This window comes from Ascaphus truei, chromosome 2 (genome assembly GCF_040206685.1).
Source record: "Ascaphus truei isolate aAscTru1 chromosome 2, aAscTru1.hap1, whole genome shotgun sequence".
Classification (NCBI taxonomy): Eukaryota; Metazoa; Chordata; class Amphibia; order Anura; family Ascaphidae; genus Ascaphus; species Ascaphus truei.
Window position 1 is genome coordinate 482,800,896 of NC_134484.1, and position 72,089 is coordinate 482,872,984.

The following is a 72,089-nucleotide window of genomic DNA, read 5'->3' on the forward strand; positions in this document are numbered from 1 at the left end:
TTCTTTGAATATATATATGTATATATACATATATATGTATATATACATATATACATATATATATACATATATATGTATATATACATATATACATATATACATATATATGTATATATACATATATACATATATACGTATATATACATATATATATATATACATATGTATATATATGTGTGTGTGTGTGTGTGTGTGTATATATATACACATATATATATATATACATATATATATATATGTATATATACATATGTAGCCCTCTTACCCCCACCCTAAGTGAGATTGGGGTGTGTAGGTGTATCTGACTACTTCTCAGTGTGGTGCTATACCTGTTGGCTCACAGGAGGGCTGAGCGTCCGCCATGGGGAACCTGGGGCCATTATACTAGGGGTACTTACTTCCAACGATGCAGCGCCTCCACCTGCGATGGCTCCCACCATAGGGGGAGTGTTCCCTCGCAGGACAATCACAATAATCGATACTCACACAGATATATATATTAACTAGGGACTTTACTCAACATGCAAGAAACAGATCACAGCAATATCAACATCATAACCTGTGTCCCTCTCTAGAGGAGACACTTACTGCGTCGCGCAGGACGCTTCCCAACACTAGGTGATCCCACCCAGTGTCCCGAGAATCCCCACCCAATGTCCCGCACTCTAATAGAGAACGTGGGTGACTGCGCAGTCACTAATTAATGTGTTAGGCCTGTTGGTGCACATATATATTGAATACCTTCCGAGCACTCCGATGCTCGGGCCTGCAACACTCTTCTAAAAGGGTCAGACGTGCGATGCATCCGTCTGATCCTATCCAGGTACTTCTCCAGGAACCCCAACGAGGGTCCCACCGCTTCACGTGAACACAACCGAATCACGGCAACATCAACCGCATCACGGGAACAGCAACCGCCGCTATCCCTGTCTATCCCTAACTAACCCTAAAGTGACAGGAACCCTAACCTAGGGCCTGTCCCTATCTGTACCGCAACCTGGGGTGGCTTGGGGAAAACTCCTAGGGCCTGCGGGGTAATAACCTGCCCCACTCCCTTAACTCATCCCAGTCCTGACACTCACTGAACCCTAACACTAACACTAGCAGCTACGCACTAGCAGCTACGCACTGCAAACTTTGTAACGCGTACAGCAACTTGCTGCACACTAGCACTATGCCTTCTTGTCAGGCCTCACAGCCCTGCCAGCCGTGATCCTGACAAGACAGCACACACACACGCACTAAGGGCAGCGTCCCTATCTGGGCCGTCCCTCAGCACTTACCCACTAACCTGGTGGGGAGTTGGGGCCTTACTTGGGATGTGGGGACCTTACTCGATGCAGGAGCTGCACATGCTCTCTGCACCCTTCCTTCCCTCACCGCTCCCCAGCTCCAACTGACAAACGTGCTGCAGTCCAAACAATGTATCCACTTTCCTTGCCTGGCCTTCCTAAGCCCTATTGGCTCCCTGGTGTCACATGGGGCATACAGAGGCTCATGGGATATGTAGTCCCAGCTCAGAGCCTTCCCTGGTAGGCTAGGGGTTCGCGGGCTTTCCTTACCCTCCACTGCGCGTGCGCAAGCTTTCCCGGGCTTTCTCTCTTCTCCCTGAGCTGTCCCTATGCTCGCGCGAGCTATCCCTAGCTCTGGGGCTTTCCCTGCGCCTACGCGTCCACTGCGCATGCGCGAGACGGTCCTCAATGGCGGCGCCCTGCTCTGCGGCCACCGGGACCTTAGAGACGCGATCGCGGCCTTAGCAACGGCCCGATCGCGTCCCCGGCAACCGGCCGCAGGCAGGGGAAGCCGCGCTGCTCCCTGCTCCAGCCCCCACCCTTGGAAGCAGCCGTCGGGTCTTTCGGCACCCGCGATCGATCTGCTCCAGGGGAGGGGGGTCTCAAGGAGCTGCAGGAGCTCCAGGCTACACTCTCCCCCTGGTGGAAAATCCAACGTCCTCGCTTGGAGAACGCCATACCCTGACATAAGGTTTATACAATTAAAATGCATGGCACAGAACATACAACACGTGTCGAATTTACCCTTCAGGTTACATTGCACTTCACACCAATTAACCGAAGCGTGCTGAGACCATTTGTGGGGAGCCCCTAATTGAACATGTGGGGGTACCTCACTTTTGCGTCCGTGAGCCTCCCCTAGAAAAATTTATTGGAGAGCACACTCTAAAGCGACAGTTACTGGCTCTTCGCTACTTCCTCCCCCTGGTGGAAGGAGTAGCACAGTGTCTCTGAAGCAGACCCTTACCCGGTCATCCGCGGCAGGGATGCGGCAGACCAGGAGGCCAGGACCTTTTCCGCGGTCCACGACTTGGCGAATGGCACACTCCTTTTTGGACTTAAAGGAGGCCAGTCTCCCTGGATCTTCCTTTACACAGTCCTTGTCCCTACGGACTTGCGAGGCTTTCACTGAAAAGCGAGCACTGGACAATGTCTCTGTTTCACCTGACCGGGGGTAAAGAGTAGACACCCGACCACTGCGGTGATTCACGGTGGCCAACAGGTCCTCGGGGATGCTGTCAGTTCCCACCTCGGCCATCTTGGGACCTGCCCCCGGTACTTCTGGGGCAGTCCACTTACGCGCTGAAAACTCGGGAGCGTTGGATCCCAGTCCTGGGACCACTTGTGTCGGGGCGCACGGGCTCATACTCCGTTCATAAGCCGCAACTCTGGCCTTCTTCACGGCCAGCTCCATCGGAGATTGTGGGGAGTTAGGGAGTTCCTTACCACTCCACTGGCTTGGGATGGATTCTCCCAAGGAGGACACCTCCGCCAGGACGCGATGTAGAGGGGAGCCCTTCGCCCGGATGACCAGACTTAAGGAGCCATCGTGCTCCGCGGTCACCTGGAGGCTCACCCCCGACACCCCTGGGGCAGTCGACTCACCCTCATCGTCGTTTGGTACTGGTCCCCATTCCAGGACCGATGGTACCTCGGTAGTAGGTCGGACTGACCATTGTAGGGCGCACGGGCCCACAGCAGGGTCCGCAACCTCGGGATACACCTCCTCTAGGGCACACAGGCCCACAGCAGGCTCTGCATCCGCCAAGATAGGGTGTTCATTGCTGGCACTAAAGTGGTCCGCCGGCAGGCGCATCACCACAAGTGACTGGTCGCTGGATTCACTAGAAGGTGGGGGTATATACACCTTACCCTGTGATTCCTCTGTATAATCGCTGGGGTGGTTCGCCGGTAGGCGCATCGCCACCGATGGGACTTCAACCTCGTCCCGCTCAGGAACCGGATCTGAAATGTTCACTCGGGCACACGGGCCCTCCACAACCGGTTGTTGGTAGCGGGAATCCCTAAGTAATTTCTCCCTGAAGACAGACTTAACTTCAGCACAACTCATAGTGATATAGAGGTCAGGCTCCTCCTCCCTAGAACAGTCTGTCTCATCCACGTTTGGTTGAAAGTTACAGTGCTTGCTCCCCCTGGTGGAATCTGAAGGAGGGGCTCTTTCTGCAAAGGAGTGGTTCTGGCTCTGTGCTGAGTCACTCACAGTGCAGGGGCGGGGTTCGGGTTTTCGCGCCCAACCCGGACAATACTCTGCAACAATTTCTTGCACAGTCCTGGTGCTCTCCCGACTTGGCGGGAGTCGCCATCTTAGGTGTGACTCACTGCTAGAGAGAGACTCCATTTTAATCACAGTCTCTGCAATTACACTAGGGCTCTCTGTATAGATAGGGGGGTAGCCTTCTGGTTTTCCCGCCAATCCCGGACAGTTTTCCTCAACACAATCTAGTGCAGGCTTGCAGTCAGCAGCACGTGCGTTCTCCTGCGTTGGCGGGAGACGCCATTTTACTAGGTCTGCGTACACTAGGGGGTATCCCTCAGACGGGCCCCCGGGCATACACAGGGTGGACGGTGCCTCTGCCAGGCATATATCCGCAGTGGGGGTTGCTACAAAAAGTATGGTTTTCCATGGGGCCGTGGAATCGTGTTCTTCATCTAAAACACATGCGTGCGGCCACCCTGGAATTTTACGCATAGAGTACTGAACCTCAACCGCGGGCATAGTTGCGGGAAGGCCTCCTACTGCCACTACCCGGCCAGGCTCCATATACTGCCTCAAAGCCCAGGCAAGGACCTCGTGTCCGGACTTCACAAACATGGCGACAAAAAATTGAGACTTGGACAATTTGGGAAAAAAATGGAACAGGGCACCCCAGGTCTGTCTCTCAGCAGCGCCTCCAAATGTAGCCCTCTTACCCCCACCCTAAGTGAGATTGGGGTGTGTAGGTGTATCTGACTACTTCTTAGTGTGGTGCTATACCTGTTGGCTCACAGGAGGGCTGAGCGTCCGCCATGGGGAACCTGGGGCCATTATACTAGGGGTACTTACTTCCAACGATGCAGCGCCTCCACCTGCGATGGCTCCCACCATATGGGGAGTGTTCCCTCGCAGGACAATCACAATAATCGATACTCACACAGATATATATATTAACTAGGGACTTTACTCAACATGCAAGAAACAGATCACAGCAATATCAACATCATAACCTGTGTCCCTCTCTAGAGGAGACACTTACTGCATCGCGCAGGACGCTTCCCAACACTAGGTGATCCCACCCAGTGTCCCGAGAATCCCCACCCAATGTCCCGCACTCTAATAGAGAACGTGGGTGACTGCGCAGTCACTAATTAATGTGTTAGGCCTGTTGGTGCACATATATTGAATACCTTCCGAGCACTCCGATGCTCGGGCCTGCAACACTCTTCTAAAAGGGTCAGACGTGCGATGCATCCGTCTGATCCTATCCAGGTACTTCTCCAGGAACCCCAACGAGGGTCCCACCGCTTCACGTGAACACAACCGAATCACGGCAACATCAACCGCATCACGGGAACAGCAACCGCCGCTATCCCTGTCTATCCCTAACTAACCCTAAAGTGACAGGAACCCTAACCTAGGGCCTGTCCCTATCTGTACCGCAACCTGGGGTGGCTTGGGGAAAACTCCTAGGGCCTGCGGGGTAATAACCTGCCCCACTCCCTTAACTCATCCCAGTCCTGACACTCACTGAACCCTAACACTAACACTAACACTAGCAGCTACGCACTAGCAGCTACGCACTGCAAACTTTGTAACGCGTACAGCAACTTGCTGCACACTAGCACTATGCCTTCTTGTCAGGCCTCACAGCCCTGCCAGCCGTGATCCTGACAAGACAGCACACACACACGCACTAAGGGCAGCGTCCCTATCTGGGCCGTCCCTCAGCACTTACCCACTAACCTGGTGGGGAGTTGGGGCTTTACTTGGGATGTGGGGACCTTACTCGATGCAGGAGCTGCACATGCTCTCTGCACCCTTCCTTCCCTCACCGCTCCCCAGCTCCAACTGACAAACGTGCTGCAGTCCAAACAATGTATCCACTTTCCTTGCCTGGCCTTCCTAAGCCCTATTGGCTCCCTGGTGTCACATGGGGCATACAGAGGCTCATGGGATATGTAGTCCCAGCTCAGAGCCTTCCCTGGTAGGCTAGGGGTTCGCGGGCTTTCCTTACCCTCCACTGCGCGTGCGCAAGCTTTCCCGGGCTTTCTCTCTTCTCCCTGAGCTGTCCCTATGCTCGCGCGAGCTATCCCTAGCTCTGGGGCTTTCCCTGCGCCTACGCGTCCACTGCGCATGCGCGAGACGGTCCTCAATGGCGGCGCCCTGCTCTGCGGCCGCCGGGACCTTAGAGACGCGATCGCGGCCTTAGCAACGGCCCCATCGCGTCCCCGGCAACCGGCCGCAGGCAGGGGAAGCCGCGCTGCTCCCTGCTCCAGCCCCCACCCTTGGAAGCAGCCGTCGGGTCTTTCGGCACCCGCCATCGATCTGCTCCAGGGGAGGGGGGTCTCAAGGAGCTGCAGGAGCTCCAGGCTACACATATATACATATATATATGTATATGTATATATATATATATACACACACACACACACACACACATATATACACACACACATATATATATATATATACACACACACACACACACACACACACACACACACCTATATTTTTCAAAACGTTGTATGTCTGTCAAAGGCCAATCTGATAAAGCCAATCTGATTGGTCAGTTGGTCTGTCACTCACCCTCTGGCCAATCAGATTGGTCCGTGGACCATCCCCGCCCCGCACGCCACATTGGTCACACTCACCCACATTGGCTGCTCCTCGGTGCCGCCGCTGCCTAACCTCTCCTCTCCCGACATCCCCCCCACACCCACAGCAAACCCCAGCCTCTGCACCGCTACCCACGGCCAGCGGCGCACGCTCCTCGGCGCCACAGCCTCACCTCTCCACACATTTCCCCCACACCCACAGCAAACCCCAGCCTCTGCACCGTGGGGCCAGCGGCGCACGCTCCTCGGCGCCACAGCCTCACCTCAAACACCCCCCTCCTCCACCACCTCACTTCTCGACACGCCGCCTCCCGCCGAGTAACCGACGCCGCCCGCCGAGTAACCGACGCCGCCGCCTCTCACAAGTTGCCAGGTACCCCCGCGGCCGAGGTAGCGCCAGCAGCCATCACCACCCCACGAACAACCCCACCTCCCCCCCCCCCCCGCGGCCGAGGTGGCACCAGCAGGTATCGGACCAGCGGCCAGGCCGGGAAGCCGGGAGCGCAAACAGGTATCAACAACCACCCACCACCCCACCTTCGCGACAGGGCAGAGGAAAAAGCAGAGGGGGGGAAGGGGGGCACACACACAACAACAAACTGACTCACGAACTGCAACACGAACTGCCTGTCTGAAACACACACACACACTGACTGACACACAAACACAGACTGACAAACACACACATTGACTGACGCGCACACACACCCACTGACTGACGCACACACACACACAGACTGACGCACACACTCACAGACTGACGCACTCACACACACAGACTGTCGCGCACTCACACACACAGACTGTCGCGCACACACACCCAAAGACTGTCGCGCACACACACCCAAAGACTGTCGCGCACACACACCCACTGCCTGTCGCGCACACACACCCACTGCCTGTCGCGCACACACACCCACTGCCTGTCGCGCACACACACCCACTGCCTGTCGCGCACACACACCCACTGCCTGTCGCGCACACACACCCACTGCCTGTCGCGCACACACCCACTGCCTGTCGCGCACACACACCCACTGCCTGTCGCGCACACACACCCACTGACTGTCGCGCACACACACCCAATGACTGGCGCGCACACACACCCACTGACTGGTGCGCACACACACCCACTGACTGGCGCGCACACACACCCACTGACTGGCGCGCACACACACCCACTGACTGGTGCGCACACACACACACACACATACTAACTGACGCACACACATACTAACTGACGCACACACACACTAACTGACGCACACACACACTAACTGACACACACACACACACTGACTGACGCACACACTGACTGACGCGCACACACACACACACACTCACACACACTGAAGCACACACACTGACTGACGCACACACTGACTGGTGCGCACACACCCACACCCACTGACTGACGCACACACACACACAGACGCACACACACACACACTGACGCAAACACACTGACTGACGCACGCACACACTGACTGATGCACGCACACACAGACTGATGCACGCACACACAGACACACACACACACAGACTGACTGACGCACACACACAGACTGACGCGCACACACACACACACACACACACACTGCATGAAACTGTAAAGGAGGGGGGAACGGAGCTGGAAAGGGGTCGGGGGACCGTTCCGGTAAATGAGGGGGAGGGACCGGACCTCTAAAGGAAGGGGGGAGCTGGATTGATGGGAATGGGGGACAAACAGAGAGGGGGGAGACAGGGGAAGAGAGAGGGGGTAGACGGGGGAAGAGAGAGAGGGGGGAGGAGAGAGGGGGAGGGAGAGAGAGGGGTGAGGGTGGGGGGAGACAAGGAAAGAGAGAGAGGGGGAGGAGAGAGAGGAGAGCAGGAACATTACATCCCGGGAAACGCCGGGTCTCTCAGCTAGTGTATATATATATATATATATATATATATATATATATATATATATATATATGCAGTGTTCGACAAACCTATACATTTGCTCGCCCCGGGCGAGTGGATTTAACCCCCGGGCGAGTAAATATTGGCCCAAGCAGCACACGTTTGGTACTAGGTGGCGAGTAGATTTTTTGGTGATTTGTCAACCACTATATATATATATATATATATATATATATATATATATATATATATATATATATATATATATATATATATATATATATATACAGTGCTTGACAAATCACCCAAAAATCTACTCGCCGAACCAAAAAATCTACTCGCCACCTAATCCCGCCCCCAACCCCGCCCCTAGTCCCGCCCCCAACCCCGCCCTTAGTCCCGCCCGCTTTTAAAAAAATACATAAATAAAATAAATTGAGTAAATTCCTAGTAAGAACATTCGTTTTTGACATAAGTTTATTTATTGTATTACATTATACTACAATTAGTCCTTGTTACGTGTGTGTGTGTGTGTGTGTGTGTGTGTGTGTGTGTGTGTGTGTGTGTGTGTGTGTGTGTGTGTCGGATCTAGAAAAAAAAGCCAGATGTGAATGACTAGTTTCCTGAACCCCTTAACCAGTGTCTGGACGTCCCCGCTTCACAATATCTAAAGCAGCAATCCCGCCTGGGATCTTACCTGATCCGCAGTCCCTCAATGTCCAGATACCTTAATTCCCGCAATGTTATACATTGGAGGGGAGGCGTTCCCTACCTGTCTTCTGGGTTAGGGGGGGTTCCGATGTTTCCTGTGTGAAGCTTGAGTCAGATCTGGAAGAAAGCAGTTTGTTATTTCGGTGTAGTATAAGATATATAGGGTAAATAAAATATCCAGGTCCAGAGTGTGAGACAGAGAGAGTGTGGGTGAGAGACAGAGAGTGAGAGAGAGACAGAGAGAGAGAGAGACAGAGGAGAGACAGAGAGAGACAGAGGGGAGAGAGAGAGAGAGGGGAGAGAGACATAGAGGGAAGAGCGACAGAGAGGGGAGAGCGACATAGAGGGGAGAGCGACAGAGGGGGGGAGGAGAGACAAAGAGAGGGGGGAGAGACAGAGAGGGGGGTGGGGAGAGACAGAGAGGGGGGGGAGAGACAGAGAGAGGGGGAGAGACAGAGAGAGGGGGAGAGACAGAGAGGGGGGGAGAGACAGAGAAGGGGGGGAGAGACAGAGAAAGGGGGGAGAGACAGAGAAAGGGGGAGAGACAGAGAGAGAGGGGGAGAGACAGAGAGAGAGGGGAGACAGAGAAGGGGGAGAGAGACAGAGAAGGGGAGAGAGACAGAGAAGGGGGGAGAGACAGAGAGAGGGGAGGAGACAGAGAGAGGGGAGGAGACAGAGAGAGGGGAGGAAAGACAGAGAGAGGGGGGAGAGACAGAGAGAGAGAGAGAGATAGAGGGGAGAGAGACAGAGAGGGGAGAGAGACAGAGAGGGGAGAGAGACAGAGAGGGGAGAGCGACAGAGAGGGGAGAGCGACAGAGAGGGGAGAGCGACAGAGAGGGGAGAGCGACAGAGAGGAGGGGAGGAGAGACAGAGAGACAGAGAGGGGGGGGGGGAGAGAGAGAGAGAGGGGGAGAGACAGAGAAGGGGGGAGAGACAGAGAAAGGGGGGAGAAACAGAGAAGGGGGAGAGGGGGAGGGGGAGAGAGAGGGGGAGAGACAGAGAGAGAGGGGGAGAGACAGAGAGAGAGGGAGAGAGACAGAGAAGGGGGGGAGAGAGAGAACGGGAGAGAGACAGAGAAGGGGGAGAGACAGAGAGAGGGGAGGAGAGACAGAGAGAGGGGGGAGAGACAGAGAGAGGGGGGAGAGACAGAGAGAGGGGGGAGAGACAGAGAGGGGGGGAGAGACAGAGAAGGGGGGGAGATACAGAGAGAGAGGGGGAGAGACAGAGAGGGGGGAGAGACGGGGGGTAACTGATTGACTGGGGGGGTGGGATAACTGACTGGGTGGGGGGTGGGATAACTGACTGGGTGGGGGTGGGATAACTGACATATGACTGACTGGGTGGGGGGTGGGATGACTGACTGGGTGACTGCGTGGGGGGGTTGGATGGGTGACTGCGTTTGACTGGGTGGGGGGGTGGGGTGACTGGGTGGGGGGGTGGGTGACTGGGTGGGGGGGTGGGGTAACTGGGTGGGGGGGTGGGGTGACTGGGTGGGTGACTGGGTGGGGGGGTGGGGTGACTGGGTGGGTGACTGGGTGGGGGGGTGGGGTGACTGGGTGGGTGACTGGGTGGGGGGGTGGGGTGACTGGGTGGGTGACTGGGTGGGGGGGTGGGGTGACTGGGTGGTTACCTCTGGTGTCCTGCACACACACATTCTCTCTCTCATACACACACACACACACACACACACTCAATCTCTCTCTCCCATATACACACAAACACTCAATCTCTCTCTCTCTCACACACACACACACACACACACACACACACACACACAATCTCTCTCTCCCATATACACACAAACACTCAATCTCTCTCACACACACACACACACACACACACACACACACACACACACACACACACACACACACACACACACACACACACACACACACACACACACAATCTCTCTCTCCCATATACACACACACAAACAAACACTCAATCTCTGTCTCATACACACACACACACTCAATCTCTCTCTCCCATACACACACAAACACTCAATCTCACTCTCATACCCACCCACACACACACACGGGAAGGGACGTGCGCGGAGGGGAGAGAGGAGAAACACCCTGCTACTTCCTGCAGACCCGCGCGGGCAGCGGTAGCACCGGAGGGAGGGGGGGGGAGAGAGAGAAAAGCCCCGGCTACTGCAGCATCTTCAGACCCGCGCGGGCAGCGGTAGCACCGGAGGGAGGGGGGGGGAGAGAGAGAAAAGCCCCGGCTACTGCAGCATCTTCAGACCCGCGCGGGCAGCGGTAGCACCGGAGGGAGGGGGGGGGGGAGAGAGAGAAAAGCCCCGGCTACTGCAGCATCTTCAGACCCGCGCGGGCAGCGGTAGCACCGGAGGGAGGGGGGGGGAAGAGAGAAAAGCCCCGGCTACTGCAGCATCTTCAGACCCGCGCGGGCAGCGGTAGCACCGGAGGGAGGGGGGGGGAGAGAGAAAAGCCCCGGCTACTGCAGCATCTTCAGACCCGCGCGGGCAGCGGTAGCACCGGAGGGAGGGGGGGGAGAGAGAAAAGCCCCGGCTACTGCAGCATCTTCAGACCCGCGTGGGCAGCGGTAGCACCGGAGGGAGGGGGGGGGGGGGAGAGAAGCACACCGGCCTATTAGAGTATGTTAGGTCCCAGTGTATATATAAATATTTAAAGTGTATTAAATTCCCCCCACCTCAAGCATCTGTACAAACTCCTCCATGGCCGGATCAGTGCAGGTCTTGTAAGGAGCTGACACAATTATACAAGAGGATACTATGGAGGAGGAGGAGACACGCACGAGGAGAAACACACGCACGCACTCCCCCCCCCCCCATTACTTACCCATGCAGAAAGGGCGGTTTGAAGTCCTGGCAACTCCATCCCGCGTCACAGCCAATCAGCTCTGATTTTTTTTTTTTCCGTTTTTTTTTTTTTTCTTCGAGCAGGGGATTTTTTTTAGAGAGAGCAGGGGAAAGGTTACTGGCCACGAGCCAATATCCGATCGCAGCTGGCGAGTTGGCGACCGGGTTTGTCGAGCACTGTATATATATATATATGTATATTCTCTCTCTCTCTCTCTCTCTCTCTCTCTCTCTCTCACACCGCCCTCTTCCCATGCTTTTACATATTTTAAGAGCATGTAAAATTTTGAATATTCCAGGGGGTGGGGTTGGTAGAGGAGAGGGGGGAGGGAGGACGAACCGTATTCAACTTTTGTAACAGTAGTGAAAGCAGAAACAAAAACTCTCGTGAACCTCAGGAGCTTCAGTTCACGGCAGGACCCAGCCGTGTATCATACAGGGTATACCGGACACTGGTCATCCGGACACCGTGGACCTCTCAGACTGCTCAGTCCACGCCCCCCCACCCCAACACCCCCCCAGGAACCCGTCCCCCCAAGCTGGCCGGCCCAACATTCACAGAGGGGCATCAGCCGGCGGAACGGGAGAGCAGGAGAGAAAAGGGGGGGGAGCGGCACGCGGGAATAGCAGGGGGGCAGTCCTTTGTTATCCCGGTAACTGCAGGAGGTCTCCAAGACCTTCATCGATTGAGTCATCATCCCCCCCATCCAACCCTGGGATCCGCACCCACCGTCAGACCACTCGAAGCTGATCCATCGCTGCCGCATAGACCGGATCCTCTGCATCAGGACTCAGCCAGGTCATCCAAGTCGGAAAGGAGCAGGCCAAACAGGGCCACTGTCCGCAACCCCCTCCACCCCCAAAATCAGATCGCCACCAGAGCAGACCGGGTGGGGGACTCCGGGGTTCCCACCCCATCCCCCCCTCTCAGACCTCGAAAGGTCGCAGCGGCCAGCTCCCGCTCATTGCAACCACATACATCTCCGAGGTGGGCTAAAACAGCAGGCTGCCAAACAGAAAAAACACCTCCTCGTCTGGAGGTAAACAACGTGAGACCACGGGATCTCTCTGCAGCGACCAGTCGAACACCGACGGGCAATGGAGTTGAACAGCAGGTAAGCGACCTCATTCCTCCGATGCTCTGATGGGGCCGCCCGCGCGGCCGCATTCCTGGGACCTCTGGAGTTCTCGGCTCAGGGCTAGTGGAGGCAACAAACCCAAGGTAAGTACGATTTGTTCCATTTCTTCAGGGAAAGTGATTGACAGAAATCTCCCGTTATTATTGATCAGCAGCTTGAACGGGAACCCCAACCCTTTTTCCATAGCAGTGCGGTTAGGGGTCTCAACTCACGCCGGCGCCCAATTGTTACCTTTGACAGTTCCCTAAACACCTGGATGGCTTCACTCTGGAACTGTATGGAATCCTTGTTCCTGTAGACCCCCATCAGCTTTTCCTTGGCTGAGTAGTTGTGTAAATTGACAGTGACGTCCCGTCTACGCTTGGGATCGTCTGGCCTAGGGCCTGATCTTCCATGCCGTCTTTGAGCCAGTTTATCTCATCTCCCAGCCTTGAGATTTCTTCATCAGCTTCTGATTGATGTTGCTGGGCCTCCTCTAGCTTAGCTTCCAGTTCTTGAGTTCGTTGGGATAAGCCTGTTATCGCCTCCTTTAATTCTGAGACGGCTGCCTTCAGGTCCTTCAGCAGTGAGTGCTGCAGTTTCTCATGCATACCGGTGAGAAGATCTTCTAGGTAAGCACGAGTGTTTCCTTCTCCCAGCTAAGAGCTCATTTTAGGTTGCTGTCGATTACTGTTTGCCGCTGTGGCGTCGCGTGCGCCATCTTGATCCGCCGAGGTCGAGCTCGACCCACGCGGAGAGGGGGAGAAGTACTTCAAGACCGCTTGGTTGGTGGGTCTCTTAGGTCCGTTAGCCATGTCTGGGGTTTTATTCGTCTTTTTTTTAATATTTCTGGGCAGAAATATGCAGGGAAATGGTGCTGTAATTAGGCTAGACGGCTGAGGATCCTCAGAGATCCCCTTCTACAACGTCCATCCTAGATGACGTCACCGGAAGTCTCCCCAGTATATTTTAAGTTTAAGAATAACAAAGGTTTCAATGAAAATGTTACACTAACTACACCCACACTAAAGACACCTTTCTTCACCATTTTATTTTTATTTATTTATAAAATGTTTTATCAGGAAGAAATACATTGAGAGATACCTCTCGTTTTCAAGTATGTCCTGGGCATAGAGTTAAGATGACAAATAATACATGGTTACAAATACAGTTACATAAGTAAACAGGGTATACATTATATACAAGACATTGCATGCACAGTTAAAGATAATATATATTATAGGCACATGCAACAGTTACAGACCAGATTAAAATGTGAGACAGTCTTAGTTTTGAAAGAACTTAAACTGGTGGTGGATGCGAGACTCTCTGGTAGGTTGTTCCAGTTTTGGAGTGCTTGGTATGAAAATTTACACTTACACCCTTGACCTCCCTTGTCCTGTACACATTAATAGGGCATGGGGAGGTGTGGGTTATTGGGCATGGGGAAGGAGGGGGGTCAAGAGGCACGGGTGAGAGCCGAGAGAAATACAGGGGAGGAAAGGGTTTGAATCATGGTGGAAGGGATAATAGGCATGGCAGAGGGGAAGTGGTTAATATGGAGGGGTAAGATGACCATCAGGGGAATTCCTTATACAGTAGCTGCAGCATGTGAAAGTCAAGGAGCTCCCAGACGTGTTCCCACTCCACTGTCTCTACCAGACCCACACTCGGTCCTCTCCTTGACAGTCCCCACCCCCACGCCTCTCTGCCAGACCCACCCCCACTCTGCAGCTGCTGATAGGAATGCCATGGCAAGAAGTAATGGCAAGTATTGCGTCACCGTCCATTTTAAATTACTGCAGCATTACTATGCTACTGGTATACTGCCCAACCCTACTTTGAACAATCACATATTTTATCTCATGTATGAATCCTCATGTGCGTAAGGAGGCTGATCCTCTGTGAAAAGCTTTCTCCACACTATGTACATGGAAATGGTTTCTCCCGAGTCTCAATATTGTGGTGTGTGAGGAGTTTGCTCTTAACTGAGAATTGTTTCCCACACTCTGTACATGTGAATGGTTTCTCGCCTGTATGAATCCGTTCATGTTTGAGGAGCTCCGTCTTCAGAGAAAAGCTTTTACTACACTCTGTACATGTGAATTGTTTCTCCCCTGTATGAGACCTCTGGTGTGTGAGAGGGATGCTCTTAATACGGAATTCTTCCCCACACTCTGTACATGTGAATGGTTTCTCCCCTCTATGAATCCACTACTGGTTGAGGAGTTCTGTCTTCTGAGAAAAGCTTTTACTACACTCTGCACATGTGAATGGTTTTTATCCAGTATGAGTCATCTGGTGTCTGAGGAGGTGGTGCTTTCTACTGAATTGTTTCCCACACTCTGAACATGTGAATGGTTTTTCTCCTGTATGAATCATCTGGTGTCTGCGGAGGCATGTCTCAGTACTGAATTGTTTCCCACACTCTGTACATGTGAATGGTTTTTCTCCTGTATGAGTCATCTGGTGTCTGCGGAAGTATGTCTTAGTACTGAATTGTTTCCCACATTCTGAACATGTGAATGTTTTTTCTCCTGTATGAGCCCTCTGGTGTCTGAAGAAGTTTTTCTTAATACTGAATTGTTTCCCACACATTGTACATGTGAATGGTTTCTCCCCTGTATGAATCCGCTCATGGTTGAGGAGCTCCGTCTTCCAAGAGAAGCTTTTACTACACTCTGTACATGTGAATGGTTTTTCTCCTGTATGAGTCATCTGGTGGCTGTGGAGGTGGCTCTTAGTATTAAATTGTTTCCCACATTCTGAACATGTGAATGGTTTTTCTCCTGTATGAGTCATCTGGTGTCTGCGAAAGTATGTCTTAGTACTGAATTGTTTCCCACACTCTGAACATGTGAATGGTTTTTCTCCTGTATGAATCATCTGGTGTCTGCGGAGGCATGTCTTAGTACTGAATTGTTTCCCACACTCTGTACATGTGAAGGGTTTCTCCCCTGTATGAATCCGCTCATGGTTGAGGAGATGCGCCTTCAGAGAAAAGCTTTTATTACACTCTGCACATGTGAATGGTTTCTCTCCTGTATGAGTCATATGGTGTCTGAGGAGATTTTTCAGAGAACTTAACTGTTTCCCACACACTGTACAAGTAAAAGGAGTCACTGCTGTCTGAATCATCTGCTGTGAATGAAGTTTCCCCTTCAGTGAGAAACCGCTCCCACCATCTGTACATGTAAAGGTTTGCTCTCTAGCGGGGACACAAAGGTGTGTGAGCAGGTCCCTGTAGAGTGAGAAGCTTTTGCCACACTGACAACAGAGAAAATGCTGAGCATCGTGGCTTCTTCTTAAATCTCTTGCATACCCTTTGCTGGACACATATTTAGAGTCCGTCTGTGATGTGTGCTGTACAATGTCTGTAAGTTCACCATCATGTGGCACTGGTTCCTTGTATGTGTCCAAAACGTGGCAGGAATCATTGTTTTCTGGCACTTCTGGGCTGCGAGGAATCAGACAGCTTTTGGATGTATCAGAGCTCAAGTTCTGTTCCTCATTCAGGGCGTTCTCTAACAGAAGTAAACAAAAAAGATTGAACATATGTTTTCAATCTGTAAATCATAGGGAGGGGGGTTGAGGGGGGTGAGTGTCATGGGGAGGGGGGGTGAGTGTCATGGGGAGGGGGGGGGGGAGGGGGGTGAGTGTCATGGGGAAGGGGGTGAGGGGGGTGAGTGTCATGGGGAGTGGGGGTGAGGGGGGTGAGTGTCATGGGGAGGGGGGTGAGTGTCATGGGGAGGGAGGGTGAGGGGTGAGTGTCATGGGGAGGGAGGGTGAGGGGGGTGAGTGTCATGGGGAGGGAGTGTGAGGGGGTGAGTGTCATAGGGAGGGAGGGTGAGGGGGTGAAAGACATGGGAAGGGAGGGAGAGAGGGAGGGTGAGACACTAGGGGGGAGGGAGAGAGAGACACACGGGGGGAGGGAGAGGAGAGAGACACACGGGGGAGCGAGAGGAGAGAGACACACGGGGGGAGGGAGAGGAGAGAGACACACGGGGGGAGGGAGAGGAGAGAGACACACGGGGGAGGGAGAGAGACACGGGGGGAGGGAGGGGAGAGGAGAGAGACACGGGGGGAGGGAGAGGAGAGAGACACACAGGGGGAGGGAGAGGAGAGAGACACACGGGGGGAGGGAGAGGAGAGAGACACACGGGGGGAGGGAGAGGAGAGAGACACACGGGGGGAGGGAGAGGAGAGACACATGGGGGGAGGGAGAGGAGAGAGACACACGGGGGGAGGGAGAGGAGACACACGGGGGGAGGGAGAGGAGACACACGGGGGGAGGGAGAGGAGACACACGGGGGGAGGGAGAGGAGACACACGGGGGGAGGGAGAGGAGACACACGGGGGGAAGGAGAGGAGAGAGACACACGGGGGAGGGAGAGGAGAGAGACACACGGGGGGAGGGAGAGGAGAGAGACACACGGGGGGAGGGAGAGGAGAGAGACACACGGGGGGAGGGAGAGGAGAGAGACACACGGGGGAGGGAGAGGAGAGAGACACACGGGGGGAGGGAGAGGAGAGAGACACACGGGGGGAGGGAGAGGAGAGAGACACACGGGGGGAGGGAGAGGAGAGAGACACACGGGGGGAGGGAGAGGAGAGAGACACACGGGGGGAGGGAGAGGAGAGAGACACACGGGGGGAGGGAGAGGAGAGAGACACACGGGGGGAGGGAGAGGAGAGAGACACACGGGGGGAGGGAGAGGAGAGAGACACACGGGGAGAGGGAGGGGAGAGAGACACACGGGGGGAGGGAGAGAGACACACGGGGGGAGGGAGGGGAGAGGAGAGAGACACACGGGGGGAGGGAGAGGAGAGAGACACACGGGGGGAGGGAGAGGAGACACACGGGGGAGGGAGAGGAGACACACGGGGGGAGGGAGAGGAGAGAGACACACGGGGGGAGGGAGAGGAGAGAGACACACGGGGGGGGAGAGGAGAGAGACACACGGGGGAGGGAGAGGAGAGAGACACACGGGGGAGGGAGAGAGACACACGGGGGGAGGGAGAGGAGAGAGACACACGGGGGAGGGAGAGAGACACACGGGGGAGGGAGAGGAGACACACGGGGGGAGGGAGAGGAGAGAGACATGGGGGGAGGGAGAGGAGAGAGACACGCGGGGGGAGGGAGAGGAGAGAGACACATGGGGGGAAGGAGAGGAGAGAGACACACGGGGGGAGGGAGAGGAGAGAGACACACGGGGGGAGGGAGAGGAGAGAGACACACGGGGGAGGGAGATGAGAGAGACACACGGGGGGAGGGAGAGGAGAGAGACACACGGGGGAGGGAGAGGAGAGAGACACACGGGGGGAGGGAGAGGAGAGAGATACACGGGGGGAGGGAGAGGAGAGAGACACACGGGGGAGGGAGAGGAGAGAGACACACGGGGGAGGGAGAGGAGAGAGACACACGGGGGGAGGGAGAGGAGAGAGACACACGGGGGGAGGGAGAGAGACACACGGGGGGAGGGAGAGAGACACACGGGGGAGGGAGAGAGACACACGGGGGGAGGGAGAGAGACACACAGGGGGAGGGAGAGAGACACACGGGGGGAGGGAGAGAGACAGACGGGGGGAGGGAGAGAGACACACGGGGGGAGGGAGAGAGACACACGGGGGAGGGAGAGGAGAGAGACACACGGGGGGAGGGAGAGGAGAGAGACACACAGGGGGAGGGAGAGAGACACACGGGGGGAGGGAGAGAGACACACGGGGGGAGGGAGAGAGACACACGGGGGGAGGGAGAGAGACACGGGGAGGGGTAGAGACACACGGGGGAGGGAGAGAGACACGGGGGGAGGGAGAGAGACACACGAGGGGAGGGAGGGAGACGGGAGGGAGAGAGACACGGGGGAGGGAGAGAGACGGGGGAGGGAGAGAGACGGGGGAGGGAGAGAGACGGGGGAGGGAGAGAGACGGGGGAGGGAGAGAGACGGGGGAGGGATAGAGAGACACTGGAGGAGGGAGGGAGACACACGGGGGAGGGAGAGAGACACATGGGGGAGGGAGAGAGATGGGGGAGGGAGAGAGACACGGGGGGAGGGAGAGAGACACGGGGGGAGGGAGAGAGACACGGGGGGAGAGAGAGACATGGGGGGAGGGAGAGAGACACGGGGGAGGGAGAGAGACACGGGGGGAGGGAGAAAGACAAGGGGGAGGGAGAGAGAGACACTGGAGGAGGGAGGGAGACACACTGGAGGAGGGATGGAGACACACTGGAGGAGGGAGGGAGACACACTGGAGGGAGGGAGAGACTGGAGGGAGAGATTGGAGGGAGGGAGAGAGAGACACTGGGAGTAGGGGGAGGGAGAGGGACACTTGGAGTAGGGAGAGAGTAAGAGACACTGGGGGAGGGAGAGAGACACTGGAAGTAGGGAGAGACACTGGGGGGAGGGAGAGACACACTGGGGGGAGGGAGAGACACACTGGGGGGAGGGAGAGACACACTGGGGGGAGGGAGAGTGAGACACACTGGGGGAGGGAGAGACACGGGGGGGATGGAGAGAGACATGGGGGGGAGGGAGAGAGACACGGGGGGAGGGAGAGACACATGGGAGGAGGGAGAGACACATGGGGGGAGGGAGAGAGACACGGGGGGAGGGAGAGAGACACGGGGGGAGGGAGAGAGACACGGGGGGAGGGAGAGAGACACGGGGGGAGGGAGAGAGACACGGGGTGAGGGAGAGACACGTGGTGAGGGAGAGAGACACGTGGTGAGGGAGAGAGACACGGGGTGAGGGAGAGAGACACGGGGTGAGGGAGAGAGACACGGGGTGAGGGAGAGAGACACGGGGTGAGGGAGAGAGACACGGGGTGAGGGAGAGAGACACGGGGTGAGGGAGAGAGACACGGGGTGAGGGAGAGAGACACGGGGGGAGGGAGAGAGACACGGGGGGAGGGAGAGAGACACGGGGGGAAGGAGAGAGACACAGGGGGGAGGGAGAGAGACAGGGGGAGTGGGGAGGGAGACACTGGGAGTAGGGAGAGAGACACTGGGGGAGGGAGACACTGGGGGAGTGATAGAGGCACTAGGGGGAGGGAGAAAGAGAGAGACACACTGGGGGGAGGGAAAGAGAGAGTGGGGGAGAGGGTGGGATTGACACTGAGGGGAGGGATAGAGAGACACTGGAGGGGGAGTGAGAAATACTGGGAGAGGGGGAGACTGGGGGAGAGGACTGTGGGACTGTGGAAGAGAGGAGAGAGGTCCTGATGTGGCGGGGAGAGTGAGATTAATAATACAGCATAAATGGGGACACTATTAGACAAATATCATAATATTTATTTTTAAGTGATGTAATTTGTGATAAATACTTTTTTGATGTGTCCCGGTTTTTACTTTTGAAAATCTGGTCACCCTAGCTGGCGGCCATTATCATGGTGCGGGCGGGGGCTGCGGAGCACGCTTTGCTGTGTCTGCTGCTGCTGCTGGGGGAGAGGGGAGGGGAGTTCTGGCGGGGGCGGAGGTGGTTCCCCTTTCAGACCAATGAGCTGCACACCCATTGGTAGCAGGGTCTTCCAGCTCCTGGAGGAGCTGGAGCAGGCCCCTGCCTCATGATCCCCTATCCCCAGGGAGCTCCGGCAGGACCAGGAAGAGATCAACGGAGCGCTCCCCCCCTCCAAACCCAGCTAAACGGAGGGATGAAGGTCAGGCAGAGATGGCAGTATTGAGGGGCTTGGGGGGAGGAGGATGAGTTTTGGGGGGCTGATTTTCTTTGGGTCGGGGGGGGGGTGTCACTTGGGAGTATTGATCAGCAGGGGAGATCCATTAGTACCCCCTTGAGTTTGGTTATGGGGATCCCTGATCAACATTTAAAACGTAAATAAATAATACTGGTAGGTAGGAGTGGATGACACTGGGGAAAGCAAATGGGAGAAGAAAAAAATGGAGGGGGAAAAAAGGGGGGGAGAGGAGAGGGAAGGGATGTAGCAAATAGGTGGATGAATGCCCCCTCAAATGGATTGCTTTGTGCACCAGAAAAAAAACATATTACCAGATGAAACAACAAAGGGATAGGGAGTGATCACAGAACCATACTAATTGAATGAAGTAGTCAAATACATAAATGCGGTAATCAAGTAATGGGTGCAAACTGTGAACTGAAAAGTGAATCAGAAAAGGTGAAGGGAAACACAAAATGGATGTGCCCCCTAAAAGAATTCACTTAAATGCACACCATAACAGTGTAAAAATTAGCTTTTAATAAATTTACTTAAAACATATATTACCAAAGTAATGTGTAATGTGAATTAAAAAATATATTAAATCAACGCTATCAGGCAACCTTGTCGTCAGTTATAAGTTCATACTATCCCAGTTAACCACTTAATAATGGTGGGATATGGAGGACACAGGTTGCTAGGAGTCAGGGTGTTAACCCCTCTGGCTCTAACTGTGTTGATCCCATTAGTTAGTTATTTATTTAATCCTTTAATTTTATAGTGAGTGTGCCTGCTTTCCTTGCACAGCACTGCCGTGTCTGGCAGGTCTATGCTGCAGTGTATGTACTACCATTATCACTGCATTTGCCAGCTTTATCACTCTAGCACTCTTATTTTAACACACTAAAGTCTCCATTATAGTGTGCAGTGCTGGCTGATCTAGCAAGGTAGCTGGACATTTAACCCATTGGCCACTCACTTGTGTACATCTATACACTTCCATTATTGGGTCTCACCGTTGCTCCAGAGGGGTTAACACCCTGACTCCTAGCAACCTGTGTCCTCCATATCCCACCATTATTAAGTGGTTAACTGGGATAGTATGAACTTATAACTGACGACAAGGTTGCCTGATAGCGTTGATTTAATATATTTTTTAATTCACATTACACATTACTTTGGTAATATATGTTTTAAGTAAATTTATTAAAAGCTAATTTTTACACTGTTATGGTGTGCATTTAAGTGAATTCTTTTAGGGGGCGCATCCATTTTGTATTTCCCTTCACCTTTTCTGATATTACCAGATGCCAGCGAACAATAAAATAAACAGTGATCCAATACCAGTACAATGCCTGCGCGCACGCCTGCAGGCAAAGCGACTTGTGAACTTGGCTGCAGGAGATTGTAGACGCGTGCGTGGGCGTGGCGGATGCGTCACAAAGCTGGTTCGTCCTTATTGGCTGAACCAGCTCACGTGCGCTGACTTCATGTGATTTTGATTACATCAGGGGCCCCGAGAAATTTCATGGATGAAAAGGGGGGCTCGGCGTAAAAAGTTTGCTCACGCCTACATTATTCAAGGGTACATGTACATCCTCCAAATAATTAACACTGAAAATGTCCATGAGAAGTAAAGTTAAGGAATTCCTGGTCTATCATATTAGTGTGTTAATAATATCAACTAAACCAGGCAGCAACCTATAGTGTAAAGATACTGTAGATGCCCATGTATGTATGTCTTTATTTATATAAGGCCCGCAGTGTACTCAGTGCTTTACAGCAGAAACAATACAGTACAGGGAATTATAATGCAATGCATTATAATGCAACCATTACTTAATGGATGACACCTTATCCATTTGACTCTGTACCAGCAGTAGCATACTAAGTGGCTTAAGCAGGTTTGTTTATCCTTTGGCCACAATTTGGCATTTTGGTATATATCAATGCCTATTATGATATTACATCTGGCCTCAATTTTGGGATATATGGTTATCAGTTGATATCTGAATGTTTTTAATGTTGTTTAATGTATTGTATGTGTATTATGTTGTTAGAGACGTAGTGCTTTGATATTAATGACATGCAGGCTATACAGCCTAATTGGGCAATTAATTTTTAATTGGTTAGGGTATATGTACATGTCATTCAGTGTCAGTCTTTGTAGCCCCTGAGGAAGTGGAGTAACATCCACGAAACGCGTAGGGCAGGTGACACAGTCACTTTGAGCTTGGTATTGGACTTTTTGGGACACTTGGTCACATTTGAGCCCCATTGCAGCCGTTAGTTCTTGGCATACAGGACGCTTGTACTGTCCCTTTAAGGGCACGTGCACACTCGCGTGCAGGCACGCTGAGACAGCCTGTGTAACCGGAGGAGGAAGTGAGGAGAGCAGCCTCACGTGGAGGAGAGCTGTGAGCCCCACAAGCAGGCTTCCAACACTGCCACTGTTCCTGTTAACCCCTGGAGGGAGAGTCAGCACGAAAGTCACGGTGCAGCAGGAATTACATCTCTGCAAAGACATCAGCAGCAGCCGGAAGACTCTTTGTTGCATTGCCTGTATTTGCCTTGCTGCTTGTTAGTAGGGCTCTGATTTTTCACATCTGGATGACCAGCGGTGTTCTCATTTGTCCAAACCATTTTATGGCATAGTTCTTTTTATTTAATAAATTAGTTTTTATAGTCACTAGGAGTCTCTATGTTATATGTGCAGTGTGTGTATTAGTGTAGACCTGTTTTAACCCTACAGTGTTGCACTATGATCTGTGTCTGTTTGTGTTTTTTCCCCTATATGGCCTGTCAAGCAAGTGTGCTGATCCCCTGAGGAGAACAGGATTATCCAATGAACTTTTGGCGCCAGGTTTTTCTTTGTTTTCACTTTCACTTTCTCTGTCAGTACTGACAGTATTACTAGGCAGCCTTAATATATATATATATATATATATTTTTTTTTCGATTGTCACACTGGTGTTTTAGTCTTTAGCGCTTGTGCACATTTTTTCTTTTTCACAGGGAATTATAATACAATAAGTGCAACAAAATCAGACAATAGGAATAGAAATCCCTGCCCTGGAAAGCTTACAATCTAAGGAATGCAGTGACTACACTGCCCATGTAATCTTCTGCCATAAGACCCACATAAACTAAACTGCTCCATTTTGTGTCATATTTTGTCAGTCACAAATACTATTCATATAATTTCCCAAGCACGCGGCCTTGGTGTAATATTTGACTCCTCTCTTTCCTTCTCCTCTCACATTCAAAACAAAGAAAAAAAAGGCTCACTGCAGAAAAGAAGAACTGGAGGCAAAAGTACAAAAAATAAAAGATTTATTGAGACACAGCCTAAGTTACAAGAAAAACCTCCAGGGAGACTTCCGGTGACGTCAAGGGGAATGGCAGCTTGAAGGAGAAGCTCCCGAACCCCTCTGAATGAATATTCTAACAAAGCATATTAAATAATAAAACAACCAGCAAAAACAAAGAATCCCTAAGTAAACCCCCAAAGACTTTGCTCCGGTGACTTGCTGGGCTCCGGAGTGGCAGGTTCCGGCATTCCGGAGAGCGGTGTCTGAGACCCCCTGCGAGCCCCTGCCCACGGTGCAGGACTTGCACCTCTGCAGCCCGCAAAATTCAAACCCGACGGAGAGACCGGAGAGGAGAGGAGGCGGGACTCTAAGCGCCCCGAGGGGCCAAGAATAGCGGTGAGTCGGCGGCGATCGGGGGCGGAACCCCGACCCCCTGTTGGGTAAGAGAAGCGCCTGCAGTGGCCGCCTGAGGCCGTGAGCGGAGACCCCAAGACGGCGGTACACAAAGAAAAGGTAAAGGTACAAACCTGATCCACTACTGCGGTAGCTTTTATTCTTACTAATCACTGGCTTGTACATGGCATGTTCCTGGAATGCCACACTGTTCACCTGGAGCATGCCGCGCTCCTTTTGCCTTCCCAGCAAGGCGCATGCCCGGCTGACGCGCGGTTTATGTGTTAATTGATAATGGTTCAGGATTTACTAGGCTGCAATGCTTCGCGTGTCCGCCAGATGGCATAAATTCATGAATTGTAATGCAGTATATATATATATATATATATATATATATATATATATATATATATATATATATATATATATATATACTGCATTACATATTATATATATATATATATATATATATATATATATATATATATATATACATACACACTGTATAACAACAACCCCTAACATACACATACAGTACTGTATATGCACATCAATGATACTATAGGCCGGCGGGGGCGAGATGTGTTTGCAGCAGAGAGAGTACCGCTGCTCTCTCTGCGCAAACATCGGCACATTAAAAATTATTTAAAATACATTTTTATTCATTGTGTAGATGTGCAGGGGGTATCCGGAGCTGAACCGCGTTGGTTTCAGGTCTGGGGACCCCCTGCTGCCCGAGATACGGCCCCCTTTATGAGGTGCCGGTATCCCTCTGCATTTAAAGGTCCCGATCACGTGATCGCGACATGTAAACAAAGCAGAGGGATACCGGCACCCCTAAAGGGGCCTGTATCTCGGGGAGCAGGGGGTCCCCGGACTTAAAACAAAAACGTTTCTGCTCCGGAGACCCTCTGCACATGTACAGTATAAATAAAACACATATATAAATAAACACTCGTTCCTTACCTTAGCGGCTATGTGCTATGGTAACGAAGCAGCATTTCTGTATTTTAATAATATTGTACAGTGAGCAGGGGGTTCCCTGAGCCAGAAATTAATGCTCAGGGGACCCCCTGCTCCTGCACAATATTATTAAAAATACAGAAATGCTGCTTCATTACCATAGCTGATAGCCGCTAAGGCAATGAAAGGGTTAACCCACCGTGCCCGCTTTATTGTGGGTAGCGGGGGTGGGTGAAGGGGGTATTTGGCCCTTGGTGTGAGTTTAGGACTTGCGTGGGGGTTGCGGGTGCACTTAACCCCTTCACGACCGTAGCAGTTAATACCGCTACGGTCATGAAGGGGTTAACCCCTCCCGCTACCCCCCCGCAAGCCCTAAACAACCATCGTTGGGGCTAATACCCCCTTCACCCACTCCCGCTACCCACAATAAAAAAAAACTCACACACAGCAGCCGCCAAAAAATAAATAAATAAATCTAAATAAATAAATGACTATAAATAAATACATTTGAAATACATTTTTATTTATAGTGTAGATGTGCAGGGGGTCTCCGGAGCTGAACCGCGTTGGTTTCAGGTCGGGGGACCCCCTGCTCCCCGAGATACAACCCCCTTTATGAGGTGCCGGTATCCCTCTGCGTTTAAAGGTCCCGATCACGTGACCGCGGCCTGTAAACCAAGCACAGGGATACCGGCACCCCCTAAAAGGGGCCTGTATCTCGGGGAGCAGGGGGTCCCCGGACCTAAAACCACAGCGGTTCTGCTCCGGAGACCCTCTGCAAATGTACAGTATAAATAAAACACACACATCAATAAAGAATCGTTCTTTACCTTAGCGGCTATGTGCTATGGTAATGAAGCAGCATTTCTGTATTTTAATAATATTGTACAGTGAGCAGGGGGTTCCCGGAGCCAGAAATTAATGCTCAGGGGACCCCCTGCTCCTGCACAATTTTATTAAAAATACAGAAATGCTGCTTCATTACCATAGCGTATAGCCGCTAAGGCAATGAAGGGTTAAGGCAGAATAAACAATAAATACATTACATACATATTTTTAATGTGTGTTTTAAACCTCCCTGCCTTCACTGTAATCTATGTAAAAACCCCTCCCCCTATTGTGTGTTTTAAACTTCCCTGCCTTCACTGTAATCTATGTAAAAAACCCTCCCCCTATTGTGTGTGAAGCTTCCCTGCCTTCACTGTAATCTATGTAAAACCCCCTCCCCCTATTGTGTCTGCTAAGATTCCCTGCTTTGACTAATCTGTGTAAGCCCCCCCTCCCCCTATTGTGTCAGTTAAATCTGTCTGGCCTGTGTTTTCTGTGAGTGCAGTGTACTGTATGTAAATGTGGGGAGGGGGATCCCGTGTAAATAACCACACCCACACCCACTACCCACTACCCACCTGCACATGGCCCCTCCGCTGCTGCAAAAAAGAGACAAAAATTAAAACATACAAAGTAATGTCCCCTAACCCCTTAATCACCATAGCAGTTATTAACCGCTACAGTCATTAAGGGGTTAACCCACCCTCACCCACCACTCGGGATGCCTACATACCCTCCCACACTAACCCCCCACCCCCGTGAGGCCTAACCACCTAGTACCCCACAATGGAGGCCTACCCACATACCGTTGGGGAAACACCCCCCCCACCCCCAGTACCCACAATAAAAACAGTACAGTGACCCCCAATAAACAGCATTATATTTATTAAATACATTACCCACCCCCTGTGCCCCCCCATAAATACAAGATTTATCCTTTTACAGTTTACCAGCAGCCCTTTTTACACAGGTTCTGGAGGCCTGCTGGTGGATCCCGCCAGCACCATGGCCCCCAGGTGGTCTCCTTGGGTCACCGTGGGCCACAATTGGGTCCCCACGGTAGGCCCGCGGATGTCTGGGAGCCCCGGGTCAGACCCACAGGTGTCTGCGGGGCCTCGGGTGGTTCCCTCGGGGGTCTGGGGAACTCACGGGTGCTCACTACGGGTCCGCGGTGCCCCCACAGAAGTGGGACCACACATCGTCATCCCTACAGACTACAGACCATGTGACAGAGGCTTGGGTGGAAAAAGGATGCGACGTCATTGAAAGCTTGTCACATGGTACTAGAGCCAATCAGAGTAGGGATGGAGTTCCCACGCTCTGATTGGCTACCATACCATGTGAGGCCGGCCATGTTTCTTTTAATGACGTCATCTTAAAGGCAATTGAAGCAAAGCCATTTTGATTGGCTGTGCTTTCATTGCCTTTAAGTGACGTCATCATTTTTATTTTTATCGGCCAAAACACATGGTTTTCACGGCCCAATCAGGACCGTGGGAACCATGATGAAAAATGTGACGTCATAGGCCTTTAAAAGCCTATGTCGTCTCATTTTGAAGCCAGACGCTGCGGAGGAAGGACCACCGGAGAAGAAAGAAGACCAGGGCGTGGCAGCAGACGGGGAGAAGACCCCGCCCCGCTGGAAGGAGATAGAAGAAAGAAGAATACAGATGAAGATGGATTACAAATAGAAGACCCGTGGATTGATTTGGATTTTTAGTTTAATGTTTATTATTTTATGGTTTTTTATTTTATGGGTTCCTGATCGTGGATTGGTTCGTGAGTAAGCTGCGCAACGGGAGTCAGTGGGGCCAAGTAATGGTAAGTGAACTAAAGAAATTTATTTTATTTAACTTGTTAATTTTTTCAAAAGGTTTTTTAACATGTGTATTTTTTTTTTTTTTGTGGTATATCATTTCTTGCCACTGTATGTATGTATGTATATATGTCTAGAGAGATATATACATACAGGGTAAGAAATGATGTTGTTTTAAAAGCTTGATTTGATGTGTTTTAAATTAATTTGTCTATGTTGCTATGCATTATTGTGAGTTTAAAGTATTTTAAAATTAGATAGATGTATTCCTTGGTATTGTATTGTGTGTTTGAGGGAGGTCAGCGATAGCCTTGGTTTTAAAGGTTGTATTTTGGTTGGTACTTATATTTTTACACAGGCTAAATTATTCTGCTCCAGGCGTGAATTAGTTAATTGTTTCATTGTTCGGGATGGAGTGTGAATTGTTTAGGGATGTAAATAATGATTGCTAATTGATTTTTGTTTACTTGGTTGATTCATTTGCAGAATGTATATGGTGCATAGATTTTATGCATCATTTATATTGGAATGTGAGGTGTTTCATTGGCTTTTCATTGGTTTGTGATGATATAGATTGTGAGATCAGTTAGGATTATTAAAGGAAATTGATTTTAATGTAGTCTGTATGGAGAAGTGTTTGGTTGTAGGACAGTATGGTTTTGATAACCCTTCTACATTTATTTGAATATTGGTTCCTCGTGTGTATATATACTGTGTATATATATATATATATATACTGTGTATATATATATATACTGTGTATATATATATATATATACTGTGTATATATATATATATATATATATATATATATATATATATATATATACAGTATATATATATATATATATAGTTGCATGATGAAGCCACTGTATAAATTCATGTCTGAAGGGTGGGTATCGGGCCTGTGTGGCTTAACCCCTTAATCACCTTTGCGGTTATTATCTGATAAGGTGTTTAAGGGGTTAATTGATATCTGAATATACTTGCAATGTATTGGCTTTGTATTTGCTATGTATGTTGTGGGCAAGACAAGGATGTTGCTGGCGACGGACACTTCGTATTGATGAGGTCAGTAGTACTTTATTTATTTGAATATGCTAGTTAATGTTTTTAATAATGGGCAATTAATCTATTATCCATATCTGGATAATAGTTATTTTGCACATTATTGTACTGTAGGTGTTGGGGGGGAGGGGGGGTATGTATTGAATGTATAGGCCAGATTAATTTTTTTTACATTCAGGGTTGGTTCCGTGGTTCTGCGTGGGACCTCTGGAGACCACCTGCGGGTATCCTCGGGTATTCCAAGGGTATCAGGCTGGTGGTTCCACGGGTGACACATGCGGGGATGAAGATGTGTGGTCCCACTTCTGTGGGGGCACCGCGGACCCGTAGTGAGCACCCGTGAGTTCCCCAGACCCCCAAGTGAACCACCCAAGGCCCCGCAAACACCTGTGGGTCTGACCCGGGGCTCCCAGACATCCGCGGGCCTACCGTGGGGACCCAATTGTGGCCCACGGTGACCCAAGGAGACCACCTGGGGCCATGGTGCTGGCGGGATCCACCAGCAGGCCTCCAGAACCTGTGTAAAAAGGGCTGCTGGTAAACTGTAGGTCTGTCCAGGTGCCCCGCCAGTCCACCGGGGACTCGCGTGGGTCTGCGTTATGAACCCTGTATGTAAAAGGATAAATCTTGTATTTATGGAGGGGCACAGGGGGTGGGTAATATATTTAATAAATATAATGCTGTTTATTGTGGGTCACTGTACTGTTTTTATTGTGGGTACTGGGGGTGGGGGGGGTGTTTCCCCAACGGTATGTGGGTAGGCCTCCCTTGTTGGGTACTGGGTGGTTAGGCCTCACGGGGGGGGGTTAGTGTGGGAGGGTATGTAGGCATCCCGAGTGGTGGGTGAGGGTGGGTTAACCCCTTAATGACTGTAGCGGTTAATAACCGCTATGGTGATTAAGGGGTTAGGGGACATTACTTTGTATGTTTTAATTTTTGTCTCTTTTTTGTAGCAGCGGAGGGGCCATGTGCAGGTGGGTAGTGGGTAGTGGGTGTGGTTATTTACACGGGATCCCCCTCCCCACATTTACATACAACTGCTCTCACAGAAAACACAGGCCAGGCAGATTTAACTGACACAATAGGGGGAGGGGGGCTTACACAGATTAGTCAAAGCAGGGAAGCTTAGCAGACACAATAGGGGGAGGGTATTTTACATAGATTACAGTGAAGGCAGGGAAGCTTCACACACAATAGGGGGAGGGTTTTTTACATAGATTACAGTGAAGGCAGGGAAGTTTAAAACACACAATAGGGGGAGGGTTTTTTACATAGATTACAGTGAAGGCAGGGAGGTTTAAAACACACATTAAAAATATGTATGTAATGTATTTATTGTTTATTCTGCCTTAACCCTTCATTGCCTTAGCGGCTATACGCTATGGTAATGAAGCAGCATTTCTGTATTTTTAATAAAATTGTGCAGGAGCAGGGGGTCCCCTGAGCAGCAGAACCGCTGTGGTTTTAGGTCCGGGGACCCCCTGCTCCCCGAGATACAGGCCCTTTTAGGGGGTGCCGGTATCCCTCTGCTTGGTTTACAGGCCGCGGTCACGTGATCGGGACCTGTAAACGCAGAGGGATACCGGCACCTCATAAAGGGGGCTGTATCTCGGGGAGCAGGGGGCCCCGACCTGAAACCAACGCGGTTCAGCTCCGGAGACCCCCTGCACATCTACACTATAAATAAAAATGTATTTCAAATGTATTTATTTATAGTCATTTATTTATTTATTTATTTAGATTTATTTATTTTTTGGCGGCTGCTGTGTGTGAGTTTTTTTTTATTGTGGGTAGCGGGAGTGGGTGAAGGGGGTATTAGCCCCAACGATGGTTGTTTAGGGCTTGCAGGGGGGTAGCGGGAGGGGTTAACCCCTTCATGACCATAGCGGTATTAACTGCTACGGCCGTGACGGGGTTTAGTGCACCCGCAACCCCCCCGCAAGTCCTAAACTCACACCAAGGGCCAAATACCCCCTTCACCCACCCCCGCTACCCACAATAAAGCGTGCACGGTGGGTTAACCCCTTCATTGCCGTAGCGGCTATCAGCTATGGTAATGAAGCAGCATTTCTGTATTTTTTATAATATTGTGCAGGAGCAGGGGGTCCCCTGAGCATTAATTTCTGGCTCAGGGAACCCCCTGCTCACTGTACAATATTATTAAAATACAGAAATGCTGCTTCGTTACCATAGCACATAGCCGCTAAGGTAAGGAACGAGTGTTTATTTATATATGTGTTTTATTTATACTGTACATGTGCAGAGGGTCTCCGGAGCAGAAACGTTTTTATTTTAAGTTCGGGGACCCCCTGCTCCCCGAGATACAGGCCCCTTTAGGGGGTGCCGGTATCCCTCTGCTTTGTTTACATGTCGCGGTCACGTGATTGGGACCTTTAAATGCAGAGGGATACCGGCACCTCATAAAGGGGGCCGTATCTCGGGGAGCAGGGGGTCCCCAGACCTGAAACCAACGCGGTTCAGCTCCGGAGACCCCCTGCACATCTACACTATGAATAAAAATGTATTTTAAATCATTTTTAATGTGCCGATGTTTGCGCAGAGAGAGCAGCGGTTCTCTCTCTGCTGCAAACACATCTCGCCAGAGGATGGCCTATAGTATCATTGATGTGCATGTACAGTACTGTATGTGTATGTTAGGGGTTATAGGGGTTGTTGTTATACTGTATATACTGTATATATACAGTATATACTGCATTACAATTCATGAATTTCTCGGCTTCAAAGACAACAGCTCGCAAACGCCCCCATGCGTTTTTACACGGCATTGCAGTATTGCAGCCAGCGGGAATAAAATGCTTAAATCACCGCCGCGAAAATAACGCTATATACCCCGGGAGAAAACGACACAAAACCGCACATCGCCGGGATCTTCTGAAATTCGCGGAGCTAGCCAAGTAAGAATAAAGTTGGTCGCCAGTGTAAGGCCCTGCTGGGAGAGAAGAATGCCGGGAGGGTACCCATTAGTGAAGGGAGCCATAGGCCCCAGTAGCGTGGTGAGGGAGGAGGAGGCGGCCATCTTGGGAGGGCACCACGTGGAAGCACCATCACCACACAAAGGTGCCTAAGAGAGGACGCCCTGTATGTCAGAAACACAGTCCTAAGGCCAGAACCTCTGGATCCAATAACCCCACATCTACCCAGGCATGCTCTACTGGACTAAATAAAAAATCCTATCCTGCTGCACTAAAAAGACCCCACAGTTCCTGCAACATCTCTACATCTCACCCCCCCCACCCAAAAAAATTAAAAAGGACTAAAAACAGATAAAGGGGGGACGCCAGGTGATGTCAAGGTGCACAGACGTCTGAGGGGATCATTTCAGAGCCTTCCTGGAATAGCCTGCTATAACAAACTAAGCAAGAGCAAAGTGCCACCAGGGTCTCGGTGAGGATAGGGGCTTTGCAGGGGATGAGCAGTAAGTTGAGGAAACCCTCCCAACAAAGCGTTTCCAGCTTCTTCATGCCGCAACAAAAACCCACGGAGAGTGGCGGGACTATGCAAGATGGCGGCCTGGCGTGCTTGTCTGGAGGATTGACTAACCTCTCTGCCCAGCCAGAGAAAAACTCCCCAAGAATAACGAAAGAATATCTAGAGGGGCTTTTTTCACAGATGAGACAGGGGTTCCAGGAGGACCTATCCAGAGCCATAACCACCCTCAGAAAAGATATGGACACTCTGGCTGAAAGGACAGACTCAATTCAAAAAAAAGTAGAGGAAATTGAACACAACTACTCCTCTGCGGAAGATGAAATTAACTGTCTGAACTGTGAAATCCAAGCGCTAAAAGAAAGTGCAGAAGAGCAAGAAAAGAGGGATCGTCGTCAGAATCTCAGAGTGCGGTATATTCCTGAGTCCGTGGACACAAACCTGCTGCGACCTTACCTGCTTGATCTTTTCATCCACTTGATCCCTGAGTTAAAACAGGAAGAAATAGAAATGGACCGAGCACACAGGTCCCTGGGCCCCAAATCATCAGACCCCAAGAGAGTCAGAGATGTGATCATAAGATTCCAATTCATGCTCAATTAAAGAAAGAATTTCGACAGCCAGCAGGGAAAGAGGAGATAACGAATTCCGCAACTCTCACCTTGAAATATACAGTGGCCTGTCGAAAGGAACAATAGAGAGGCGCAGAGAGCTGAAACACATAACGCAGAAACTGCGTGAATGTAAAATAAGGTACAGATGGGGATTTCGCTTTAAGCTGGTGGCACAGGTAGGGGGGAAGTTCCAATCGGTGTCCTACCCTGAGGATGGTCCCCGCTTCCTGAGAGGACTGGGACTGCATCACGCCAAACCTACATTTTCAATTAGATAAATTTAGCAAAATTTTGGGGTACAAAATTAACACGGATAAATCAGAGGCACTGAATTTGACCCTACTATAACTTTAATTATAAATGGAATCAGACAAAGATTAAATACTTGGGAATACAGATAACAAAGGACTATAAACCCTTGTACCAATATAACTATCCCCCCCTTTTTGATAAGATAAAAAAAGATCTACAGAGCTGGAACGAATACCAGAATTCTTGGCTAGGAAGAATAGCCACAGTTAAAATAAATATCCTGTCAACACTCCTATATTATTTCTAGACTCTACCAATAGAAATAGCAATGTCCGAGCTCAAAAATATTCAAAGCAGAATCTTTAAATTTATTTGAAAAAACAAAAGACAAAGGGTTGCTAGATCAATTTTGCTAGCTCCAAAAGACTGCAGAGGCCTGGGAGTCCCGGATATCACCAAATACAATTTGGCGGCACAACTAAAACAAGTAATAATGTGGAACAATGATCCAACCACGAGTTTTTAGTTTGAAATTGAGTCTTCCTATGCGGGTCCTCTCTCTCTCCCGGCCGCTCTCTGGTCCGGAGGGGGGTGGGGGGGAGAGACCTTCCTAGAAAAATTACAACTGGGAGCAATGAGATGTACGTGGAAAATATGGGCTAAAAATAAGGGGAAATACGATCTGGTATCCTCCCCATACATTAATGACCCCCATCTTTAACAATCCCGAATTTCTTCCAGGCTGTCTCCAAAAAGGACTTAGTAAATACAAGGAGCTAAAGATGGCTTTGTATCCAAAGATAAGATTCTACCACTACCAGATTTAGAGAAAAAATACCAAATTACAAACCTTCCAGTATTTGGCTTTCTACAAATTCGACATTATTTGCAAACAGTATCCAAAGGTTCGACATTTGCGGCCCTAACAAAATTTGAGAGACTATGCAGAAGAGGCTATTACTGTAAAGGACTGATTTTGGAAATATATCCGTCCCTCAAGCTCACATTGATGCGACTTTTCTGACCTGGCGAGAACTGCAGCTCCTCTGATCATAATTATATGCTAAAATGTGCAGAGGATTTAAACTTAGAGTTAGATAGAGAAGATTGGGAGGATATCTGGGAAGCAGCCTCCAAAAACATCAATTTGTACCACTATAAAAGAGAACATATATAAAATCTTATACCACTGGTACCTAACCCCGAATAGGTTGAGCCAGATTTTCCCCGGATCCTTAGATTTGTGCTGGAGAGGATGCGGGCAAAGAGGAGATATGGCTCACATCTGGTGGAATTGTCCCAAAATTTGGGGGTTCCGAATCATGATACAAACAATGATACGAGAACTCCTGGGGGTGGAGATAGAAGTGGACCCGGTATCTATGATTTTAGCCAAACCAATAGAGGACCTAGAGACGCAGGAGAGTAAAATGATTAATCATATCCTTACAGCAGCACGGTGCTTGGTTGCTGCGACATGGAAAAAGATCAATGCCCCCGGCAAACAGACAGTACTGAGAAGACTCAGAGAAGTCAGGGTGATGCACAACTTAGCCAAAAGGTGGATAAATTCCATAAGACCTGGGAAATTTGGTCAGATGCCTGACAACTATAGGAGCTGAGACATAGAAGAACAGGACCGACTACTCCTACACCCCTCCCTCCCCTTGTTCACCCCCACCCCCCTCCTCCATCTCCCCTTCACCCCTCTTTTCCCACTCTACTCTTCACTTATTTTACCCTATCACAGAGAGATACACAAGGAAGCGGCTGCTTCCACAAGAAGCCATGAAAAAGTGTATTCGAACACAGCGAAAGAAGGAAGATACTGGCGAAATAAACAACAACAACTTATTGTGTATGTTTCAAAAATATGTTTAATATATTGGATTTGTAAGATTGTATACACATACCACTTTTTTGGAAATGCTAAATGTACAATGTATATCTCTCTAAAATGCAATAAAAAAAATTGAAACAAAAAGAAAAACCTCCAACGCGTTTCTCGCCATGGGCGCTTTATCAAATCACTGGTCTGATTGTCCGCCCAACGAATCCTCGACCACAACCACAGGTTAAGTAATAAATCACAAAATTACAATGAATAAAAAATGGAATTGTGTGTGTTCCTTTACTGTGTACAATATCAATAGATTTGATAGGATTGGCATAGCAACAAATACACATTTACCACATTTGAAAAAAAAACAAAAAATATGTATTAAATTTGATTCATGAACACGGTCTGACCTGGAGGGAAATAAACTAGGCGAAAGATAGTTTGCCAAGGATTTAGCCTTTCTAAATGCAAATATTGGTCCTTGTTCAATTGGCTCTAAGGTCTTCCTCCAAGGTGAGCACTTCCCAATGTTTCTGGATGATTAAGCGGATTTGATCTATGCCGTGTAATAAACAGCGGATGGGACCCTTCGGGAGTGCCCTGGTCTCTCCTTGATTTAAACCCCCTGCCTAGAACCAGTCGAACCATAAGACAGTAACTCAGCATGAGTACAGAGTTTGGCATTCATGTACTCCTCTATTATTTATTTATAAAACATTTTACCAGGAAGTAATGCATTGAGAGTTACCTCTCGTTTTCAACTATGTCCTGGGCATAGAGTTAAGACAGTAATATGAGTAAACCGCTGAAGGTTAATGGCTGAGTGCCTCCAACATGTATCTATTGAATCTGAAGTCCCCTACTGGGACAAAATAAAACAGAAGTCTGAGTTACGCACTATACTGCTACCTCTTATTCTTGTGTTTTTACTAAATAAACCCTAGAAGACTGTGTCGGTAAGAGCCCAGACAGACGTCAGCGCTATGCAAGGGTGGCGTTTGTCACTTATGGTGGAGAATGTGGGTCGACACTAAAAAGTCTGTGGGTTTGCAAATAAACGCGGGGGTTTAAAATGGCCGCCCAGCCGAAGTAAAGAACAGACTGTGAGAAAAGTCTCTGTCATACTGTGTCATACAGCATACACAGGGAAAAGTGTGACAAGTATTGACGCAATAGCACCTCCAGAGGTCAGGGTGAAAAATACACTTGAAAATGCAAAAATGAAGGAAAAAATGTGTTTAATGTGTAATGTGTCTATCCAGTCGGTGAGGACGCCCCCATCATGACCTTCACTGTCCTGAAGAATTGCCTGGACTCTTGGGACGCTGTCCCCCATCTATCAGTTAAGCCAGGGGGGGCGCAAACTTTTTTCCCTGCGCCTCCCTGCCGGCTGTCCCCTCACACCCGCGCCCTTCCCAACCCCAACTTACCCGCGCTCCAGCGTAATGACGTCACGTTGCCATAGCAACGTGACGTCACATGACCTCGCAGCGTCATTTTGACGCCGTGTTGCCAGGGCGACACAGGGAGGAAGCCGCCGGAGCCACGGTAAGTTAGGTTTACAGAGGCCCTGCAGCTCCCCCGGCACATAATTTAAGTGCCTTCGGGAAGCGCGCGGGGCCTCTGTAAACCCCACGCCCCCCGTCGGCAGTCTCGTGCCCCCCTGGGGGTCACGCCCCACAGTTTGCGCACCGCTGAGTTAAGCTATGTCTAAAGACTGTGGCTATTATTGCGTATCTAATAACCTTAAATGAGAGGGTATTGTTTAAGCTGGGGAACCAGGTTAGTTAGGGAAGGGTCCCTTGAATTTGTTTTCCCAAATGCGTTATATCGCATCTATTGATGGTCAGATACCCATAACTCTGCATTTCCAACCTTTATACGTGTCTGAGAGCCATATTGCACTTCTAACCCTGCTGCATGTGGCTTGTTCCAGAACACCCAGCAGGCCTGGGGACTTCCTATGAGAGGCAATTAACCATGAATATTCGCTAAATGTGACCATGCGCCTTGTAACAAGATAACATCCCTCTGTGCAGACAAAGGGGAAAAGGTACTCACCAGAGACAGGAAATGGGACAGTTTCACTCTTTATTGGGGTCAGATGTTCCTCAGCGTTCGGTTCTTCTTTCTCTGACTTAATCTCTAAACTCTCCGGTACAATCACTGGGAAACCTGGCAACAAGAAAAGGAAAATCCATCATGTAAAGCTGGAAGTGAGGGCACTTCTTGTGATATCAGTATACAGAAATACTCTATACTGATTCCTACGGGGGAGGGGTGAAGTGATTGATTTTACTTTGCTATTAACCCTTTGAGTGCTGAAGAAGTTTTTACCACCGAGTGCTGAAAACATTTTGGAGCTACCAATGTTCAAACCTCAATAACAATAATATCCTCAATATAACCTTAGACAAATGTTTTTTTTTCATTAGGACAGGTATCTTATTATTGTATGCATGCTTTAATATTATTTCCAAAAATATTGCAGACATTTCAGTCCATTTTTAAACATACTGAATAAAGACAAGTGAGGGTGTAAGGGTACTTACCACAAACAGGAAATGCATCTATTTCTTCCTTTATTGGGGTCACATGTTCCTCTGTGTCCATCTCTTCTTTCTCCGACTTAATCTCTAACCTCTCCGGTACAACCACTGGGAAACCTGGCAATAAGAATAGGGAAATCCATCATGTAAAGCTGGGAGTGGGGGCGCTTCTTGTGATTTCACCTCCTCTGATATTGGTGTAACGGGTATTCCCCCATACAATCGCATATAATGTGTGTGTGCGGGGAACTTATGGTTACCAGGTGTGGTGCTTTACCTGTTAGGCTCACAGGAGGGCTGAGCTTCCGCCACGGGGAACCTGGGGCATGTATAATACTACGAGTAACAGCGTACTCGGTGCAGCGCCTCCACCTGCGATGGCTCCCACCAGAGGGGGAGTGGTTCCTCGCAGGACAATATCTATATATATCACTACACATAAACAGCACGTAAACCAACCAATGACTTTACTGGCAGCAATCATAAGCATATGCACATATATCAACAGGTGTCCCTCCCTAGAGGAGACACTAACTCGGCATCGCACAGGACGCTACCGTCACCTCCACCTCCACCGGATGATCCCACCCAGTGTCCAGTAACCCCACACAGTATTACCCCCACCCTCAAGTGAGATGTATATGTGTATCAGAGGAAGGGGGGGGAAGGAAACCACACAGTGGATGTGTCTCCTAAAAGAATTCACTATACTGCACTCCTACTAAATTTTAAAATTTAACTTTTAATATATTTACATAAAACATATGTTACCAAATCGTTGTGTATAATGCATTAAAAATAAATTAAATTATCAAAAACAAGCGTCCGTGTCAGTGAATGTGCGTTGGAATAATCACAGGCAGCAAATAGTATACGAGATAGTAAGACACAAGACGCTGATAGTCAGGGTTTAAACCCCTCTGGGACGACTATGAGACCAGGTGCATGTGTATATATATATAAATGACTAACAAACTCAGTGAATGATGGTATCACGAAAATACTGTAATCCTGCTTGGATTTATAAACCACAGAGCACTTAGAGATGTTAGTTTAAAGGTGTATAACCATACAGTAAGTATAAATGTGCTACTGATAGTGTGATGATGGAGGGTCACTGATTCATAGCAAGTGAAACAAATGTTCACAGCGTTTTGATCAATGAATCATTTTATGTGGGTGCTGGGGCTGGGAGCCTTGAGAAATCTTGTGCCATAGCGAAACGTACGTTGGCAAGTGACGTCATTACGTCAGAGGGGCGGGACTTACGCTCATGATCGGAGCGCTCCCGGCACCCACACAAACTCCCTAAACAGAGTTTGTTTCAGCATTGAGCTTGAGACTGATTTACATCGAGCAGCAACCGTGTGTGCATTAGTGTGATCACTAAGCATTAGCTAGTGTGTATACAGCCACTGAATAGAAGCACGGTGCTTGCCTTTTTATGCTACCAGCTTCTCCTGTGTTTTTATTGTTTCTAAGTGTATGTAGACACTACTTGTGTACTGCAATATATTTTTTCTACCTACCTGGACCTTTGGTCACTTGTATACAGCAGATACATCCATCTAGATATCTGCATCTAGGTACAATTCAAGTGAGTGTATGTGAGTGATTGACTGATTAATCCCTATGGTGGTCTGAAATGCTGCCCCCCCCCCCTCCCCCAGGGATCAAAGCAGCGACCTGCTGATACAGACTACCCTATGACTGGTGACTTTAGTCTGTCCCCTGGGATTCCACTACAGCCAACTACTCACTGGTTTCACCTACCTATATATACGTGGTGATGTGATATATACATATATATACACCACTCATACTGATAGGCACAAGTGACTATACCTGTGACCAAATACTCACGGACACAGTCTCTAGGAGGCACTGATTTCATCTGTCTCTACCCTGCATATATCCTCAAGGGCAGTAGTCCGCACTATACACTTGAGAACTGGTAATTTTTACTTTCGCTGCGCTTTTTTGACTTCATTGAGTCTCATTTATTTGGGCACCTAGCGTCCAACTTTATTTTATTCTGAGTTAAGACTCTAATAAATGGTTTTTATCGTGTACATATCACTTATCAACATACACACATATCCTTTGTCTAGTGTACTCTGTGCATCTGCTTGAGTGCTCTCCATTGGGGTCCCTTTCTCTCACAAGTATTAGTTTATATTTACCCCGGATAGAAGCACCACAGAATCTATTCATAGCTGCTGCGAGGGTACCTTCCTTCCCTTCCCTCACCCCCAGCTTTACCTTAGTATTAGCTTGGCGAAATGTGATAAGATTCGTTGGTGCACTTGTAGATTACCTGCCGGGCACTCCGGTGCCCGGGCCTGCAACTGGCTTCACAAAGGATCCGATGAGCTCCTACACGACATCCAGGATCCACCCACGTGGTGACCCGTCAGGGGCGATCCCACCCTGAAAATAGTCCAGCTCTCTTTAATGGCGGAGACGTGAGCCCAAGTCTCTCAGCATGAAACGCAGCGTCCGCTGTGTCCCTAACTAGCAAACGGCTAATGGGGCAGGGTCCCTAACCTAGGGCCTGTCCCTATAGCACTCAGCTACTGGTGACTCAGGGCTATCTGGGGCCTAGGGGGATGCTGGCCTAGTGCAGGGAGTCACTGACTCCTGCAACCTACCTCCTTCCCTTAGCTGCTCCGGTTACCAACTAACTAGCGTGCTCCAAGCCCGTGAAATGTATATATCCCTGAGCAGGGAGATACTGTAGCCCTATTGGCTCCCTGGAGTCATGTGGCTCTGCCCTTGTGCACCCTGGGGGCTGACTGCTCTTCAATGCGCATGCGCGACCTGTCTGTGGACCTCCCGGCGCTCCTAGCCCCTGCGCATGCGCAATGCATCTTGCAATGGCGGCGCCCTGCACCGCGAGCCGCCGGGACCTCAGCAACGCGACTGCGGCCCCAGCAACGGGCCGCGCGCGTCCCCAGCAACCGGCCGCATCCATAGGAGAGGCGCTATGCTAGCGCACGCCCCCGCACTTCACGCCGAGCGACTCCGTGAGTAACCGGAAGGGGGGGCTCTGCACACTGACAGGGGACCTGGCTACATCCTCCCCCTGGTAAAAACCCCAACGTCCTCCCGTGGGACACAACTCAACCATGTACAGAAATTAAATAATAAAAATGCATTTCAAAATATAACTTAGCACATTACATGAATTTATACGATTTTGCATAATTCTGTGAGCATCACAATCACAGATTGGATCTTGCTCCGAGACCACTGCTGAGCCTCATAATGGGGTGCCCCAATTTGATCATAGGTTACCCGAGTTGGAGGGTACCTGACTCTTTAGCTCCTTCGGAGCTGTTCTTCTGCAACTCCCTCGGGGGAGTAATAAACACAGTCCTGAGGCTCAGCCTCTTCCCTTGAGGGGAGAAATGTATCTGAACAGTCTCTGTTAGGCATAAAGCACGGGCTCTGTGGATCCAAAGGCTGGCCTGTTGGTGCCACCTTAGTAGGCATTGGCCTACGGGGACCTTTACCCGTAGCTCCTCCGGGAGATGCCCCTTCTGTGGAGTAGTCCCTTTGAGAGGGTCCTTCCATAGGATCTTCAGGAGTTTCAGAGTGGGTCTCGTTATTGACAGTCTCTTGACCCATCTCTGATAAGTCGGACTCACCGTTGAGCAGTGTGCCCAGTATCTCTGCTTCCTCATCTCCCACTTGTAGAATGGGGAGAAGATGATTACGGTGCCATACCTTTACCCGGCCTTCAGTGTCTTTGATGCGATAGACCGGGAGGCCAGGCATCTGAGATTCTATTTCATATACCCCGTCTCTCCATCGGTCGGCCAATTTCTGTTTTCCCGGGACTCCCAGATTTCGAAGCAACACAGCGTCCCCAGGACGAAGTTCCCGATAGTTGACCTTATGATCGTATCGTCTTTTATTTCCAGCGTTCAGCTTAGCTGTAGACTTCTCAGCCTGTTGATAGCCTGCTGTAAACTGTCTTTAAGTCTTTGCATGTATTTGAAATGGGTAGCATTGTGTATCCCATCCGTCGAGACTCTAAGACGTACATCCACTGGCAATCTCGCCTCTCGCCCAAACATGAGGAAGTATGGGGAGAATCCAGTTGACTCGTGTCGGGTACAATTGTACGCATGCACCAGGGCCTCCACGTGTCGACTCCATTCAGTTTTTTGAGCATTCTGCAGAGTTCCGAGCATGTCCAGTAAGGTTCGATTAAATCGTTCTGGCAGTGCATCTCCTTCGGGGTGATACGGGGTCGTTCGTGATTTGGCGATTTTCACAATTTTGAGCAGTTCTCGGATCAGCGTGCTCTCGAAGTCCCGACCTTGGTCTGAGTGAAGGCGGTTGGGAAGACTGTAGTGTACGAAGTACTTTTCCCATAATATTTTTGCCACTGTGATGGCTTTCTGATCTTTAGTGGGGAAGGCCTGGGCATACCATGTGTAATGGTCCGTGATGACCAGCACGTTGCATATTCCCCGGCTATCGGGCTCAATGCACAGAAAGTCCATACACACAAGGTCCATTGGACCAGAACTCTTCAGATGGCCCATGGGAGCGGCTCTGGTAGGCAGGGTCTTGCGCTGTATACACCTAGTACAACGGCGACAGTGGCGTTCTACGGCCTCTTGCATTTTGTGCCAGAAAAAGCGGTCTCTGACCAACCCGAAGGTCTTCTCTACACCGAGATGTCCATGCTCATCATGTAGGGACTTCAACACCATATATTGCAAGTTCTTAGGAAGGACTAGTTGTCGCCTATCCAGGTGGTTGTGGTATTGCACCACCCGATAGAGTAAGCAGTTGTCTATTTCGAATTTATCCACTTCCCGCATGAGCAAGGCCACCAAGTCATTGGGAGCACGCTTCAGAAGGGCTGGGTTCTTCTTTTCAACGGCTTGCCTAATGATACTAACGACAGGATCTCGTATATGGTAGTCCAGCAGATCTTTCCACCGTAACACTTTGTCATGCGTTATGTTCATCCCTTTTGGATCACAGTAGGCGGCTGGGACAGCCTGCGACGGGCATCCCAAAGAATCTGCAACCCTTAATTCTGAGAAGGCCACTTGATCGTTGACGATGGCGGCAGTGCTACACATAGCTCGCACCCCGGGTCCTGGGAGTTCTTCCCATTCCTCATCATCTTGAGTAGTACTTAGCCCTGGCCTTCGGGAGAGGGCTTCAGCCCCGACATTCAAGGGTCCCGGCTTATACTTCAGGGAGAAGCGGTAATTGTTCAGAGCTGCCAGCCATCGGTGTCCTGCTGCATCCAATTTGGCCGAGGTATTGATGTACGTGAGGGGATTGTTATCTGTCCTTACCTCAAACGTAACCCCGTAAAGGTAAATCGTGGAGCTTTTTGGTGATCGCCCACTTGAGAGCCAGGAACGCCAACTTGTGGACGGGGTATCTCTGTTCACTGGGTGTCAGACTGCGGCTGATGTAGGCTACAGGCCGAAGGCCCTCGGGGTGCTTCTGGTGCAGGACGGCACCCAGTCCATTGAGACTGGCATCCACATGCAGAACGTATGGTTGTTCGGGATCAGCATACGCCAGCACCGGCGCTTCGGTCAGACATTTCTTCAATTTCAGGAAGGCCTGTTCACACTCAGACGTCCATTTATCACCAAACGGTTGGCGGGCCGATACGGCCTTCCTTCCGGTCTCTTCGGGGTTTAGCTCTACTAGAGTACCCTTTCCCCAAAGCGACGGTAATACCCACAGAACCCCAGGAAGGATCGTAGTTCTGTGACATTCTCGGGACGCGGCCAGTTTACGACCGCTTCTACTTTGGCTGGTTCGGTGGCGATCCCTTGAGCAGACACGATGTGCCCCACGTAGGTCACCGAGGTGTGACAAAACCGGCACTTGTCTAGGGATAATTTCAACCCTTCCTTCCCAAGACGGTCTATCACTTTAAGCAGCCTTTATTCATGCTCTTCCAGAGTTCTTCCGAAGACAATAGAGTCCAGGGAGAAAGATGGGGGAAACCCCCAAGTTGGTGCTGCAAATACTGCAAAGTCTATATTATTCACTATAATAAAATGCCATAGTGAACTGGTATATGTGGAAAAATAAAGCAATGAGTGTCCCGTGGGTAGTGCCGATGGTGTGTGTGAGCCTGAACGACCCCCACCTCACCTGTGCTGAACCGGGATGTTCTCCAGCCAAACCGATGGTACACACCCCCCGTAGCAGACGGGGTAAACCCTCCTCACTCGGACATGCGGTAACGGCTACCCGGTATGAAAGGACAAGCTGATGGTAGTAGAGACCTGCGAGCAGAGCCTCCCGCCGCCTTACCGGGTGCCAGGTGATTCTCCCACAATGTATCTGTCCGACACTGTCAAGGTGGTGGTGGCTGGTAGAGAAACGGAGGACGACCCACTCCTCTGCACTGTTCGTCTCCGTCAGCTGTGTTCAGTTCCCGGTGTTCAGGTAAGGGACTGGGGTGTCGGCTACACACTGGCTGGAAACCCGATCCACTCTGCAGCTCGTAGAGAAAATCCTCCAGATGGAACAGCTGTTCTGCGATGATTAGTACCGGGGCGTGCTACTATACCAATGATAGAGGTAAGAAAAAAGGGGGAGGAAGGTAGAGCACTGCCGAAAAAAGAATCAAAAGGGTTGGGGCAAAAAATAATAATAACAATTATTTATTAGGCATATATGCCAAAAGGACAAACACACAAATTAAAAAACTCTGACGTGTTTCCCACCGTGGAGGCGCTTTATCAAAGAGTACTGTGCTTCTCCCAGTGTCAGATTATATAGTGGTCAAAGGTAAGTATACACCCTCTAAGAGTCAGACAGATTGGACAATTACTTAATGAATTATGCAATCAGCTGTTGTTAAAGACTAAGACAGAGAGGTCTATGATATAGGATGTCATCACACCACTGACCACAATATGAAACTGAGAGAACCGATAATATACAACAAATTACAATAGACAAAATAACAAAACAGAAGACTGATTCACACATGAAAACAACAAAATTTCTAGATCAAAATAAGATATATATATCATAAATCTATATACTAAACAGAATAAAGTGCAAAAGAACATAAACAAATGATTGTGATAATATTAAACAATTAATGAATTGTAACCAATCATAAAGAACGTGTTAAATATAAATGAAGAAAAAGAGTGTTAGTGAGTGCAAATTATATAAACATAAATAGAGTGGGGCTGGTAGTGGATGAGGTGAAGAAGGACAAAGAGGGCAGGTTCCTGTTGCTCACGGGGTCCATTAATCAGCAACCGCTAACGATCGCCGTAATATATGCCCCCAACGGACATGACCCGGCCTTCTTCGCATCATCTTTTGCAACTATCCGCAAGCACGCTAAAGGAGCACTAATTGTAGGGGGCGACTACAATACAGTGTTGAACGCATCCCTAGACCGCTCAGGTTCCCACAAGTCTCGGGTGACACCCAGACCCACGGCTCTGGAACAAGGGTTACGGGACTTGCAGTTGGTCGATATTTGGAGGGAACTACACCCACTAGACAGAGACTACACCTTCTACTCACACACACATGACTCCTTCAGTAGAATCGATTACTTTTTTGTCTCTAGTAGACTGGTCCCAAAGATCGCCCACTCTGGGATCCACGATATTTCGTGGTCTGATCATGCACCTATAGAGCTAAGGTGCTCACAGATAGGGCTGGACAGGCCAGGAGCAAACTGGAAATTAAACGAATCCCTTTTAAAAATCCCGGATTTGCAGGTGAAGATTGGGGACGAAATTCCCCAGACTTAACCACCCGCCAATAGATTGGCGACAAACAGACTAAATTGAATCTACTCCTTGCCTCCCAGGCCGAGAAATCGTTAAGTTGGTCTAAGAGAAGATTCTTTGAAAAAGCAAACAAACCAGATACCCTCGTGGCTAACAAGATTAGCGTCAAAACAAATAACTATAATATACAGGCCTTACGGTTGGATTCAGGGGTGACCACGGCCAATCCCAAAACAAATCGTAGCGGAATTCAAGAACTATTATGAGAAATTATACGATGGGGGAAAAGTTGCCCATTCGGCTGGTTTGGACAAAGCCCTAAACGATTTCTTGAGGGGCTCGAATCTACCGAGTCTGGATGAGTTGGACAGAAAGGTAATGGGTAGTGACTTCACAACAGAGGAAATAACGGAGGTTATCAAGAACCTAAAACCCTCTAAAGCCCCGGGTCCCAACGGTTTCTCGAATCTTTATTATAAGAAATTTAGGAAACACCTAACCCCGCATCTCCTTCGAATGTTTAATCAAGTACTGGGAGGTACCCCCTGCCCCCAACACATGCTCCAAGCGTCCATCTCGGTAATACACAAACAGGGAAAAGACCCACAGGACTGTAAAAGTTACAGACCAATATCCCTGATTAATTCGGACATAAAAATCTACGCTAAACTTTTGGCCAATAGATTGGGTCTCATCCTACCCAGACTAGTGCACCCAGATCAAGTCTGGTTTATCCCGGGTCGACAGTCATCAGATAACACCCGGCGAATCATTGATCTGATAGAAATAGCCAATGCCAGATCAATACCAGTTATGGTGCTCAGTCTGGATGCGGAAAAAGCATTCGATAGGATAGACTGGCCATACCTAGAGGCCACGCTTGGAGCATTTGGGATGGGAAAAAAATTAACGAAGGCGATCTTTGCCCTCTACGAGACTCCGTCGGCAAGGGTTACCCACCAGGGATTCGCTTCGGACCCCTTCCAAATTAAGAGCGGAAAGAGACAGGGTTGCCCGCTCTCCCCCCTCCTCTTTGCTTTGTGTATGGAGCCATTGGCGCAGACTTTACTATCTGGAAAAATAAAAAAATTACCAGGCTAGTAGATCTGGAGGGGCTACGAGGCATACAGACATTTGATCTACATTTGATCTACTTAAAGATAGCCAAAACATCCCCAATGCAGAGTTCTTTAGATACCTCCAGATCAGAGCGTTTTATCAAACATTGCAGCCCCACACCCCATTGATGAATTTTGAAAAGCTCTGTCGTTCAGGGACATCCACTAAGGGACTCACATCGCAGATGTACAAGGAGGTAACTGGTTCTAGCAACAAAACAGGATACATGATAAGATGGGAACAGGACTTGGGGGAAGAGATTGAATTAGAGGAGTGGACAAAGATTGTGACGGCGACATGAAAAAGCTCCATGTGCACGACTTTAAGGGAGAATGCATATAAAGTTATGATGAGGCGGTACCATACCCCCATAAAATTGGCTAAATTGCTGCCCAGCTACTCCCCATTGTGTCCAAGACAATGTGGACAACAGGCAGACTTGTTGCACATGCTGTGGCCTTGCCCCAAGATCACGCCGGTCTGGGACTCAATTAACGATTGGCTAAATAGGATCCTAGGCACATCCATCCCGTTGGACACATGGCGGTTCCATTTGATCAGGCCGCAAAAAAGGTCTCTCCAGGGGAGAAAATAAACTAGTGGCGCACTTTGCGATGGCAGTTCGAGGGGAGATCGCAGCACGCTTGAAACAAAATGAAATTCCAATAATTTCTAAGATCAGGAACTGAATTTGGTCAGTTTGCCAGATGGAGAAACTGACGAGCTTGGTCAATGACACTGGTACAAATTTTCTAAAAGTCTGGGCACCATGGTTGGCACAGACAGACATACCGGGGGTAGAAAGGGCCACGATTTGGCACTAATAGACAGAAGTGCATTCTCCAGTCTTTGAGGGAACAACCCGGACACACGCGGACAGAATCGGAGAGACTCGGAAGACGCAAACCGGGCACTCTGTTTTCTCAGCCGCAGAGAGCCAACGGACGCACGTTTAGAAGCGGAAGCACGGTAGGAGGACCCCCGCCCCCTACCTTCCCCCTCCCCACCGGGAGCTGCATGTTGTCTGTCGGTTCCGTTTGTCCAGAGTGTACTGTATTCACACATGACGATTGGTTTTCATTCAGAGGAGGAGTGTCTGCCTCCAATGTATACTATGCTTGTAAGCCATGTATGAATTCAATAAACAAGAATTTAAGTTGAAAAAAAAAAAAAAACAGAGAGGCTGCTCCATCCCCAAAAGTCAGTACGACCAAGAGGAAGAGGAGTGGAAAATTGAAGCTGATGCCACGAAATCGGCAGAGCAGAAAAATATGATGGAGACATTGATGCAAACTCAGAGCTTCCACCTCTTTCCTGTGCTTGCTCTAAGTGGAGAAATTGCAGGATCAAGCTGAATTTTCAAAAATAAAATGGAACAAGCTCTGAAGCCATTGGAGGTCAAAGATAGAGATTACAAAACTAAGGCTAAGGCCCCGCTCCCTCAGTCAGCGATCCCGCACTGCAGACAGGCGGGGCGCTGACATACACAGACCGCGATATGCGGTCTGTAGGGAGCGGGAGCCGGGGCTGGAGTGGGAGGGAGGGGGCTGGAGTGGAGGGAGGGGGCGTGGTTTAAGCGGAGGGACCCGCTACCCTGTCCTGACATCCAAGCTCATGATCTTCTGTTTGAGCCCTTCGGAATCATCTATTTCTTTACAAATATTAACAGCATCCGTATATATTGGAATGTGTAACACACACGCATACACACACACAGAGACAGGCACTCACGCACTCAGGCACACACATACAAACACACAGACAGGCACTCATGCACACACACACACAGGTAGGCACTCGCACTCAGGCACACACATACACACACACAGACAGGCACTCATGCACACACACACACAGGTAGGCACTCGCACTCAGGCACACACATACACACACACAAACACAGACAGGCACTCATGCTGCTTTCCCTCCAGACTCCCCGAAGCCTCCCCTCCTCATTGGCTCACAGCCACACCACGTGACGCGTCGACGCTAGGGATTACAATTCTCTTGAATCCCCTAGCGGCTGACGCGTCACAGCGTGTAGTGAGCTGTGCAGCCAGGGGGGACCGGGACCGGCTCGGGAGGATTCCCCTGCTGGTAGGGAACGCTCGTGTGGCCGCCCGTGCCGCCGGGCGCAGCGGGTCCCAGGCCCTAGAGACACTTGAGGGTACTCAGCACTTGGACGTCACCAGAGATGGAAGCCAGGAATCGAGGGAGCTCCTGGGACCCTCACATGAATAATAATAATAATAAATAATACAAGTTTTCCACAACAAAAAAGGTACAAGAAGCATCACAAAACCCCAGAACCAAACCAAGATGTCAGTAAAGTATAAAAAACCCACAGCAAAGGAACCTACGTGCTTCTTTGGAGGCTCTCAGCGTGCAGCCGACCATGAGGGAGTAGATCTTGGAGCAGATAAAGCATGTCAGCAGGAAGATCAGGCTGGGGAGGGCCACTTGAAGAGGGTTCATCGAGGAGCTTTTTAAAAACGATAACACAATCATTTCAATTAGAACTCCGCTCAGCAGTCAAAGAATTTAAAGAATAAATTGCAGTATTGAGCCAGCGGACCACAGACTTACAGTCCAAAATGGAGGACTCCCTCCAGCTGGAAGCACAAACAGATGACGAAATTCTGAAACTGATTTCATAGTTCAAAATCCTCAAAGAAGCCCAAGAAAATAGGGAGAGGAGACAGAACGTTAGAATCCGGAATATCCCGGAAACTATTCCTATGGATGGCCTACGCCCCCATCTTAACAGATTCTTTAAAAACATTGATCCATCGCTGGAAGAAAGATATTGAGATGGAAGGGGCCCACAGGGCTTTAGGCCCTAGGTCAGAAGAGCCCAAGAGATGCATGGATGTGATCGTCAAGATGCATCATTACACCACTCAAGAAAGAATCATCAGATGCTGCAGGGAAAGAGGGGACATCCACTTCAAGAACAACCTCCAAAAATTCAACAATCTTGCTAAAGAAACAGTGACCAGACGGAGAGACCTAAAACCAGTGACTTCCCTCTTGAGAGAGAGGGGAATCAAATACAGATGGGGCTTCCCATTCAAACTAATGGTCATAAAAACGGAAAACAATTCATCCTGAGATCTCCAGAAGAAAGTCCAAAATTCCTACATACTTCCAAGTCCCCCACGCGCCTCAGAATGGTTAGCCTCACAGAATCACCTTAGACCCACTAGCAAGAAATAGGAGCCGACCACACCCCCCTTTACACCCCCTTCCCCTGCTCAGCGACTTACCAAAGACCCCAGCCTCAACAAAAGAAAAGAACCACAACCACAACGAAAGAAGAAAGATCCAATAAAAAAAACCCCACAAACAACAAGCAAAATGTCCAAATAGAAACATAAGAAGCGTTTGCCTACCTCTCCACTTGGGCTGGCGTGACATCATGGGACCCACCCGGTCCTGGGGATTAGAAGATCAATGCAGAGTACACCTGTGCCCACGAGCGCAACAAAGGAGATCCGAATTGGCGAGAAACATGTGGGCTCCAGAGCTCCAAGCGTGGCTGGAGTCCCAAGCGCTGCAGGAGATCGGGCACACCACACGGGTTCCAGGGGGACATCCATACCGGACATGCTTCCTCTCCCCCACCGACCCCCCTCAGTGCTCCATAACAAAACCCCCTCCATGCCCCAGCTCCATACCGTTCCCCAATTCCCCCTGTGCCCCGCACCCCAACCCCCATGTCCATGCCCAAAACTGTGGGTGGAGGCAGCAACTGTCCTGGGCCTGGACCGAGGGGGTCGCTGGCGGGAGAGGTGGAAGAGACCTGGGTGGCCGGTCAGAGGAGCACCAGCAAGCCAGGAGAGGAGGCGCGAGGGGGACATGGAAGATCGTGGGGTAGGGGGTGACTGGGAGAGCAGCGCAAGGGGTCCGGAGCTCTGCAGGAGATCCGGAGGCTCCATCCCCTTCCACGCTGGTGCTGGAGCTCTGTGCTCTGCTGGAGAGCCGGATGCTTCCCCCCCTCCATGATGGCACTGGGTCTCTGAGCTCTGCTGTAGAGCCGGACGCTTCCCCCCCCTCCCCTCCATGATGGCACCGGATCTCTGAGCTCTACTGTAGAGCTGGACGCACCCCCCCCCTCCCCTCTCCTCCATGCCCTGTGCCCCGACGCCCTCACCCAGATCTGCGGGAGGGGGCCGCGACCATCCGAAGTCAGGGCGAGGGACCAGAGGAAGGGGTGAGAGACAGGTGCCCGGTCTGAGGCTAGCCAGGAGTGGAGGCCGCATAGCAAAGACGCCCGGCCCAACCAACAACCCCAGCTACCACACCAGATGAAACCTTGCAGGCACGCACAACCAGGTACGATTCCCCTGATAAATGGGCTTCAGCCAAGCGCCGACCTGGGGTCCATGGTGGGTGGTGGATAATCGGCCCGGCACAAATGCCTGGCCAGGACTTGAGCCCGATACCAGTGGTACTGAGCAGAGCTTCGTCCCCCCCACTCTAGAAAGTTAAGATGGCCAACCAGCTGTATCATTATCGTTAGCATAAATGAGGACCTAGAGGATCTTCAGAGGGGCCCAAAAGTAAAAATAATGCTAAATGTAGTGTCAAATGCAGTGGGGGATGTTAGATAAAAGAAAACTTGGGCGCTACCTCAATGACAGATAGAAAAAAAGTAAGATAGAAAAAAAGTAAGATAGTAATAAATATTACCGTCGTTTTAATGTCTCCCAAGTGGACCCCAAATAACGGGGGCACTTGATGTAACGTAGGCTCCTGCAGCTCAACCTCACTAGGATCTATCCAGGATCCTTAGGTGTATGTGAACAAAAGAAACATTGGGGAGCACAAGATAAACAAATTCTTCAATCAATATATTTGAATCAACTTGCAGATCTCAATGATAGAATGGCTATGAGTATAACCAGACCACCATAGTACTCAGTGTAATGTACAAGGGTTGTAAACGAGTCAATACACTCACACTGGTATTAGCAGAACCAGACTGGGATAGAAATATAATATAGCATTACTTACACGGCCATGTGTAATTACTTGATCCCTTAAATGTTTTCTTTCCTCCAAACTTCTGTCCAACAGGTGGGTCTTATCCTGGTGTTCTGGTGTTCAGCCTCACACTTGGCTTTTGAAACGAAGAGTGCTGTACACACATCCTCGTCACGTAATCCTCCCCGTAATAAGGTCTCATGTATGGAGAGTATATTAGGTTCAAATATAATCCATTTATTAGCATAGTAAAAATATACACTCACATGAATAAGTCCTGGTCAGCAACTGTACACATCCGTACGGAAACCTCCTTTGGACAAAATTCGAGCAACGAATTGAGTGACATCAAACTGAATTACAGGACTAGATGGGAGGAGGACCTAGGGGAGACATTTAGAGGACGAAGACTGGGACACTATAGTTCTGGCAGCGGCAAAGAGCTCTATCTGCACCACATTGAAGGAGAATGCATATAAGGTCCTCATGAGGTGGTATCTTACCCCGAAAAGATTGGCTAGGTTTGTCAAGGACTACCCCCCCCCCCCGTGCCCAAAACAATGTGGGGAGCAGGCAGACCTGCTGCATATGCTGTGGGGTTGCACCAAGGTGGCCCCGATTTGGGAAGACATTAGAAGCTGGCTGCAGACTTTGCTTGGCCGAGAGGCCCTTTTGGACCCTTGGCTGCTCCTGTTGGGAAGGCGCACCAGGGGCCTAAACAGGTCTCACCATAAATTGATTGCACATTTTGCCACGGCCCTGAGGTGCGAAATCGCAGCATTGTGGAAGCAACCAGAAGTACCCAACATCCCAAAAATTCGGAACCGAATCTGGTACGTTTGCCGGATGGATCAGCTGACGAGCATGGTAAATGACACCGGCACAAACTTCCTCAAAAGTGTGGGCGCCATGGCTGGCCCAAACAGATATCCCAGGGATAGATGCCACTACTATATTGCTTTGATAATAAGAAATGCATTCTCCTTGGATGGACCAGAACTGACAATAGGTAGCACCAGACCGGTAGGGCCGACTACAAATGAGCCGGAGCATGGGCTAAAGAAGCAAATACACACCCGCGCAGATCCCCCATAGGTAGGACCAGTGGTATAGACTCCTTGAAAGAGAACCTCCAGACTGCAGACCCCCCCCCTCACTCCCCCTCTCTTATTGTAAGTCGGTATGTCTGTTCGTCTCCCCAGGCTGTACAGTTATTGTAGATGTTACCTAAATCGAGTGCTGTGGATACTGATTTCCCAGACAATGGGTTGAAAGATTGTTATATGCATGTATCAAGTGCTTAATAAAAACTTTTGTTGGGAAAAAAAAACAAACTACAAATTGCTCTATCAAAACAACTACTGGTCTCACTGAGTTAGTCAGCCCTCAAAAGAGCAGTGATAAGTCGTGGACCATGAGTAGTCCTAGAGGTCTCTTACAAACCATAGCCGATTGTGTGGCACCTTCAGCCCAGGTTGACACTGTTGTTACAATGCCATTTATGACTGTGGGCGACCAGTTGATTACTAAACCCCCTGATATTATGACTCTTAATGCATGGGCAAAAGACTGTCCTGATACCACTAAACACCCTGAAGCAGCAGTAAGGTATCTTAAAAGGTGTGCAAAAGGGATGAATTTGCTTGGGGCTGATTTTATTTTTCTGTTAGACACAGTCACTAAACATACAGGAATTAAATGGTCCGCGCGTTGTGACAATCTAAAGAGTGACTATGATAGACCCACTGATGTAAAGGGTAATGTGTGGGCACAGGCAGATTGGATTGGCGAGTTGTGGAAACAGGTTTTAAAGGTTCTGATTGACGAACATGGGTCTAGGCAAGATATCTCAGAGGCTATAGACTGTGTCCAGAAATCACATGAGTCAGTCACAGAGTTTTTAAGGAGATTAAAAAAAGAGTGTTTGAAGAATGATTGTGGTCTGTCACTAGAGGACGCTCTTGGTCTATTGTATATTCAACATGCAATGAATAATATGCTACCTACCAATGCACAAACTGTTCGGATGTGTGTTGACAACTGGCATAAATTGAAAATATCAGATTGGGAGCAAGCGTGCAAAATTAAAGATGCAGCGGGTGTTTTTTCCCCTCTTAAAGTAAATAAAAAAGAAAATGCAAGTATGTGTTTTGACGATGGCAGGGGTAGAGGAAGAGGACGAGGTAGAAATCAGGGTAGAAGGTTTTTTGCCGGACCACGTAACCAGTCTGGAGGTAGAGCCCAAAATAATGGGGCTTGTTTTAATTGTGGTAATTTTGGCCATTGGCACCGAGTGTCCCCCACCCCATCAAACCAGGGTGGTTCCCAAGATACACCACACCTTAGGGAAAACACTGACATTGACAATAACCCTAATCAACCTATGCGGGCACGTCCCGATTATCGGGGTCCTCCGGCAGGTCATCATCTCCGGGTGCAGTGGAAACCCAGCAACCCACAATAGGGGTGCCGGAGGATGGAACCCCTCGCTTGTTACCTTACCCAATTGTCCTCTCGCTGGGAAACGTTGCCTCTGACTACTCTTGCTGAAGATGGCAAGATGTATGATTTTTTAGTAGACACAGGAGCAACTAAGTCTTCCATTTCTCAGAGAGAGTACAACGGGCTAGTGTCAAACACAAGTGAGTCCTCTACTGGTGTAGGCGGGGTTCCAATTTAATGCAAAGTAACAACCCCTCTTACCATCTCTGCCACGACTGAGGATAATACTCCCCTGATATTATCTCATGCCTTTTTGATAATCCCTAATTGTCCGGTTAATTTGCTAGGAAGAGATCTGATGGGTAGGTTACATATGTCATTCTTTGTGGACTTGCAGGGTGGAATCATTTGTGAGTCTCCTTATCGTTTAGCTACTCCCTCTTTCTCTCGATCCTCTCCCTTGTTATCTTCCTATTCAGATTCTGAACACGTCTGGTCCCTTAGGTTTGATGAGAATGTCAGGGACACTTTGTACAAGGCATATGAGTTTGCCCGATTTGAACATGCGTATATACGGATTGCATTTCAGAAACCCTTTCTAGCATATGACCATTTTGACGATTTCCTTGACCATTCAGTTGCATCTCATACAGAAGAAGTATACATTACAGGTCTGTATCTGACCCCCACATGTGCATACATAGCTGTCAATGACAGGTCTTATGTTTGGTTTAAAGGCCATGATCTTGTTGTGAAACAGCAGTTTATCCCTTTGGACGACTTGCTGTCTCACTGCTATGTGCAAGTGATTGCTGACTCTGACCCGACACATGACTTTTCTTTTCCCCACCCAGCCCTAAATCAGATCCCCCCTGATTTGTGGGCCACTTCATTCACAGATCCTGGCTTCATCGATTGTACCCCGTATGAGGTTACCCTTAAGCCCGGTGCCTCCCCAGTGTATATCAAACAATATCCCCTCTCGGCTGAGAAGGAAAAAGGTATTGCCCCCATAATGCACGAGTTGCTAACCAAAGGCATTATCTCCCCCACCATTTCTCCATACAACACTCCTGTCAATCCTGTCCCCAAACCAGGAGGTCGACAATGGTGTTTCACACAAGACCTCTGTGCAGTTAACATATTGGTACAACCTATTGCCCCATAGTACCAGATGTGAATTCGATCCTCACTGGCATACCTTCAGATGCCACATATTTCGACCTTTGTTCTGTCTTCTTTTCTGTGCCGGTTAGCCCTGAAACGCGACCACTTTTTGCTTTCACGTATAAAGGGTGTCAGTATACGTGGAACTGCCTACCCCAAGGTTTTATTAACTCCCCCACGGCCTATTCAACTGTTGTCCGTAAAATCCTAGAGCACTAGTCACCGCCCTGTAACTCTGTGCTATTGCAGTATGCAGATGACCTTCTGCTATGCAGCAAAGACAAAGATTCATGTCTTCAGGACTCACTGAGCTTGTTCTACCGGTTGTATGCAACAGGCCATAAGGTGTCCCTCAAGAAACTCCAGTTCTGCCTCCCAGAAGTGCGGTACCTGGGATTCAGCCTCTCCCATGGACAAAGAACTCTAGCTTCTGACCGCGTTCAGACTATTGTGGCTCTGCCCAAGCCAAAGACAAAGACTGCTCTAATGTCTTTTCTAGGAGTTGTTACATATTGCCGACAGTGATTGCTCATATTTTGACCACATTCTGAGACAAGCTACGTTCAAAGACTCTCCAGATATCATTCTCTGGACATCAGCTATGCATGGTGCATTCTATGCTCTCAAGACTGCTCTTTACTCTGCTCCTGCACTGGGATTGCCCAACTACCAGCAACCGTTCCACCTTTATTGTACTGAAGGTGGTTCGACAGTGGCGGGTGTCCTTGCTCAGGAACACGGCTGCGGTTATAGACCGGTGGCATTTTATTCAAAAGTTTTACCCCTAGTGGTCCAGTGAATGTCGGCATGTTTAAGAACAGTAGCTGCATGTGCCATGATGGTCGAAGCTGCACAATCTATTGTGTTATCCCACACACATCACATCAGGTCATACAAGTCCTCAACAACCTCACTACACAACACATGACTGCACAGCGCAGATCTGGTTATGAAACAATTTTAACTACTACCTCCAATCTGTCTGTCAAGTATTATCCTTCTCACTCAGGTCCCGCCATCCTTCTGCACAAACTTTTGTCACAGACTGACCCTACTGATCTGACTATAGATGGACGGACTCATGATTGTTTGACGACTATTAGCATAGAGACCTCCCCTCGGGCAGATTTATTCTCTGTTCCCCTAGAGTATGGTGAAGTTGTTTTTGTCGATGGGTCGTGTTCCAAACCCATGGATGGTGTATATTTAACAGGATTCTCAATTATTCAGTTACCAGATGTTGTCCTGATGGCTAATGCTCTCCCTTTTGTCTCTGCACAGGCTGCTGAATTGGTAGCCCTTACACAGGAGTGTAAACTTTTTAAGGGTAGAGATGTTACCATATACACCGACTCTCGGTATGCGTTTGGCGTGGCCCATGATTTCGGTGTCATATGGAAAAACCGCGGCTTCACCACTGCCTGTGGTAAAGGTATCTCACACGCCCAGTTGGTCTCTGACCTTCTGGACGCCATGTTACTCCCTACCACACTGGCGATTGTCAAGTGTAAGGGGCATAGCATTGAAGATACCAATGTGGCCAGAGGCAATGATTTGGCTGACTCAGTTGCTAAGAAGGCCGCATTGTTAGATCATTTTCACCCCCAGTATGACACGTCTCACTTTTTGCAAGTCTCGCTGGTTATGACCGCCCCGATTCCTGAGTCCGAAATCTCCTCCTTACAGGCTTTGGCCTCTGAGGATGATGTCACTTTCTGGAAAAAGGAGGGTCTGATCATCGATGAACATTCTCTATGGTCAGACAAGGAGGGTAAGGTGGGGATACCGCGCATGGCGGCCCTCATTTTCATCAGCCATTTTCACGGTTTTGGTCATATTGGTAAAAAGCAGACATGTAAAAATATTCAATCTCGTTTTGCTATAAAAGATTTACTTGTATTGGTGGAAACACAATTATCGCGATGTCTCACGTGCACAAGGAACAACCCCACAGGCACCATTCACGGAATACACGAACATTTGCCACCCCCTGAGGGCCCTATGCAACAGTTACAGATAGCCTTGGGCATGTGTGTAAAATCTAAGGGAAGTTTGCAGTACTTACTGGTTATTGTGGATCAATTTTCTAAATGGGTAGAGGCATTTCCTACATCTAAGGAAGATGCCAAGACGGTAGACAAGATTTTGTGCAAAGAAATTATCCCTTGTTTCGGATGCCCTTTAACTATCAATAGCGATCAGGGAACCCCTTTTACGGCAAAACTTACCCAGCATATCTGTAACATGCTCTGCATTGATTGGAAATTCCACATCCCATATCATCATCAATCCTCAGGCCAAGTGGAAAGGACTAACCGCACAATAAAAGATAAGATTAGGAAAGGTACCGGAGGGACTTTCCATAATTGGCCAGATCACCTGCCCGCTGTATTAGCGGAAATACGGATGACCCCTAATAAGACCACTGGGCTCTCCCCATTTTAAATACTAATGGGTAGGCCATTCCCTACCCTATGGACAAAGACTCATGGGGTACCAAAAACAAAGGGCGACCTGAATTGTATAATACAGGAATATGTAATACACCTTGTTGACAAGTTGAATGGCATCTATGGTGATGTATCTATGTCTCTTCCTTGTCCCACAGGTACGCCAACACACCCTTTCAAACCAGGTGACACGGTCCTGGTCAAGCAACTGTTCAAAAACAAGACACTGGATCCTCCCTTCGGCAAACCAACCACCATCATCGCCGTCACCCATACTGCAATCTTGACAGAAGACAGCCCAACATGGATACACACAAGCTGTGTGAAGACCGCACCAATTGGTTCCTGTGGTCCTCCCATCTTGGACCCGTCGGCAAGCTCCTAATATTTACCATGTGGTTATTATAATAGCTATAATCTGGGGACTAATTGCGGGACTAACTGCCTGTTATATGCAACACACGGAGACATACACATATATAAATGTTACACCCACCAGTTGTATGTTCAATTGTACAGAATATTCTGAGCGACACAAAAAGGGAGTTACATACAACCTCATGGGAACAAGATAATATATATCAAAACAGCAATGGCAGTGCATAAAGAGGTTAGACCAAATGAGTCATGTTGGATTTGTGGACACGGACCCCAAAGTCTAAATTTTGGTTACCCTTATGTGCCCATCCCAATTAGTTATCAAGAGCTTAGGATGCTCACTTCTGATAAACTGTCATGGAATTTTACAGCAAACCATTCTACTCCAGATAAGAAAGAGCCAGCCAAGTTACACCTTAGTCAGAAAGTACAGGAAGGAGCTATATGTTATCATAATTTCCAAGGGAAGGTGTTTGTAAGGTTAAACCTGTCTTCTGCCAAGTTCTGGAATTGATAAGGTTAAAAAGAATACGCTGGCCTTGCTATTTTCATGGGAGGCTATTGTAAATAGATTCAGACCAACTGTTCAATGCCTGTCAAAATATTGTTAAAACAAGACCAGAGGATAGGGTTGCCTTATAAGTCACCATTGTATATGTCTCTTGCTCAGCAGTTAAATGTTTTAAGCTCTACAGAAAAGGCATTATGTGAAGGATACATGTAAATTTAGATGTGTACCCATATTTGTAACAGATGACAACTGTATTTTTGTCCCTGCCTTGTGTATATAAGCTTGCTTGTGAACCATTAAAATTTAGTTGTGACAATTCAACAACCAGCCTCCTTGAATTTTCACAGCTCCGAGCTCGTATATGTCATACTATTTGAAAGCATCCCATATCTGTTGCGTTTCAGTAGCTCCCGTGAGAAAAGGTTTTGCTTGCCCTAGAAGGACCTGATCTGTAGAGATCTAACAGTGTTACACCAAGCATGTCAACACTCACCTGTTATGTTAAGGTACAATCAATCAGTTCAGAAAAGAGGTGAAATATACATACTCCGGGACTCCGTAGAAATAAAACTAGACGATTGTACTGATTTTTGTAATCAATATGTAACCAGGAATAATATAACTCATACATGTTCATACCATTCTTCTGTATATGAATGGTTTGGCCATCAGTGTTCCAATCTGTTTGCATGGATTGCAAGAGATAGGATCCGCGAAACAGCATGCAGGTGTTTTGGAAATGGAACCACCTGTACAAAGTTTAGACCCAGCAAATATATATGACGACTGCTATTTTCCTTTCTACAGGAGTCCAGAGGAGAGGACAAATAAAGTATGCCCCCCCAAAATACACCTTCCTTATGGGTATTTTTGGCTCTGTGGCACATGGGCAACAAAATTGATCCCATGTGACCACACAGAACCATGCGATTTAGGTTTTATTTTGCCCGCTTTCCAAATAATGTCCACCCTACCTGAGGGAAGAATACGAAATCGGAGGGCGTTAACCATTAAAACTAACTCAGCCAAGAGAATTGCAGGAGGTCTAATACCTTTCCTGGGAGTATATGACATATATGCAAAATTAGATCTTTTAGTAGTCAATATAGATGCCGCTTTTAACGACACTAAAGACGCTATTTTAAGGCTCAGTAGCGAACAGCAGCAAATTAGAGCAACAGTATTGCAAAATCGTATGGCATTAGATTATCTTTTGGCAACCCAAGGTGGAGTGTGTAAGTTAGTCGGAAGACAATGTTGCACTTTTATTGAAGACCAATCTAAAAGTATCCATCATGATATGGAACATTTAGCAGAAGTGCAGGCCCGATTAAGGCAAGATCCCCAAGGGTTTGATTGGACCTTTGGCTTTGGAAATTGGCTTGGAGTTTTTCCTCTCTTGAGTGGTGAGCAGAAGAATAAATGGGTTTGGTCAAATGATTGTTCTTTTAGAACAAAAGGAGGGTATTGAAGGGGTTAAAATTATATGTCAGCTCTACAAATCTCAGGGATTGAAAGGGTGAATATAATCTGCTAGCTTTATATTTCTTATACAGGCTGTTCCAGTACTGAGAGAACTAACTCACTATGCTAATTGTAATCTTTATTTACTTCTGTTGTTCTCAGTTTGTCTTTTATACAATAGCACAAGAGCAGTAAAATGTCCCAAACAATACAGCTGCAAGCTCTTGAGAAACATTCCCGGTATTTCTCTTTGTAATGTAGAAGTAGAAACTGCTGGCCAAACATAAGCAAGATGTAGTGATTTACTAATGCTTTGTCCAAAGACACAGATACATAACCTCTACAGAAACTTGTTATTTCGCATTGTTAAACATGATATGTTATGTATTAACATGCCCTTAGTTTTTTGTATAAATGTCGGGGCACAACTGAATAAACTTTGAAGTGTGGAAGCAGCCCTGTTGTCTGACTCCTCTCTTCCCGAGCTCGTATTTGTCTGTGTTTCGGAGACTGCTAAACCAGTGCTGTGCAAATCTCCCTAGGTTGAGTAAAGTGATTCCTACCAAAGTAGTAACCCTTTCAAGAAATAAATAAATAAATAAATAAATAAATATATATATATATATATATATATATGAAAGAACAAAAATTGTAGCGCCAGAGTAGGACTGCAAGTGTTATACCTATTGGTTGACTATAGTGAATAAAATTAATTATGTGTTTATAGTGCAAGAAATACAATAAATGTGATAATATTGGAATTGAAAATACAATTGAAAATACATATATATATCAATAAACTGTATAGTGAAACACAAACAACAAGTGAAAAAAAGGGGTGCAAAAGTGCAAAAAAGAAAAATAAATAAAGTCCAACCAGTCCTTTAAATGTTAGTCCATGAATGGAGGTAAATGATGCTGACAAGGGGGTCTCCGGCTGCTCTCACATGGGATAAACCACATCCAGGAATATCTACAAACAGAAAAAGAGAGAGAGCGCACGCCCCATAGCATAACACTGTGTATTTATTATGAAAAAAGGAAAGGGAAGGGGGGGGGGAAAGAATCAAACTCACAGGATAAAAATGGTTAAAAGGCAATTTGTGATTATATCACCACCATCCGGTTCTGTGCTGCGGGATTGCGTCTATGTGGGCTCCTTCAGGACTGCCAGTAGAAGTCACCGCTCACCGGATTCCTGGGGTGCCGTTTGCCGTCAGATTGCCGTCCGAGAACTCAGCTCTCCACTCCGAATGGCCTCCATATGGATCCCACGCTGGATGTGGCCTCGTGCACGTGCGCAGCGTCGTAGTGACGTAATCGCGCTATCAGAGTCCATGACGCGTTTCGTCACCGCTGGGCGACTTTCTCAAAGGGCTGATAGTAAACGGAATGAAGTCCTGCACATTTATAGCCAGTCCATCGCTTAGCAACCCACAATAGGGTAATTGTTTAACCCATGGTAAGCTGGTGAAGTAGGGCGTAACTAGATGTGCTGCACCCTCATTAAACACATGATTAAACGACTGACTTAATAGATGGCAGATCATAGAAAAAATATATATATATTGACACATACTGTGGGAAAGATCTACAAAAACATTATACACATATATATAACACAATAGATACTCAAATTCATTGCTGATATTGTATAAAATCATTAAAAATTATTCAAATGGATGATCTGAACCAATGGATAAAACGAAAAAGCAAAGTTAAAAATGAAATAAAGTTAAGAAAATTATTATCCCTTGTTGTATAATAAACATTAAATAATGAAATATATACAAAATTATTTAAAATAAAATCACACACATAAAAAAACACACAGGGGTGGCAGTACATTGAGATCTAATAATCATATTTTAAATAAAAGATAGTAAGAACTATTAATTTCTCATCAGAACACCATGCACATATAGACAAAATTATGTACACATGCATAATGAGCAACCGAAAATTCAATAGATCTACACTACTAAACAAGTAAAAGTAAATAGATATTGCAAGTACTTTTTACTGGAAAAATTATATATATGTGTATATAGAACATAAGCTAAGAGCAACCTTATGACTCAAATGGGCTTATATACTACCCAGATACTTGTATATAGATGAATATACAAATGTATATTTACTAATGTGTATCAAATTATTGAACTATTATAAAGTAGGGTATATATTTCTCTCATGCAGATATAGAGATAAAAATAAAACATGATGAATCATGTAAATATATTTTCACAGAGATAATAATGTAAGGATATTAAGGACCAGTGTATAGTTTATCAATCAATACGTGAGTATATTGAGTGATTTGACCAACCTTTTTGTTACAGATAAACTCAAGATGGAAATCTAGTGAACAGGGAGAGGAGAGAGAAAAAGTAACAAGGGCTGAAACTAAATGAAGAATAATTTACAAAAAGGTATGAAAAATGTTGGGAATAAATATTCAAATGAAACTATAATTCTAATTCAAGATTAAAAATAAAATAATTGAATAAAAATGTATATATTAAATAATAAATGAAAATATGAATGAATAAATGAAAACAATACTGTCAATAATTGTGTTGGGATGAGGGGATGGACCAAGGATGGGAGGGGACAGGATAGGGCTAGGGGAGGAGGGAAGAGGGGGATAGGGAAGGGGGGGTAAAAAGGGATGGGGAGGAAGGGAAAGGGAACAGGGATTAAGGGATGGGGATAAACTGCTTGCTAATGTGGGAGTGAAGGAAAAAGAGGATTATGGGAATTGGCAGACAAAAATGTTCTCCCTCGATTAGAGCGACGAGAGTCCAAGAGAGTAGGAGATCAGACTAGTGTACTAGCATCCAGACACTCATTGAGTCCTCCAGGGTTGAGGGTCCCCAACTGGTGGATCCAATAGGTCTCCTGTCTGCACAAGATCTTGAAACGATCGCCTCCCAGAGCACAGGGTGAAATATGTTCCAGGCCCATTACCGTCATACATTTAGGGTCCTGATTATGTATGGCTTTATAGTGTCGGGAAATACTATTAACAATCTTTCCCTTTATGACACTCCTCCTGTGCTCCAGGAAACGGGTGCAGAGAGGTCTTGTGGTGCGTCCAATAAAACGTAGCCCGCAACCACACTGGATGCAGTACACCACAAATGAACTTTGACAATTTATAAAATTCCTAACCTGATAGATAATATCTCTATTGGGAGAACTAAATTCGGATCGGGTCCTCAAATGTCTACAGGTAATACATCTACCTCATCCACATCTGTGGTTCCCATTTAGACCATTTAACGCTGATTTTTTGGAAACATTCCCTGATCTCAATTTGGTTGGAGCTATAATGCTCTTCATACTTCTGGCCTTTCTGTAGACAATCGAGGCCCGGTCCGGAAGAATGCCCTTCAAATAAGGATCACATCTGAGAACTCCCCAGTGATTGCTAACAATCTTCTGGATGGCTCTAAAGGACTGGTTGTAGGTTGTTATAAATCTTAAACTAGAATTACCAGTACTCCCAGCAATCACTGGTGAGTTGTATCCCAGACGAGATCCTTCCTGTCGGTTCCTAGATGCCTGAATCATTTTTGACCTATCTAAGGAACTCACTTTCTTGAAAGATTCAGAGACTAATTTATTGTCATAGCCCTTATGTATAAATTTAAGGCTGAGCTGTTCCGACTGCTGGACAAAGTCAATGTCTCTGGAGCAGTTTCTCCTAATCCGGTGAAACTGCACGAGAGGAATATTATGTAACCACTGCTTGTGGTGGTTGCTGGACGCATGTACGTAGTTGTTTACAGAGACTTCTTTAAAATGAGTGGATGTCATGATGTTGAGGTCTTCATCAGACGTGAGTAATAAATCCAGAAAGACTATGGAGGCTGCATCTATATTGAATGTAAATTTCAATCCCAAGGGATTGTCATCCAATGATTTAAGGATCTCAAATAATTCAGCCTCCTCTCTGTCCCAGATCAAAATAATATCATCTATGAAATGGCCATAGTACACGAGGCCTGCTCCAAGATGTTCATTTTGCCACACAAATCTCTCCTCCCAAAAACCCATGAAGAGATTTGCTGGGAGCAAACCTCGTGCCCATGGCCGTTCCACAGATCTGCAGATAAAAAATCTCCTCAAACAAAAAATAATTGTGGTTTAAAATGAATTTAACACAATCCAAAATAATTCTTTGTGTTTCTTAGGGATGCACAAGTCCTTGTCAAGCCAATATTTCAGTGCTTCAATGCCCCTAGCATGGTCAATGCAAGTAAACAATGAGGCCACATCACATGTGGCCCACAAATAGGTGGATTTCCATTTAATATTCGAGGTGGAATCGATGACGTGGAGCGTATCCCTAATATGTGACCTGAGCTTTGCTACAAAGGGTTGAAGATGGTAATCTACATATTGGGATAGGCTCGACGTCATCGACTCCACCCCGGACACAATGGGCCTGCCAGGGGGATTGACCAAGGACTTGTGCACCTTCGGCAAATGATAAAAAATAGGTGTACGTGGATAAGGGTTAAACAAAAATTTAAACTCCGTTTTGGAAATGATACCTTGTGTGAGTGCTATGAGAAGCTCTTTAAGATCATTCTGATAGCCCATTACCGGGTCAGACTCAAGGGTTATATAGGAGGCCGGGTCACCCAGGAGTCTGCGTGCTTCCTGAAGATACGCAGAAGTGTCCTGGATGACCACACCCCCCCCCCCCTTGTCAGCCTGCCTGATCACTATTAAGGGATTTTCTTTGAAATTATTTAATGCGTCCAGTTCGCCCTGTCCAAGATTCTTATTAATTGTAGGTTTTTTACAGCATAATGCCTCAAAATCCTGCAGTACCAGACTATAAAAGGCTTCAATAAATCCACCCTTAGACTGATAGGGGAAAAAAACTGATTTAGGTCTGAAGGGTGAATGTACAATTTTTAAATCTTCCTTCAAATCAAACTCATTCTGAGTGGAATGTGTAGACAAATTCAGGATGTCAGTGCAATCCTGAGATGTATTCAGGACTCCTCCTGATTCCCCTAAAAGTGAAGAGAGGGCTTCTAAATATACATTGTCTTGTGTATTGATTATATCAGCCTCCTTATTGACTCTAATGTTAGTTTCTTGTATATTATAATGTCTTTTCAAAGTGATTTTCCTGATGAAACTATTAAGGTCTACAAACAGTTGAAAGGCATTGTCCCTGTATTGGGAGCAAATGACAGACCCCTCTCCAATAGAGATTTATCATAAATGGATAATTGTTTGGAAGATAAATTGAATATAGAACTGTTACCCATATATATATATACAGCTAAACCCCGTTATAACGCGGGTCTCGGGGTCCACCCCGAGACCACCGCGTTACTAACGGGGTCGCGAGAAAAAAAAATGGCCGCCGCGCTTTAGCGCATATTCATCCCGCGGGACAGGAGATGGGAGCGGACATGTCCCTCCGCTCCCCGCTTCCCCCTGTCACCGCGGGACAGGCCGCGGGGCAGGAGATGGGAGCGGGGATGTCCCTCCTGTCCCCGCTTCCCCCTGTCACCGTGGGACAGGCCGCGGGGCAGGAGATGGGAGCGGGGATGTCCCTCCTGTCCCCGCTTCCCCCTGTCACCGTGTGACAGGCCGCGGGGCAGGAGATGAGAGCGGGGATGTCCCTCAGGTCGCCGCTTACCTCAGATCCCGCTGCCTGCATGGAGGTGGTAGCGGGGGGTTTCTTCTCCCCACCGCTGTCCCTGGCGCTCCCGCTGCCTGCGCGGGAGGAGGGGGGGGAGCGGGTGGTGGTGCTGGTCACGGCCTTTCCTGTGCTCCGACCCCACCCCCCGTCTGTGTAGAGTGAGAGAGTGTGTGTGTGTATGTATATATGGGAGAGAAAGTGTGTGTGTGTATATGGGTGTGTGTATGTGGGTGTGAGTGTGTGTAAGTGTCTGAGTGTGTGTGTAAGTGTGTGTGAGTGTCTGTGAGTGTCTAAGTGTGTGTAAGTGTGTGTAAGTGTGTGTAAGTGTGTGTGAGTGTGTGTGAGTGTCTGTGAGTGTGTGTAAGTGTGTGTAAGTGTGTGTGAGTGTCTGTGAGTGTCTAAGTGTGTGTAAGTGTGTGTAAGTGTGTGTGAGTGTCTGTGAGTGTGCGTAAGTGTGCGTAAGTGTGCGTGGGAGTGTGTGTGAGTGTGCGTGAGTGTGTGTGAGTGTGTGTGAGTGTCTGTAAGTGTGTGTGAGTGTGTGTGCAGTGTGAGCAATGAGGAGTGTGTGTGCAGTGTACAGTGTGTGTGCAGTGTGTCAGTGTGTGCAGTGTGAGCAATGAGCAGTGTGTGTGCAGTGTGCAGTGTGTGTGCAGTGTGTCCAATGAGCAGTGTGTGTGCAGTGTGCAGTGTGTGTGCAGTGTGTCCAATGAGCAGTGTGTGTGTAGTGTGCAGTGTGTGTGCAGTGTGTCAGTGTGTGCAGTGTGAGCAATGAGCAGTGTGTGTGCAGTGTGCAGTGTGTGTGCAGTGTGTCAGTGTGTGCAGTGTGAGCAATGAGCAGTGTGTGTGCAGTGTGCAGTGTGTGTGCAGTGTGTCCAATGAGCAGTGTGTGTGCAGTGTGCAGTGTGTGTGCAGTGTGTCCAATGAGCAGTGTGTGTGCAGTGTGCAGTGTGTGTGCAGTGTGTCAGTGTGTGCAGTGTGAGCAATGAGCAGTGTGTGTGCAGTGTGCAGTGTGTGTGCAGTGTGTCCAATGAGCAGTGTGTGTGCAGTGTGCAGTGTGTGTGCAGTGTGTCAGTGTGTGCAGTGTGAGCAATGAGCAGTGTGTGTGCAGTGTGCAGTGTGAGCAATGAGCAGTGTGTGTGCAGTGTGCAGTGTGTGTGCAGTGTGTCCAATGAGCAGTGTGTGTGCAGTGTGCAGTGTGTGTGCAGTGTGTCCAATGAGCAGTGTGTGTGCAGTGTGCAGTGTGTGCAGTGTGTCAGTGTGTGCAGTGTGAGCAATGAGCAGTGTGTGTGCAGTGTGCAGTGTGTGTGCAGTGTGCAGTGTGTGTGCAGTGTATCAGTGTGAGCAATGAGCAGTGTGTGTGCAGTGTGCAGTGTGTGTGCAGTGTGCAGTGTGTGTGCAGTGTGTCCAATGAGCAGTGTGTGTGCAGTGTGCAGTGTGTGTGCAGTGTGTCCAATGAGCAGTGTGTGTGCAGTGTGCAGTGTGTGTGCAGTGTGTCAGTGTGTGCAGTGTGAGCAATGAGCAGTGTGTGTGCAGTGTGCAGTGTGTGTGCAGTGTGTCCAATGAGCAGTGTGTGTGCAGTGTGCAGTGTGTGTGCAGTGTGTCAGTGTGTGCAGTGTGAGCAATGAGCAGTGTGTGTGCAGTGTGCAGTGTGAGCAATGAGCAGTGTGTGTGCAGTGTGCAGTGTGTGTGCAGTGTGTCCAATGAGCAGTGTGTGTGCAGTGTGCAGTGTGTGTGCAGTGTGTCCAATGAGCAGTGTGTGTGCAGTGTGCAGTGTGTGCAGTGTGTCAGTGTGTGCAGTGTGAGCAATGAGCAGTGTGTGTGCAGTGTGCAGTGTGTGTGCAGTGTGCAGTGTGTGTGCAGTGTATCAGTGTGAGCAATGAGCAGTGTGTGTGCAGTGTGCAGTGTGTGTGCAGTGTGGCAGTGTGAGCAATGAGCAGTGTGCAAAAAAAAAAAATGAAAAAAAAATTTTTTTTTTTTAATTTTTTTTTTTTTTAAAAACGGGAGCCACGGGAAAACCGCGTTATAACCGAATCGCGGTATAACGAGGCGCGTTATAACGGGGTTTAGCTGTATATATATATATACATATATATACACATATATATATACAGTCTTCTACAAATCACCCAAAAATCTACTCGCCCAACCAAAAAATCTACTCGCCACCTAGTCCCGCCCCCAACCCCGCCCTAGTCCCGCCCCCAACCCCGCCCTAGTCCCGCCCCCAACCCCGCTTTTCACATCCCTTAGACTTCCTGTTCCTTGATGGAATAACACATTGTCAACTATTAACACTTTTGTTATATGTTTATTAGTATAATTCAATGCTTAACTTTAATCTATATGTTTCATAATAGGAATATATTGTTATTCCATTTTTCTTATATGTAGTAATTGTTTAACCAATATGGGTATTTTTATTAGAGTTAGATGTATTCGGTCTGTCAGTTAATTTATCCCAACATATGAATTACATTCGTTCTTATTTTATTCATTTTTTAGAGTGTAATGTAGTTTTAATTATGTAATTTATTGTGTTTTTTTATATGCATTAAGTAATTTAGATCCTCCCATAGTAAGTGATTATCTCCATAGAAAATGGTTCCATATTTGCCCCTTGTGCTGTCAGTTATCTGCAGTATCCATTCAATTGAGCAGCAATCTAAAAGCAAATTAAGGGTTAAACATCCCCCTGCGATCAATCATGAATCACTGGACTGGCTGTATAAAGGGGCAGGACGTTTACCCATGAATCATCAGCCCTTTGAGAAAGTCGCCGATTGGTGACGAAACGCGTCAGGGACACTGGGACACTGAGAAGCGCGATTACGTCACGAAGACGCTGCGCACGCGCATGAGGCCATACCAAGCGCGGGAAGATAACAGCGGCCATTCGGAGTGGAGAGCTGAATTCGAACAGCATACAACGGCGTCCTTATCCGGTTGGCGGTGATCTGGACCAGCTATCGGGAAGTGACTTTGCCCAGCAGTACCGGATGGTGGTGAATTTATTCACAAACTGCATTTTAAAACTTTTTATCCTGTGAGTGCGATTCCCCCCCCCCCCCCCCCTTCCATCCCTTCCCCATTTTTATAATAAATCACGCAGTATTATGCTATGGGGCGTGCGCTCTCTCTCTTTTTCTGTTTGTAGATATCCGTGGAGGTGGTTTATCCCTTGTGAGAGCAGCAGAAGATCCCTTTGCACATATCCTATACCTCCTATTATGGACTGATTATTGAAGGACTGGTTGGATTTTATATTATAACTTTACACTTATTTTTCATCACATTTTTTTCATTTTTTCACTTTTTTAGCACTTTTTGCACACTTTTTATATTTTTTATTTTTCACTCACATTGATGTATTATTCCATGGTGTTGTATTAAGTATATCTGTTTATTTAGCTTAGTATTTAATAGTTGTATCACACATGTACATTTTGATTTTTAAACACATTTAGGAATCTTATACATTTTTTGTTCATAATATACTAGCACTACAGTTTATAACACATAGCAATAGAATATCATTTTGGCGCCACAATCTTTGTTTTTTTACACATATATATTGTGACATAGTCCAAAGATGTTAGGCAGCTTTCTGCCCCCTTTTAGAGCAGAAAGTGCAGGAATAGTTACAAATGATCCGTTCCACAGCTTCCCATTAACTCAGGCAGCTGGATGGAAAATCCAGACCACAGATTACAATGGCTTTAGTTCTCCCTCACCTGCTCTTCTAATCACATGCACAGGTATTTAGAGCAGAGAGGTTTTGCATTTCTCTCTCTCTCTCTCCTTGGAGCCTGGGGGCTGGGGGTGTCGCTACTCTCCTGCATCCAGTATCGAGGTTGACGGCCTCTCCACGTATGACAGTACCAGAGGATTTGCCTGGACACCACGAACAGATAAGACAAAACAAATGGTTACTGCTGTTGCTAAAAGACTGTGCTGTATCTTGTGTCCCTAAATGAGAGAGCATTGTTTTAAGCTGGGGAACCAGTTTAGTTGGCCAGCAGCTGTTAGAGAGACTGATTCTGATGTGTAGTTAGATCCCTGAAAGGGATAGGATTTGCTTATATGATTTTGGTTTTATTTCTTGAAATAACAGTGTGGGAAATATTGTAACACTGAAATGTGTGAACTGCTGAATGAAAGTATCTGAGTACCTCTAACCTACACATGTTAAAGCTGCAGTACCTTTCTTGGATGAAAATAAAGCAGGCAGAAGCCTGAGTTAAGCAGCATAATACTTTGCATGATCCTGTTTGTTGTATAATTAACCCTAGAAGACTGTGTCGGGAAGAACCCAGACAGACGTCAGCACTACAAAAAAGGGGCGTTTGTCACAATATATATATACAGTCTTCGACAAATCACCCAAAAATCTACTCGCCCAACCAAAAAATCTACTCGCCACCTAGTCCCGCCCCCAACCCCGCCCTAGTCCCGCCCCCAACCCCGCTTTAAAATAAAATATATAAATAAAATACATTTAATAAATTCCTAGTCAGAACAACATTCGTTTTTGACAAATGTATTTATTGTATTACATTATACTACAATTAGTCCTTGTTACGTGTGTGTGTGTGTGTGTAAATGTCGGATCTAGAATTAAAAGCCAGGTGTGAATGACTAGTTTTTTGAACCCCTTAACCAGTGTCTGGATGCCCCCGCTTCACAATATCTAAAGCAGCAAACCCACCTGGGATCTTACCTGATCCGCAGTCCCTCAATGTCCAGGTACCCGCATTCCCGCAATGTTATACATTGGAGGGGAGGTGTTCCCTACCTGCCTTCTGGGTTAGGTGGGGGTTCCGATGTCTTCCGTGTGAAGCTTGAGTCAGATCTGGAAGAAAGCAGTATAGGGCAGTTAAGATTTCGGTGTAGTATAGGGCAGTAGTTAAGATAAATAGGGTAAATAAGATATCCAGATCCAGCGTGTGAGTGACAGAGAGAGAGAGTGTGGGGGAGGGAGAGAAAGAGTGTAGGGGAGAGAGAGAGAGTGTGGGGGAGAGAGAGGAGAGTGTGGGGGAGAGAGAGAGAGAGAGTGTGGGGGAGGAGAGGAGAGAGTGTGGGGGAGAGAGAGTGTAGGGGGAGAGAGAGAGTGTGTGGGGGAGAGAGAGAGTGTGGGGAGAGAGAGTGTGGGGGGGAGAGAGAGAGAGAGTGTGGGGGGAGAGAGAGAGAGTGTGGGGGGAGAGAGAGAGTGTGTGGGGGGGAGAGAGAGAGAGTGGGGGGAGAGAGAGAGTGTGGGGGGAGAGAGAGTGTGGGGGAGAGAGAGAGAGTGAAGTGTGGGGAGAGAGAGAGTGTGGGGGAGAGAGAAGTGTGTGGGGGGAGAGAGAGAGAGTGTGGGGGGAGAGAGAGAGAGAGTGGGGGGGAGAGAGAGAGTGTGGGGGAGAGAGAGAGTGTGGGGGAGAGAGAGTGTGGGGGAGAGAGTGTGGGGGGGAGAGAGAAGTGTGTGGGGGGGGAGAGAGAAAGTGTGTTGGGGGTAGAGAGAGAGTGTGGGGGGGGAGAGAGAGAGTGTGGGGAGAGGGGAGAGAGTGAGAGAGAGAGTGTGTGGGGAGAGAGAGAGTGTGGGGAGAGAGATGAGAGTGTGGGGGGAGAGAGGAGAGAGCGTGGGGGGGAAGAGAGAGAGTGTGGGTGGGAGAGAAGTGAGTGTGTGGGGGGAGAGAGAGAGTGTGGGGGAGAGAGAGAGAGTGGGGGAGACAGACATAGAGGGTGGGTGATACACAGAGAGTGAGTGGCTGGCTGGGTGAGTGGCTGGCTGGGTGAGTGGCTGGCTGGGTGAGTGGCTGGCTGGGTGATTGGCTGTCTGGGTGAGTGGCTGGCTGGGTGAGTGGCTGGCTGGGTGAGTGGCTGGCTGGGTGAGTGGCTGGCTGGGTGAGTGGGCTGGCTGGGGGGGGGCAGGGGTGACTGGGGTGGGTGGGTGGGTGAGTGACTGACACTGACTGGGGCAGGGGTGACTGACACTGACTGGGGGTGGGGGAGTGACTGACACTGACTGGGGGTGGGGGGGTGACTGACACTGACTGGGGGTGGGGGTGTGACTGACACTGACTGGGGGGTGGGGGGTGACTGACACTGACTGGGGGTGGGGGGTGACTGACACTGACTGGGGGTGGGGGGTGACTGACACTGACTGGGGGTGGGGGGTGACTGATTGGGGGGGAACCTCTGGTGTGTCACACATTCTCCCATACACACAGACACACAGACACACACAGACACACAGGGGGGGGAGGAAAGGCCCGCGACCAGCACCACCACGCTCCTCCCCCACCCACCCGCACCCATCTCCCGCCCGCTCGTGGGAGGGGGGGTCAGGCCGACACCCCCCCCATACCTCACGCGGTCGTAGTTTGGGGAGGTGGCAGGCACGTTGCGATGTGTCCCCCAGCGGGCGCCCCAGGGGACAGTCAGCCCCGCCGTGGCCCGCCACTGCCCTGCTCCCTCGCCGGCATGAAGCTTGTGGTCGAGCGGGCAGACGGGCAGACGCCCCCCCCCCACACCCCACCTTATGCTGCGCCGTCATGAAGATAGCTGGGCACACTCTCCCATGCACACACACACACACCCATGCATACACACAGGCACACACACGACAGGGGGAAGAAGAGGAAAGGCCATGCGACCACCACCACTGTCCTGCTCGACCGCCCCCCCCCCCCCGTGACCATATCCAACCCCGCGCGGGGAT

At 48.5% G+C, this 72,089-nt stretch overlaps 1 long non-coding RNA gene and 1 pseudogene across 1 annotated transcript in view; both read right to left on the bottom strand.

Annotated features, from left to right (window-relative positions):
- Window positions 1-14,391: 14,391 nt before the first annotated feature.
- On the bottom strand, window positions 14,392-38,086 carry LOC142488030 (uncharacterized; annotated as a pseudogene).
- A 30,515-nt stretch (window positions 38,087-68,601) lies between these two features.
- LOC142488037 (uncharacterized) overlaps window positions 68,602-72,089 on the bottom strand; it is a 12,175-nt gene continuing 8,687 nt past the window's right edge. Inside the window, exons 2-3 of the long non-coding RNA XR_012799387.1 lie at window positions 70,110-70,241; window positions 68,602-69,283 (exon numbers count right to left, since the gene is read on the bottom strand). This is a non-coding gene — a long non-coding RNA (uncharacterized LOC142488037). The remainder of the gene's footprint in view (window positions 69,284-70,109; window positions 70,242-72,089) is intronic.